General features: G+C 32.5%; 6 protein-coding genes across 6 annotated transcripts in view; 5 read left to right on the top strand and 1 right to left on the bottom strand.

Moving 5' to 3' along the window:
* The first annotated feature begins 2,670 nt into the window (after positions 1–2,670).
* On the top strand, positions 2,671–3,618 carry LOC132608354 (serine/threonine-protein kinase WNK8-like). Its single transcript, XM_060322388.1, has one exon. It carries the CDS (start codon positions 2,671–2,673, stop codon positions 3,616–3,618), a length of 948 nt encoding a protein of 315 aa, XP_060178371.1.
* Positions 3,619–11,696: 8,078 nt separating this feature from the next.
* Positions 11,697–16,126, top strand: LOC132605498 (triacylglycerol lipase SDP1-like). The gene is made up of 4 exons (XM_060318631.1): positions 11,697–13,801; positions 14,063–14,206; positions 14,624–15,187; positions 15,536–16,126. The coding sequence occupies exons 1-4, from the start codon at positions 12,368–12,370 to the stop codon at positions 15,854–15,856; spliced, it is 2,463 nt and encodes an 820-aa protein (XP_060174614.1). The 5' UTR covers positions 11,697–12,367; the 3' UTR covers positions 15,857–16,126.
* Positions 16,127–26,245: 10,119 nt separating this feature from the next.
* On the top strand, positions 26,246–27,608 carry LOC132607465 (probable calcium-binding protein CML35). The gene is made up of 2 exons (XM_060321437.1): positions 26,246–26,538; positions 27,055–27,608. Exons 1-2 carry the CDS (start codon positions 26,368–26,370, stop codon positions 27,415–27,417), a joined length of 534 nt encoding a protein of 177 aa, XP_060177420.1. The 5' UTR covers positions 26,246–26,367; the 3' UTR covers positions 27,418–27,608.
* Positions 27,609–37,922: 10,314 nt separating this feature from the next.
* On the top strand, positions 37,923–43,742 carry LOC132607464 (probable U3 small nucleolar RNA-associated protein 11). The gene is made up of 9 exons (XM_060321436.1): positions 37,923–38,043; positions 38,130–38,258; positions 38,363–38,453; positions 39,413–39,504; positions 39,590–39,683; positions 39,774–39,853; positions 40,373–40,456; positions 43,115–43,214; positions 43,299–43,742. The coding sequence occupies exons 2-9, from the start codon at positions 38,203–38,205 to the stop codon at positions 43,389–43,391; spliced, it is 690 nt and encodes a 229-aa protein (XP_060177419.1). The 5' UTR covers positions 37,923–38,043; positions 38,130–38,202; the 3' UTR covers positions 43,392–43,742.
* A 261-nt stretch (positions 43,743–44,003) lies between these two features.
* On the bottom strand, positions 44,004–47,826 carry LOC132607463 (L-2-hydroxyglutarate dehydrogenase, mitochondrial). Its single transcript, XM_060321435.1, has 5 exons — positions 47,419–47,826; positions 46,066–46,347; positions 45,200–45,633; positions 44,721–44,880; positions 44,004–44,438 (listed from the first exon to the last, which is right to left on the bottom strand). The coding sequence occupies exons 1-5, from the start codon at positions 47,746–47,748 to the stop codon at positions 44,325–44,327; spliced, it is 1,320 nt and encodes a 439-aa protein (XP_060177418.1). The 5' UTR covers positions 47,749–47,826; the 3' UTR covers positions 44,004–44,324.
* A 16,196-nt stretch (positions 47,827–64,022) lies between these two features.
* LOC132607462 (probable methyltransferase PMT6) overlaps positions 64,023–70,588 on the top strand; it is an 8,479-nt gene continuing 1,913 nt past the window's right edge. The window contains exons 1-4 of the mRNA XM_060321434.1: positions 64,023–64,338; positions 67,390–67,804; positions 68,748–69,037; positions 69,466–69,849. Of these exons, the coding sequence (XP_060177417.1) occupies positions 64,155–64,338; positions 67,390–67,804; positions 68,748–69,037; positions 69,466–69,849 (1,273 nt within the window). The 5' untranslated portion in view covers positions 64,023–64,154. The remainder of the gene's footprint in view (positions 64,339–67,389; positions 67,805–68,747; positions 69,038–69,465; positions 69,850–70,588) is intronic.

Below are 70,588 nucleotides of genomic sequence, written 5' to 3'. Positions count from 1 at the left end.
ACTACCTAGCGACGCTAGTTGGCAGCTCCGCATCGTGAACTGCATCGGAAAGGGCATTCGATCTCTCTTTTATGGGCTCTTTCCCTCGTATCTGACCTATCCGAGTTAGGATCCTGGTATGAACTCAAAAAAAGCATTTACCCGTCGCCTGCTTCATCTGCAGAGCTTCCTCTTGTTCACAGCAAAGAGAGCCAATAATTGCTACTCAAAAGTATTTTTAAAATTAATTGTCCAAACACAAACTGCTTTTAACCAAAAATATTTTTTTGAAAAATACTTTTTAAAACAAGCTGTTTTTAGAAGTTTGGTCAAACAGATTATAAACCTAACACCTTAATACCTTGCATACGCCGAGGCGGCCGGTCCGCATATGTTTATATATTGCTTGGTTAGCCCTGTGTGGCTTTTGTTGGTATTTTCTGCGTGCAGGGTATATTGGATAGTCTGTAAAACAAAGGAAACTCTGCCGAAATTTTTCTGGAAATTACCTAAATCTGAAATAAAGCCTTGTCGGCGTACATATATATCTGCATACGGTTGCGTTGAGATGTGTTTGAACAGTTTGATATAGTTTGAGACGGCATATAGTAATTATGGCCGTATATGCTATCTGTTTGTGATTTGATTTGGATAAGTGTGTTACGATTTGATATGTTTGTCTGTCTGGGTGTCCAAGTAGGGCACCAATCGCGGCCTACGGGGCTGGGTCGTGACAGATAGTATCATCCAGGAGAGATAGAAAGCCTTCATCAAGTTGGCAATTTCATAATTCTGTACTGTCCCAATCTCCTCTGCTCCATAATTTAAAATATTTAAATACTTTTAAGAAAAATAAAATTTTATATTACGACGAAGGTTAGATTTGTCATTTTGATACTTTTATCCGTGCATTACTAACATCGCATTCTTATTCACATTTTATCCCGCTTAATAAAATAATATATGCAGATATTACTTAATTGAAACACATTCAGTTTGGATTCTTTTATCCTTTTTAGCAATAACTAAGTTTTTGAAATAATTTTGTTAAAATCATTCTTTGTGACCAAACAGAACAATGTTTTTTTCTTCTTCTTTTGGGAAATGACCACATTTTTATTTTAGGATGTGTTCGATATGGAGGAATACATTTTCCGAAAAATGTTTTCCAATTTTCTGATGTAGTCGTTTAGTCAAAAAATTTGGAAAAATATTTTTTTATAAAAACAAGTTCACAAGTGTCATTTCACCAACCACCTTAGCACCACCCACTCAGTCCCAACCACTCCCACTACCCTCCAAAATTATTATTGTTAGATCTTCTACACTACCCCGTCCCCCTTCCTCCCCCCTCCCCCCACCCCCTCCCAAAAAAACAATTCCCTAAAAAGAGTTTTTAAAAGTTTTTTTTTTTTTACACCACCCATGACCCCCCTTCCCAACACCCCCCCCCCCCCCAAAACAAAAATACCTCACCACCCCCTCAAATAAAAAAGTTTTGAAAAGTTCTTTTTTTTGGTTTTCTATGATACCACACCCTCCAAAAGAAATGTTTTTTTTTGAAAAAAAGAAGTTTTGAAAAGCTTTCTTTTATTATTTTCTGACCACCCGTCCTCCTGGCTGCACCCCCACCTCCTCCCGAATTTTCTACTTCGTTTTTAGTTTTACCTTTATAAACATTTTTTATACAAATGAAAAATTTGTGTGGTTAAATTTGGTGTGGGATGGGTGGTGGGTTGTAGTTTGGAGGTGGGGGTGGGTGGTGGTGAGGGATAGTGGGTGGGGGTGAGTAAGAATTTTTTTTTCTATTTTATAAAAGTAAAATAAAATATATAAAATAGAAAATTAAGGTGGGACTTTGGTGGATATTTTTCGAATTTTTTTTCTACTAACCAACTGAACATTAGAAAATAAATAAGAAATTCACTTAGTGGATTTTTCACTACTCAACCGAACATGAGAAAATAAGTAGAAATTCACTTATTTTCCTAGAACACATTTTCTTCCATACCGAACACACCCTTAATGTTTACTAGGTTTTAAATAAATTAATCTAACTATTACTTTCTATGAAGAATCTAGAAAAATTTTGACGTCCAAATCTCTTCTTTCTTTTCTTTTTTCCCAATCCAAATCAAATTAGGATAACTAATTGGAAAAAAATCAAGATCTTAGTGCATATTAATCTTTTACCTTAGTTAATTTTAAAAAAGGGACCCTTTGTTAATTTAATTTTGATACCACTCTTTGTTCACAAAAAGAAACTTTTCTTATGAGAACAGCAGATATTACTTTAAATTTGATTTCCCAAGAAAAAAAAACTTTAAATTTAATTATTTTCTTCACAATCCTAATCCTGCAATAATTAGGAGGAAAAAAAATTCCTAATTTTCATTAACCTGATTCTCAATTGGACTCGGATAAGTGAAATTCTACCTCTATATAAATTTCACCAAATTTCTAGGGTTTCTCATCCACTCTTTACTTCTTTCACTTTAATGCATTAAAGCAGAGAACTTCAAGAAAATTCATTAGATAAATTTCCCATCAATGTCCAATATGAAGCTATCAAAGAAACAATTCATGTGTTTTCAACCAAGTTTCTCATTAGTAATGGATTCTTTCTCAGCTGCAATTGAAGCTTTCTCTGAACCCCGCTAATCTTGAATTTAAGCTCTACTTGTTTCCATAATGGGTTACGAGTTATACAGAGTTGTCGAGAAATCTCCATGTGGTAGGTTTATTAGATATGATCAACTGTTAGGTGGTGGTGCTTACAAAGAAGTGTATATAGGGTATGATCGTGTTGAAGAAATAGAAGTTGCATGGAACCAAATCTTTTATTATGGAGAAGATGAAACGTTAAAAACCCCCGAAAAGTTGTTTTCTGAAGCTATTATGTTGAAGTCTTTAGACCATGAAAGGGTTATGAAGTGTTTCAAATATTGGTTTGATTCAAAGTCCAAAACCCTAAACATGATTACCGAGCTATTCCCTTCAGGCAGCTTGAAAAAGTATATATCGAAGTATTATAATGGCGTTGGCGTTGATTTGGCGAGTATCAAGAATTGGGGCAAGCAGATTCTTGAAGGGTTGAGCTTTCTACATAGCCAGAGCCCGAAGATTATTCATAGAGACATCAAGTGTGACAATGTGTTTGTTGATAGTGATGGGAAGCAAGTCAAGCTTGGAGATTTTGGGTTGGCTGTTAGGGTTATGGAGGGTGATTTTGTGAAAGAGAAAGAAGCTAAGGGTACGCCTGAATTCATGGCTTCAGAGTGCTACGACGGGGAATACAATGAGTTGGTGGATATATATGCATTCGGGATGTGTCTTCTTGAGATGGTTACTGGTGAATATCCGTATATGGAATGTAGCACTCCGATACACATATTTAAGAAAGTGTACACCGGTGTAAAGCCTGCATCACTCGGAAAGGTAAAGGATTCCAGAGTGAAGGATATAATCGAAAAGTGTATGCTTCCCGTGTCTATTAGGCCGTCTGCGGAAGAGTTGCTGAAAGATCCGTTCTTTTTATACAATGGGGGGTCATCAACATTGGAGGCTTGTGCACCTGCTGCCAGTTTTCGTAGTAGTCATCCTTTCAGGGGATTACGTTGTTGTTTCAAGGGATATTAGGAATTTGTATTTGGTGTGATGATCACAACAGGATGAATCACACACGTTCTAGTTTACGATTAAGGTGTAATTGATTGATTCTTTTTTGATACATTGTCTCTTGGAAAAGTTTTAGAATAGCCAAGAGCCTTTTCTTTTCCTGAATTTGTTGTTAATATCAGAATTCAGTTGACTGTCTATTGAGAAAGTAAATATATTAGCTTCACGCAATTTGCATTTCTATTCAGTTTGTTATTTCCTTTATTGTGAATGCGTAATTGACAGAACTATACGAAACAAAGTCAATAATCAGACCAACACAATTCAATTCCAAACAAGCTATAGCTGTATTTCACTAACTAGTAAACTGGAATTGCAACATGATTAAAATTTTCCTTATTGTAACTGATCATCCTTTCGTTTACCAGAATAAATGAAGTACAGATAATTAAGCTTGTTCATAATGAAAGTCGTTTATAACCTATTGATTTTCAGTGTGTTATTTTCTCGTACTTCTTCCTTTCTGGTCCGTGGGCGATAATGGTGCACCAACACATGCACTGATGCATGGTACACAAGCATTGATGTGGGAATTTTGACTTCCTGACCACCTATCTTGCTGTCTTAATCGACCAACACCATTTATTGGATCTAAATTAGCTGGCAATTTGGTATCGTCATAATGGATTGATGTGTATATAGAGACATCAAAATTTGATTGAGGAAATTTAAAATAAGCTAAGAGTTTAATACGGAAGAGGGATCGGCCAGAAATTGAAGGCAGAGGAGTATTGGCTAGTCAAATTGGAAACTTTGCGCTGTATAATTCGTTTGATAGGTTTGGAGATACACCATATGCAATGGCTTAGTCAAATACGCAAAGGAGGAAAAGTTGATGATATTACTGTCATTGTTGCTTATGATCATCCAGTGATTCATTCGACAAAAAAAAAAAAAAAAAAAAACACAATTTTGATGGAGCAGAGAGGTGGAGATTAACGTATTTGAAGCACATTTTGTATAAAAAATATGAAGCACAAAATGTAACGCGTGCACACTTTACTGTAAGTTGCTAATATATATTATATTACTGATTCTTTTTAAATTTAAGATCTGGTTGTTTATGATCTAACGTTCATCAGATATTTGGCACCATCAAAATCTATAGTGTAGTGATATCATTTTAATTGGAGTTTGCACACGATATATATATATATAAAAGGCATCATATTGCTTCAACTAACTCATGAGTCATGAACCATATCGTACCTTTGCTAACAGTGTCTCAAATATGTCGTTAACCTCGAGTAAGTTCCAAACACCTTGACTACAAACTAATTACAATTATATGACCTTAAATTACTCCTAGTTATCAAACATTATGGGGCTTTACAACTCACCCTCCACAAAATAAGTTGACTGGAAACTAGAATATTCTTGGAATACAAATGACTGCATGGAAACGAACATTTTCTTTTGATATTTGTTAGGCTTATAAGTTTGTGAGCTTCATTTCTTTTATTGAAATAGAAGCTATTCACCGACTTTTAGTTATAAATTCGTTAGAATTTCTCTCTTCTTTTATTCATTTTCCATTCTTCTATCGTAAAGTTGGTGGAAATTATAAGTCTAATTATCAAAAGCACTTGCCTAACTGCCTTATACGTGAAGTTAAATTATTCTGCGGAAGAGTGCTATAGCATTAGAATAGTCTTCTTTAATATTCCTCAAATTTCACATATCAACTCCACTTAAACTAGCTAATGTACGTACTAGCTAGTTTAGAATTATATTTTCCCTATACTATTTAATGTTGTCATCATTGTAATCATTGTATTGTTTAATGAAATTTGACTTAAGAGTCGTGAAACATCCACCACCTGATATCTGTATATGTCAACAATTCGTGAAATAATCGAATAAAATTGGCATAAGATAAACTCATTAAATTGATTCTAAAAAACAAAAGGACTTTACTCTACTACAGTAGAGAGTTTTGCTTAGATGCACATTGCTTGCGTATTGCATCACACGGGGAGCCAACAAATTTCATTAGTTAATAAACTAACAAACAAATGTGCCATTTGTAATGCTTATTTCAGAAGGCATGCACGAGGTCTTTCTTTCTTCTGACCTCTATTAGGTAGAAAACTGCCCTAAAATATTAGTATATATTTTACAATTACACTCGAGAGTGTGGTCTAATCATCAATAAAATATGTGAAAACAATGAAAAAATAGAGTACAAATTCCAACAAAGATTAAAAATTAAGTAAAGTTGTTTAAATTTTGGTGATCAGAGTTATTTGGTGTCTGTGCAGGTGGGAAGTAGCTGATATATACCTAGTGGAATATGTGAAATTTTCGCCATTGTCTAGTAAACTGCCCTCTTTTTATTTCTGCAGCAACTTTGGAACTTTTAGATAACTGCCTAAATTTTTGTAAGCAAACGTTAGACAATAATATAATATGTTGTCTACAAATTTGACCAATATATATGAGAATACATTAGATCCCAATCTGACGTTATCCCGAAAGATAATTTTCCAAGTGTTATATTTACATAACCTTGATTTAAAAAACTCAGACAAAATTTAGATGGTAGTTTAAAAAGAAACATTTAAGAAGTCAACCCTCGCAACTAACCATGACACTACCACACTCTTATTTGGATTAGGGTTGTTCACGGTTTTGGTTAAAACCAAAACCAAACCGAAAATTTAACCAAACCGAATAAAAAAACCGACATTTGGTTTGGTTTGATTTGGTTTGGTTTTAAATTTTAAAAACCGATAATATTTGGTTTGGTTATGGTTCTATTAAAAAATAACCGAATAAATAACCGAATCAAACCGATAAATTATATACATAAATTTTATAATTATTTATATGTATAATATTAGTTTTTCATAAATAATTATAAATATTTTATACCTTTTAATCATTAATTTTATTTTTGGTCTACTTATTTCACATGATTGTTTAAGGCCTACTTATTTCACATGATTGTTTAAGGCCCATGTTTTTAAGAATATGTCAAAGCCCATGTCTTTAAGTCTTTTAACTCTTTAAGTGTTAAGTGTAAACCTACTAACAGAAGCTCATGTTAGAGTCTAATGTCTTTAACTTAAATTTTTAGCCTTTCTTTTTCAGCCATTTGATTTTAGGTTTTTTTTTTTCGAATTTATACCTTTCTTTTTTCTTGTCTGAATGGATCCTAAATTTTTAATATTTTTCATATGAAAAGGACAGAGGTTGTAGATTTGGAGGTTCCTATAGAAGATACTTCAGTAACATCAGCATTTGCTGCAACTCGAGCACATAGTAATGCCCTAATACTTCTTTCGTGGGTAATCCTCCTAAAAAGCAGAAAAGAACAACTCCTTATAGTCGAGACCCTAGCCTTGGGGATAATGATAGAAAAACATCTGAAGTTTGGAATCATTACACACAGATTTTTTAATAAAATGGGAGAATTGAGGGCAAAATGCAAGTACTGCCCCAAAGTTTGGGATCATTACATAAAGTTTTTTTATTTCATATATTTTCATTTTAATTTTAGATAGTCTTTATGTTTAATTAATATGTATGTTTGTAACAACTAAAAGCTCCTATGCTCTATTTTATTTCCAGGTATGTGTATTAAGATGACAAAAATGGGGCAGCCACTACTAAGTTAGTTTTTAGCTCTATATGTAATAGTTTAACAACTTTGGGTAACTTGAGTACTACACTATCACTAATAGTGAAAATGTTTCTATGATGTATATCGTTCCACTTTAAACTATAAATAAAAGTTGTCGTTTGAACAAAAAAAAAAGACATGTCTTTTTTAACTTTGTAATGTTTTACTGATAAGTCTCATGGCTGCTAGTCATAAACCGAAAAATCGAACCAACCCGACAATAACCAAACCGGTGGTTATTATTTTATTTGGTTTGGTTATGGTTTTAGACATTTAAAAACCGACTAAATTGATTTGGTTATGGTTTTAATCAATAACCGACCCAAACCGAACCATGAGCACCCCTAATTTGGATGTGAGTCTATAAATAAGAGAGACAGCCATAGCCATTTGACACAACCAAAAAGCCATCAAGAAAACAAAAAAACACAAAACCATTTTAGCACTTTCCATGGCTGGCCTTCAATACAACTTTTTTCCAACAGACTTTTTCTTCCCTCCCCAGAAAACAATCCAAAGAGACAACACATCACAACAAATAAATCTCTTGGCCAACACAAGAAAGAGTCATGATCATGAAACTAATTTACATGACTCAAAGTCACAATTTGCCAAACATATTAGCAACACCAAGAGTACTACTCTGGAAACCACAATTTCTTCTTCTTCTATTTCCATTACTCCCATACCAAAGCAGAGGCAAAATCAAGGTCAAGATCAAGCAATCTGATTAATTATGGTAACAGGAGACTTTGATTACAAGGCTAAGTACCAAAAGTTCTACTTGATTATACAGTATCTATTTAATTATACGATAAGTATTGCAATTTGCTCTCTGCTTTTTCCTCTTGTACTCTGGTTTTCTTTCTGTTTTCTCATTAAGTATATCCTTGGGAGACCTGATGGTTTTGTAAAGGTTTCTCCAATATCATCAAAGTTTAAAGAATGTTTTAAGTTGTTATAATAAAGAAATTAAATTAAGAGAAGAGTAATGTGGACTGTGATTGTGCGAATGATTTTTATTGCATAAGCAAAATAGTAGTACCAAAATAAATCATAAAATAAGTGTTGTAAATAATTTTGAGGCAGAACACTTTTTGGTAGGATTATTTGAGACATGTGTTTGCAGAAGGTAGCAGGTACACGATAAAATCAAACACCAATCTTACTTTATGCGCAAAATGAATCTTGAATCCGAACTCTAATTTTAGTGTATAAGCCATAACTATACTAGTGGAAGATCCTCTCTAATTTTCAACTATCATGGAGAAATTCAAGACAATATATGGTGTTTATTTAATAATTTATTTTCTTTTTGGGTTTGGTAGCAACATGAACCAAACGAATCCAGTCCTAGACTGTTAATTGTGGCGGCTTTAAGTACTATTCGAATCGGCAATAAACACGTGATTAACTTGTTAAGAGTTCTACCACATGCTTCACGCTAGGAAAAAAATATTATTTTACAAATTAACGGGTACACCTACTAACGTGTGTTCAACGTACGTCATTAGTAAGATAAACGTTTTTCTTATGAGCAACATTCTTGTTAATTCAGATTAATTCTTCATGTTATTAAGTGTTGGGTAAACGGCCCAAAGATACTCAGAACATGATGTGATATTATCCGCTTTGGGTCAAGCACGCAAGGTTTTCCCCAAAAGGCCTCACTTATAAGTAGGAGTTTTTTCTTTTCAGCCACCAATGTGGTAGTTTGTTCGCACACCCAACAATCTCCCCCTCGAACTAAATTCCACGTGACTCATTATCATACCACGGGTCAGAGATTCAATATGTCTGTGTGTCATCCACACTGTCAGAGTATTTACGGTCACCGAAGCCTAAAGGCTGTGAATGCGTCTTCAAAGCTACGGGTAAAGGTCGTAAACCGGCCCATAGACGGCCAAAGGCACTAAGCCGGGCCTCACGCCACACTTCGCCATCTTCATACTCGTCCCGCCAAACTATTGGCTTTGATACCAGTTGTTGGGCAAAACGACCCAAAGATACTCTTAACATGATGTGATATTGTCCACTTTGGGCCAAGCCCGCACGGTTTTCCCCAAAAGGCCTCACATCATTAAGAGTATCTAACTCCTTATAAGTAGCTCCTTTTTCTTTTCAGCTACCAATATGGTACTTTGTTCGCACACCCAACATTAAGCTGATTGTTTTACTTTATTAATGAAGGGTCATTCATTGAATTTATTGATTTGTACATCGAAAGAAAAAGGGGGACAGTGGAAGGGGGAAAGGATCAAGCTAGCAGAATAGAAGATAGTGAGATTCTGATTCAAACCTACACCTTTATCGATATCACTAGACTACAAAACTTTGGACGTGGTGACAAATACATAGTAATATGCTGGACAAATGATCAGCAGATATCTTTAATTTTATTCCATGAAGAATCCGCAATTATGCAAGCTACATTATTAAACTGTGCACATTACATTTTGTGCTTCATTTATATAGCTTATACAAAATTTGCGATATATACTCCCTTTATCAGAGGAAATAGGCAACAATAATAGTTATATCATCATTTTGTCCTCCTCTATGATTAAGCCCTTCACTCTTAGTTGCTCTGGCATAAGGTACGTGTATCAGTGTATGTTTTTACCCTTTTAATTGGAAAGGCTAGAAAATTTTAAATCGTTCATAAGCTACAAAATTGAAATCTGCCAGGCTATGAAGCTCCATATTCTTCAACGTATCTTCCCAGATTATTACAGATCATCTTCTTCATTCTTGTAGGGGTGAGCATTCGGTTATTCGATTCGGTTCGGCTATTTCGGTTTCGGTATTTTGAAGGTGGATACCGAAAATCGAACCAAACTAGTTTGGTTTGATTCTTTCGGTTTCGGTTTTTTGAATTTCGGTTCGGTTCGGTTCGGTTCATTTTTGGTTTTTTTAATTCGATTTTTTTGATATGATATTAGAAGATATTTCATTTACACTAATTCATATTCTTAAAAGCAATAAAACATAAAACTGATAAATTGAAATAAAAAACAAACAAATCGGATACATAAGAACAGAAAACCATAACTATGATATAGGATTATTAGGTGTTATATACATACAGTAAGAATAACTAAGAAAACACATAAAGGACATACATTAATCCTAAAGATACATCCTACTCACCTTCTTTTATTAAGGATATTTGATTTTCTCAATTGGAGTAGAAACATTAGGGATACAAAAGCAAAAGAGCGTTTGTTACAATTGGGTTTTTTTGGGCTTAAGTTTAATGGGTCTGGACTATTTTAATTTTTTTTGGGTAATGTATTAAATTTCGGTGAGCGTTCGGTTCTTCGGTTCGATTTTATCAAACTTCAATTCAGCTATTTCTGTTTCGGTTTTTTGAAGGTGGACACCGAACACCGAACCCAACTAGTTCGGTTCGGTTCTTTCGATTTCGATTTTTTGAAGTTCAGTTCGATTCGATCTGATTTTTCAATTTTCGATATTTATGCCCGGGCCTACTTTGTTGTACCTTTCGTTTGTCAGAAAGTCGGCAATATTGATTCGCCTCCCTCTGTACTCGGCAAGTAGGTAGTCTATTTCCGTTTCTAAGTCTTTGTATTACATTTCTTTTCCTAAGCTCAACCCTTTTTCGATGCTCCATAAGTTTGTAACGAGAATTGAAGTACACTTCAGCGTAATCACCTGAGTATTCCACTGTTCACTTCTCTTAACCATTTCTAAAGAGACCCCCAAAGACAATGCTGTATATCCAATTTTTGCAGCGGTGACTACAAATTAAACAATTACGGTTACATGGGTGAAAATTCTTCCAGCCGATTGACTAAAAATTTTATGATCCCTAGTTTATGAGATGAGATCGTCCAAAACTATATAAGAAACAATAACTTATTCTCTCTACCAATATCAACATGATACCTTTCCAAGAATTTGTCATGTAATTGGTTGCAACTAACAACTAAGCATTTGGTGACAGAGTGAACGGTGGACTTGGTTTAATCATCTTTCATCTCAACTTGATAACCTTATACTTAAGGCCCCGTTGCCTTTTTATTCTGAAACATTTTTCCAATCTACATAATTAAACTGTTAATATACTTATCCCAAAACAATCTATACATCTTTCTACACACTTCCAAAAATTCTTCTATATGAATAATTGCTTGCAAGCAATTAAAAACACCTAGCAGCCAATGAAAAAGATGTTACATAAGTGAAATCGAGTCATCTATATATCCAAGAATTTGTCACATTAATCAAGACCATATTGACATGGCCAGAAGCAGAAAGGACAAAGAGGATAATAGAACAAATATAGGTCATGCCTTACTATTGTCCTTTTGCTAAATGTAACAATCCATGGGAATTGATGAATAGTATTACTATAAAAATTGGTTTCAAGTTCCAATAGGACTAGTGCCTGTCCATATTTTTCCAATAGCTAACACATATAGAACCCATATCGTTATCTGACTCAAAGTTATGGACTTCCTTACTATTCTCCAATCCCAATTATTTGTTAAACCCATACAACATGCCATTGCTCTGTCCATTTTTAATTTTTCCCTGTTTTTTCTAGGACCCTTTTGGACAAAGATTTAGTAGGTTTGATAAAAATTGAATCTTGAAGTGAAATTCTCAGTCTTTCTACTTGTCAGTGTGAACTGAGGACCCATGGGAAGTGTTTGAAATTTTTGGTAACTTTTTTTTTTTTTTAAATGCATGTTGTCTCCTAGGACCCTTTTGGAAAATGCTTTGGTAGATATGATAAAAATTGAATCTTGAAGTGAAATTCTGGATCTTTTTTATCTCTCTTTCTAGTTGGAAGTGTGAACTGAGACCCAATGTGTTGATTGATTTTGTGCTTTTGCTTAGTTTCCAAAAAAGCTAATTTGTTACTTCTTTCTTTGACTTGTATTGAGATAGTCAGTTTGAATTATTTTTGTCACTATTTGAACTCTACTTACACATGCTTTAGTGTTTAATTGTTGATGCCATCTGACTTACCTAAATGTTGTGATTTATTTTCTTCATTTTCTTAATCTTAGTTGTTTACAATCTATGTATTGGTTCTTGCCAATATTTCATTAAGTTATGGACATAAGTAATGAGGCTAGTGTTGATTTCTTTTCAATTGGACCTTCTTCAATTGTGGATAGAACAGTAGCCTTTAGAGTCCTGTTCTGCAAATCAATCGCGCGGTTGAGGCACAAAGTCTTTCATTTCTTGATATACTACTTGTACAAGATCAAGAACTATTTGTCATACTACTTGACACCTTTGATCAAATGGTTTCATCCTCGTAACCCACAAGGAATATTAGTGTTAGTAACACTTCTAGCCTTCTTGTTGAGGCGATACACGAATGTTAAAATCAGGGCTGATATGGCTTATAAGAGGAAATTTTGGAAGAACATGAGATCTGCCTTAACTTATGAGGAGTGGGCTCATGCTGCCAAAATGTTGGAGAAAGAGACCCCTAAAATGAATGAGGCAGAGTTTTATGATGAAGAATTAGTTATAAATAAACTCCAAGAACTTCAACATCGTCGTCATGAAGGATCTTTAAGAGACATTATGTTCTTTATGAGGGCTGACCTAGTGAGAAATCTTGGCAATATGTGTAATCCACAACTTCATAAGGGTAGGCTTCATGTGCCTAAACTTATTAAAGAATATATCGACGAGGTTTCAACTCAGTTGAAAATGGTATGTGACTCTGATTCAGATGAGATTTTATTGGAAGAGAAACTTTCTTTTATGCATGAAACAAGACATGCTTTTGGTCGAACAGCTTTGCTTTTAAGCGGGGGCGCTTCATTAGGAGCTTTTCATGTTGGTGTGGTGAAGACATTGGTAGAACACAAGCTCATGCCTAGGATAATTGCTGGTTCAAGTGTTGGATCAATTATGTGTTCTGTTGTTGCAACTCGGTCTTGGCCCGAGCTGCAGAGTTTCTTCGAGGATTCTTGGCACGCGTTGCAACCATTTGAACAGATGGGCGGAATCTTTACTGTTTTCAGGAGGATCATGAGACAAGGTGCTGTACATGAGATTAGGCAGTTGCAGGTGATGTTACGCCATCTCACGAATAATCTTACTTTCCAAGAAGCCTACGATATGACTGGTCGAGTTCTAGGGATTACAGTTTGCTCGCCTAGAAAACATGAACCTCCTAGATGTTTGAACTACTTGACTTCCCCTCATGTTGTTATATGGAGTGCTGTGACTGCTTCTTGCGCCTTTCCTGGTCTGTTTGAAGCTCAAGAACTGATGGCAAAGGATAGAAGTGGAAATCTCGTTCCTTATCATCCACCATTTCATTGGGAACCTGATCAGGCGGCTTCTGGTAATTCATCTGCTCGTCGATGGAGGGATGGTAGCTTGGAGATTGATTTGCCTATGATGCAGCTAAAAGAGCTCTTCAATGTAAATCACTTTATTGTGAGCCAGGCGAATCCACATATCGCTCCCTTACTCAGGATCAAAGAGTTTGTAAGAGCTTATGGAGGCAACTTTGCTGCCAAGGTAATTGATTTACTATCTCTTTAATATCCTGTACGCAAGTGTTTGAAATTATGAAATTATATTCAGCTATATCTCTCTGCCTAAATTATGCTGATACTTTCTTTCTGTCTCTTTCTTGATGGCTGTAACTAAGAGTACTTACTGGTTAATTGTCTTTGCATGTCCCTAGTTATTTTTGCTATCTGATGTGAGTTTTATTATTGCCTCAAAAGACAGAAAAGTTAAGTGGACAAATGTAACGATAAGTATTTCGCTATGCAGCTTGCTCATCTTACTGAGATGGAGGTGAAACACAGATGTAATCAGGTATTGAAACTTGGTTTTCCCTTGGGGGGATTAGCCAAGCTATTTGCTCAAGATTGGGAGGGTGACGTCACCGTTGTAATGCCTGCCACTCTTGCTCAGGTATGTCCATGACTAGTGTTGATTCTTTTCCTAGTAAGAATTAGTGGCTGTTTTAAGGCTCAATAATAATTTGCATCTTTGAGAAATTTGTAATTTTACCTGCTGTTTGACAAAGTGGAAAGACGCCCTAAATGTTCGATAACATTATGTTAAATGCTAAATGCTAAATGCCGGAGGACTAATTAAGCATTTTCCACCAGAATGAGGATTCCTAGAAGTTTGATGCTCTTATATTTTCAAGGTTAAATGACCTCTACTTTTGTGTCCTCTTACTTTAGCTATTCACTCTAAACTGGAACCTGTAGTTAAACATCATGTTTCAATATGTTTACTTTGTTGGGCGAAGATTATTTTGATTGCAAGATTTCGAGTTTGGCTTCGTAACTAACCTCCCACCATATGTTGTTTATGATACAGTACTTGAAACTCATACAGAACCCCTCTACTTTGGAGGTTCAAAAGGCAGCAAATCAAGGGAGGAGGTGCACTTGGGAGAAACTATCAGCCATTAAGGCAAATTGTGGAATTGAGCTTGCTCTTGATGAGTGTGTTGCAATACTCAACCATATGCGTAGACTAAAAAGGAGCGCCGACAGAGCAGCAGCCACTTCACACGGCTTGTCAAGCAGTACTGTCAGGCTTAATGCTTCTCGACAAATTCCTTCTCGGAATTGCATTGCGCGAGAGAATTCAACAGGCTCCCTTGAAGAAGACTTTGCGCGAAATTGGCTTTCTAATAATAGGAATACGCATGATCATCATGTTAGTGACAGTGAGTCTGAAAGCGCGGATTATAATTCTTGGACAAGATCTGGTGGTCCTTTGATGAGGACAACATCGGCTGATAAGTTTATCGACTATGTCCATAACTTGGAAAATAATGCTTCACAACGATCGAACAGAGGATTGAGTATTGACCTCAACAATGTTGTTGTTCCTCAGATGGTTATAGGCCGGGAGCCTCTTTCCCCGAGTCCACGGGTAATGTTAAAAATATGTCTCAGGATATTATAGAAACAAAATAGATAGTTGTATTATCTCTAAAAGATTTGTAGAAAATCAGTTTCTCAGTAGCTAACTTTTAGGATTTCAAATTGTTTTCTATTAGAGTCTTTTGTGGCTTGAATGTAGGAGTTAGTTTTCTCTTTCTTTGTGATTTGGTTTTGCAGGTAAGTCAGTAGCATATTTTCTATTTTTCAGCTAGAATTTGAAGCTATAAATGTATGTCTCCGAGTAATTAACAAGATAGTTCCCATTGACTTCGTAGTCAGTATGTTTCTGTTAACTTCCTCTATTATTTCTCTAAGTTTCTTTGTTAAAAATCAACAGGTAACAACACCAGACAGAAGATCAGATACAGAATTTGATCAAAGAGACATCAAAATTATTGTAGCTGAAGGTGATTTACTACAGACTGAGAGGACTAACAATGGGATTGTCTTCAATGTGGTAAGGAGAGGAGACTTGACTCCATTAAATAGGAGTCTTGATTCAGAAAATAACAGTTCCTTGCATGATCCGATGGCCGAATGCGTGCAACTCGAAAGTCCAGAAAAGGATATGGATATAATCTCAGTATCAGAAGATGGAGAAAATGATCAGAGATTGGAAGATGCAGTAGAGGAAGTAACAGAAAATCAGATCATATGATATGATCATGTCGTGTTTAGTTTAACCGACGAGCTATAGCTTGTTATTACTCTATTTTTCAGGTTATCATATCAAGCCTCATATGAAGAGTTACCTGTTGTTGTAGGTCAACTTAACCTGATACCCTAAAAGTTCTTTCTAGTGTGAATGCACAGAATTTTGACTCATATTTTTAAAATTTGATAACCTGATCTGCTGTCAAAGATCACATATGCCACTACTTTTGACATGATATTTTTGAAGAGATTATAGTTGGATTTGTGGCTATCATTTGGAGGGAATTATGTTGGCATATGCTTGTGGATGTTGAACTAGACACTGCATTTTAAAACTGTGGGAAGCTATAGTCCACTTATTTGTGATGTTCTACTTATTCTTTCTCCTTGTAAAAGTGGTTTGACTAATGTCTCTATTGTTGGAAGGAATTGCATGTGCTTATTATCTGCTAATTAAGTGTTTGTGACTACTCTTTAAACCGTGGCCAGGAGATTTTTCAAAGGTTAGTTAGCTTTATGCCTTAAATTTAGTATAAAGTCTACACCACCTCAATCAGAGGCGGATCTAGGATTTGAAGGTGTCGGGTGCCATAATTTTCTTCAATGTACATCTTGTTAGGAACGTGTTGGGTCGGATCCATCTCTTTTTAATTTATTCGGGTCAACTTAATAGGCCTTTTTTTATTTGCAAATATGAAAATTACATCTCAAAAATAAAAAAACGAACATAATTAACATCTTAAAAAAGGAATCACACCCATTAACAACAAGGTAAAATCAACATTTTCACCAAGGGACTTGCATCTTTTATGTATATTAAAAAATGAACTTGTAAAATAACATCTTCAATAAGGGAATTACACCAATCGAAAAATAATAGAAAAACTCTTCAATAGGTAATTACACCCTATAAATGTAGAATTTAAACTACAAGTTCTCAAAAATAAATCATAAATTTCATGTTTTTTCTAAACAATGCTTGTGAAATTTCCATCACAATTTAAGTAGTAAAGTGATTTAAATTGAATTTAACAATTATAGAATAGCATAATTTTTTATAATACACTCCCTCAGTCCATTTTTATTTGTCCACTATACTAAAAATATATGTCCACTTTTACTTGTAAGTTGTATAGTTTGAAAAAACAAGACATAATTTATCATTTTATACTTATTTTACCCTTATTATTAAGTACTCCAATTCATTTCTCATTTTATTTATTGATTATTAAGAGTGTCCCCAGTCAATTATAGACAATAGATGCAAGTAAACATGGACGGAGGGAATAATAAACAAAAGAAATTATAAAAAATAAAAATAAATTGAATTTTGATCTCAATCCAAAATTCCCCTTGAGACCCAAGTTTTTCGATTTAAATACTCACAGATTTGAAATTAAGAAAAATGCTTAATTTAAGGGATTTTGAAGTTTCTATTTGTGTGTTCTCGCTAGAGATCACAGATAAAATAATAGAATAGAGGAAAGACAATATAAATAATAAAAAGATAAATAGAAAATTGGGAGAGCCGAAAAGGGAATTACTGATACAAAGAAACTATAAAGCACAAAGAAAAACGGGATTCGAAAATGTTCAAGATAAATTCAAACTTGTGTCTACCAGCCATGGCACCTTTGTCTAATTTGCGACTGGGGGTGGCAGGATCAAATATTTAACCTAGTTTAAGCAAATTGCAACATAGGTATATAAAAAAAATTATCAATCTAGGGGTGTCATGCCACCCCCACCCTAAAGGGTGGATCCGCCCCTGACCTCAATCATGAATTTACATAAACATGGGGCACTGTTTCTGCAATTTGGGTGATGCGTTGTCAAAGGCTTGTTTGAAAGCATGCGCTTGCCCTGAAGTTAGGTTCAACACAGGTTGAGCGCTTTTCCTTGCTTAGCGGGCGCTTTAGAGCCATTATCATGCACGCGTCTCATCGCTTGTGGATGTTATCCTAAAGAGACGGCACTAAATAATAAATATTTTACTATTTTAAATTCTTTAAATCCCTTTGTCCACATTTCTTTATTGGTGCTTTTAGTTACCATTCTTAACATATATTTTGGTATGTTTTTCCTCTTTTACACTTTTTTTCATTAACACTCACACTTTTTTTTCACTTTGCGCTTAGATCCCATTAAACGTCAAAGAGATCGAAAGTAGAGTAGCAATTGACATTGGATGATTTCACACATTATAGTGCCAGAAATATTTTTGGTGTATCATGAACCAAAAGTTCGGAATATTGTACTTTAAATTTGTTAAGGACTACTATGATAGGTTTAAAACGTATTCTCCTAGACATAGATTTTACAAAGTTACAACAAATTTAATAAAAGGATATTAGAAATTCTTTTGGTTTTGTGACTTTTGAACTTGGTGCTTGTGAAATTAATTTAAAATTCTAGATCAACCTTTTAATATAGAGTCTCGAGTTAATATCAAATGAAAACATCTTTTCTCCAAAGTGAGAACAGAGAAAGTTGCTTGCCAAAAAAAAATGAAATTTTCAATACTTTAGTGCATCCAAAATGGACCAGCGTAACAAGAAATTTCAAGCAAAAATATACATATTTTTCATAGAGGGACAAATGTAGCAATCTCAGCACACAAAACAGGACTCTCCACATAAAAGTTAGATAATTCTCGTCTTAATGTCTATAAACATAATACGTATATACTTAATTAAATAACAAAGGTTCTTGTGGGGCATTTAACCTTCTAGATACCTAGGAATTTTGATTGGAACGTTAAAAAAAAAATATATTGTAAGCTACAAAATAATGCAAAATGGTCCTTAAAGAAGTAACCAATGGCGGAGAGCCGGAGACACCTTTTAGTAAGATTTGGTAGAAAAAAAGGTACTATTTTTTTGTATGTGTGAATTGTGATAAGTAAAACTTTGCCGGAAAGAAAGTATATTAATTTGAGACAAGAGGTAAAGTCTTAAAATCAACACAGTTCGAGAAGCAAATTCACTAGCAAAGATACATTTTGACAATAGATCGACTTAGCATAACGAATGGGACCCAAATGAGGTCAAAGCTAGCCCCATTATCTTCTCCGATAACAAACATGCAATAAATAAAATTGATAACAAATTGGAGTTCTACCCTTTTTTCAATTGAAGAGACAGTTAATAAATATTAAAAAAAAATATATGCATTATTACAAGATTAACGTTCCATGCGGAGCCTTTTTTTTTTTTTTGACAATAAATGACTTTAGTGTATTTATGCATAAACAGTCTCAAAAAGTTAAAAGATGTAACATCATTTACAATCTAACTAGGGAAAACATAAATCCAACTAACCTTATCTAGCAACGAAATAAAAAACTTGATTAAATTATGCACTAGTATATTCCATAATCTAATAATATCACTGCAAGAAAGAAACTACAAGAAGAAGACATTTGCCAACAAAAAAAAATTTGTTGTCATAGTATTGACTATTGTTGTAAAAAGTATTTTTTAATGTTGTTGCATAAATTTTTTCCATCGGCTGTTATTGCTAGGGCTGCGTATCGGGTGGTTCGGTTCGGGTTTGAAAGTTATCGGTTATCGGTTTGTAGACATGTTGAACAGTTAAAGAACCGTTAAGGTATTGGTTACTGGGTTATCGGTTATTGATCGTTATCGATTTGGTTATCAGTTTAACCGTTAAGATTTCACACGAAATTTTTTCAAGAAGAGAACCCATAAAAAAATGGCTTGACATATAGCTACATAACAAAAACAAGAACAATAGCACAAAACTTAATTACAGACAATTAACCAACCAAACTAAACTTTCAATTCAATGAAGTACCTCTACTAATTATTACTCTTACCATCTTTGATGGCATTATCTACAACCACTTCTTTGAACTTTTTGTACTCATCAATTTCATTACTAATACTTTTCATTACTGCAGCACTTTGTACAGCAACAACATAACAGGCTAACAGCATTACTTGCATTAGCTACTGGCTTGACCATATAAAATGCACCTCATGAAATTGCAGCAACTTTCTCACTAAAAGCTTCACACATGAATTGATATAAAGATCAGGCCACTTGAGAGTTGAGACTAGAGAGAAAAGCTTAAAACTGAAAGCGTCGTTTATGAAATGGAAGTCAAGTAACCCTAGTCCAACTGTCCAAGTGACTTTATATACGAAATGGTAAAATTGTAATTAAATAATTAGTTATCAAGTTATCGGGTAACCCGATAACAAAAATGGTCAAACCGTGACCCGATCCAATAAGCCAATAACCACAGGGCACCACCCGTTACCTGAATCATTAATCCATTAACCCAAATCATTGAGCCAATAACCCATTAACCGGTTCGGGTTATTGATTTAACCGTTAATATGCAGAGCCCTAGTTATTGCAATGACCTGCAACAACTTTTTTGTTGTTGCCAAAAAAAAAATGCAACAATACGGCAACAAATTAAAATTAAATTATTTGGCAACAAAAAAAAAGTTCATTTTTAAAAATTTCATCATATATGCCAATAATAAAACTAAGTTGTTGTCAAATATTGAATTTTGCCAACAATATTATTTTTGTTGTCAAAGAATTGTTGTCATTTCTGTACTTTCTTTTTTAGTGTATACACAACATGTATTATTCGATCATGGTGGAGTTGGCTTCTCGGCCTCTGGTATTATTCGATACTTGTCAAATAAAAATTGTTTCTAATTTGTTTGCCTTAGCAGCGTCGATAGCAAACACAGAAAGAACTGGTAGATACAAAATGTTCTTAAAGTGTTGTAAAAAAGATTGGAGTTCTACGTTACAAACTCAAAGCTGGTCATTGAGTACCAAACTGATTGAAAAATGATCATTGAGTGAAGAATAGAATCGCAATCCAACGAAAAGATTTGGTGCAATGAATCCATGGGAATTCAGAACTTATATAGCAAGAAAGAAAATAATTCTTTTAATTTATGTACCTGAAGTATATATCTGCCCAGTTAATGATCGGAGATGATTAATAAATAGGTAATCTTAGGAAAGTTTATTCAAACATTCTTATGATTAAAATTACTAAATCTTTTCTAAATAATGAGTAAAAACGTCAAAAGACAATTAATATGATTCAAAGGGATATAGTGAAATGATCTTCAGCCTCTCCGCTTTTAAATTAGTCAAAGCTAAGGGTGATAAATGGACGGTTGATTAATTGACCCACTAATAACACAAAATTAAGTAATTAACCCCTTCAAAAGATGGGTCAGCTCGGGCTACAATCCAACTTGACCCATTAAGAAATATAACTTATTCAACCTATAATTTGTACGGGTTACACATTTGTGGGTCAAATCTAACACCACAGGTCAAAGCACAACTTCCTATTTCAATAAATTAGTTAAGGGTGAAAATCGTTTACGCTCCCTAACTTTGCTTTAAAAATCAAACTCTCCCCTTAATTTTGAATAATAGATATTATCCCCTCTTTATTCTAACTGATTTTCTTAAGTGCCTATTTTACCCATACATTATCAACATATCTTCTTCTTTTTTACTTCTGTAAAATCATGATATTTTTTTATTTTCTAAAATCTATTTAACAAATTTTCCATAGAAAAAATAAACATTATTTTCAAGACGAAAAAAGAAAAGTGAGAAATATTAATTGAGTATAAGTTAATTTCGTTCTGTAATGAAATAATGAAAAGAATTAAGAATTTTATTTTATTAATAATAATCAAAACTCTAATATCTATTATATACGTGAAAATAATAGGTAATAATAACTTTGTAAATATATTACAATGCATGTAATACAAAAATAATTATCAAAAATAGAGGTATATCTATAACAAATTCTTAAAAGAATATCTAATTATATCATAAATAAATTTTAAGTTATAACTTTAAAAATATTTCATTAATGACAACAAAAAATTGTTTATCATTAAACACAATAGTATAAGAGAGAATGAAACTCAATATACATATACACATGCATGTACATACATATGTACATACTCAATGAATTTAATATTAACATAGCAATCATAAAAAACAACATTACATTTTGTGATAAATTCATAAAAGGATTGTTCTAATTATAATGTTAATGAACTTAAATAAAATTTTATAAATAGCTAGGTTAAAAGAAAAATATTATATATAATAGAGAAAAGGTTTACATAGATGAAGGATTGAAAATGTCAAGGATAAAATATGCATTGCATATGATAAAGGTGAGAAAATATCTATTATTCATAATTAGTAGGGGGGGGGGGGGAGCGAGGGTTGATTTTTAAAGTACAATTGGGGGGTGAAAATAACTTTCACCCATTAGTTAATTATAAACGTTAGTTACCGAACCTCGATAACATAAAACCAGTGTTTTAAAAGGCAGTTCTGGGACTCGCCTCGGGGCTCGCCCCGGGGCGGGGCACTAGCAAAATGGCCCAGGGCTCACGTGTGGGGCTTAATTCCTATGAGGCTTACACCCTAAGCGCTCGATTGTACGCCTTAAACACGCCCAACGCTCAGGGCTCGCCTAACAGTTCTTACACAATTATATGTTAAATTCCTTAATTAAAACCGTTGACTCTCATAATTCTTTAACAAATGATTGATACTTAATAATTTTTCATTTACCGAAATAAGAAGATTGGGTATAACTCAAATAACAAGTCGTAGTATTGCATATTTACTATATGAGAACATCGTGAGGGTGAATATCACTTAATATTTCTTTTAAGAATACATAACCGAATTGTGAATTTTCACTTGTCATTGGTCTTTTGCCCTATGTATCAAAATTATCATACTTTATTATTTCTCTATTTGAAAGTAATTTTATTTTTATTCATGAAGGAGTTACGTTTCAATTATAATACTAATAAAGTTGTTTATAGGGAGATAAAATGAATAGTATAATAGTAATATTGTTTTAACAAATTGTGATTTTTTCATTGTTTGAAAGTTAAGATGTTAAAGTTGATTTGCATTTCATAATAGCTTTTATTTCATTGTATTGTTTATACTTTTAAGGTTATATTATATATAATTACAAGTTGTAAGTGGTGTATAATGGATTGTTTTGATTAACTTTTTGTGAGGATCAAACACACACACACACACATATATATATATTTCATTTATTTACACTTTTTTATATTTTTTATGTAATTTTACCTATTTAAAAATATTTATTATAATTATATTATTTTATGAAATACAAAAAATTAAATACCCATGGGGCTTACGCCCCGTGCCTCAGGGCTTACGCCTCATCAAGGCATATGTAAAACGCCCCGTCTTACGCCCCCGCCTTTTTAAACACCGCATAAAACTGCAAAATCGGATATTCAATTTGGAAAGTACTATAACTAATCACCTTTTTTGCTGCCAGAAAACATTCACTTGCAATTTCCAGTGAATTTCTTAATTGCAAACAGCAATGGTCCTGCTCATTGTAGTACTACTATAAAAATATTAATCAAATTGTGAAAGCTAGAAATATCTTTTTTTATTCTCCTGCAGCTCTATTTTCCAATCTAGGACCACATAATTATTTTACGAGCAAAATGTTGTCCTATTGATATCACGTTAAAATAATTCCAAATTCTTGACGTGCTGTTAACAGTGAGCTAAAGCCTTTTCAGTGTGCCAATTATCTGTTGGCCAAAAGTTAACAACCAAATGAATGAAGCTGCATGTGATGGCAAACTTGGACTAATTTAATAATTTTTATTTAATCTTTCACATGCACTATCCTTCTCTAAAATTAAAAAATAATAAAATTTTGGTAAAGAAACTCAAAAGGGATTGTGAAAGATATAGAAAAATATAACTTTTTTGATGTGAAAATTTGTGGTTTGTTGACTATCTTAATTAATTCACACTATAATGTAGAGAAACAATTTGGTGCAATGTACCTAGAAGAAAAGTTTATGAAATTTGTATTTGATGAGAACATTTTTCATGTCACTCGCGGTTTAAATTGAGAAAGTTCTTCATTCTCAAAAGTTTAAATTCAAAAGTTTTATTAAAACATAGATATCTTGATCATTACATAAACACCATAGAGGAATTAAAAATTGCTACTGGCTCCTAATGGAGCTCTAATTTGGAACTAATTTACACAATTATCAAATTGAGAGTTAAATTTAAATTTTTTGAACATAATCCACTTGTTTTACGCTAAACCTCTGTTAATAATAAGGACAAACACAAGACGATTTACAAGAGCAAGAATCGACCAACAATCTGACAAATTTAGAGCCCGTTTGGCTTAACTGATTTAAAGCAGCTGATAAGCATTAAATGCCAAAATTGATGTAACAAATTATAAGCAGTTACGTGTTTAGATAAAAGTCCTGAAACTGAAGTGTTTGGTTAAAAAATGCTGATAAGAACTTCCTTAAATTAAAATGACTTAAATACCCTTAAACTGTTGTGATTTTATAATATTTTAAATTTCAAGTTAATCCAAATACAAAATAATTATTGATTAGAATTATTTTTTATAAGTACAAATTATTATATGATAAGCTAGAATATAATAATAAGTTATAATAATAATAATTAATAATTGACTAAAATAGTCATTAAATAGCATACTTAAATGGTACGAGGAATATTTATATAGAGAAAATTAAAAGCAGAGAAATTCATAGATACCAAGAGGAATTATGAATATTCCATCGAGATGAAGTTGAGTTACGATAAAAACATTAGAAATTCAGTATGCAAATCACGACTCTTCTTACTTAACACATGCAAATGAACTTTATAAAGTAGTAATAAAGATGACAGAAGATTGATTTATAATAGATATCTTTATCATCCATATCCAATTGTTTTTTATGCAGAAGAACTTCGGATTATTTCAATTTTGAGAAAAGTCGTGAAAAAGGTAAAGAAGTGAAGTTATGGAGAGGGTTAGGGTTTTAATTTCAGTAAGGGTATTTGGTGAATTAAAAATAATATTAAGGATAGAATTGTAAATTTTTTTGTCAAACTTGAAGTGCTTATAAGCTAAAAAACGACAAGTTAAGGATGATCAACTTATGACTCTTAACTTATTTTAGCTTATAAGCACTTGACTTATAATCACATTTAATTTTACCAAACGGGTAGATAAGTTAAAAAGTAGCTTATAAGCAGGTTTGATCGGCTTATAAGCTTAGTCAAACACCCTCTTAGACCTGTCCCTATATGATACATCCTCTGTTTCATAATAAGTGTGTTTTTAGCTTAGTCACACCCTTTAAGAAAACTACACATTCCGAGAAAGTAATTAATTATTTTTTTGAAAAAGAAGTAGATCTAATGATTTCTTGGTTATGCAAGACTTATTTAAGTAAGGGTAAAATTGAAAGCAAAAAAATCAATGTTTTCTTGATTTTGTGCAACGCCATTAATTTCAAAATAAAATGAAAAAAAATAAAAATATCACTTATTATGGACCGTTTATTTCAAAATAAAATGAAAAGGTAAAACTTGGTTAAATGTTAATTGCCGCTCAAAAGTGTTTTTTAAATTAATTGGGCAAACACAAATTGCTTCTCACAATTTTTTTTTTTAAAAGTATTTTTCAAAATAAGCTGATTTTAGAAGCTTGGCCAAATAGGCTTGCCATTTTCATTTTTCATTCCTCTATTCCAGTAATGTCTTTCTGTTCCATAATAATAAATGGTATTCTCCCCAAAAGTACTTATTTTCTTATAAAAACTTGGCCAAACACCTCACTTTTTTAAAAAAAGAAGCACTATTTTTTTATTTAAAAAAAGTATTTTTGGAGAAAAATAAGTTTTGCCAAACAAGCTAGGAGCCGTTTGGACACGGTTTCAAACCATGAGATGGAACCATGTCTGGACATGCAATTTGAATTTCTTAAGTTCTATTTTTTCTTATTGACATAAAAACCCCACAAGTTGTGAAAACTATCAAAATATTCTCAATTCTTATACAATCTTACCAAATGAGCAAGTCATAGTTCGTTACAAAATTAATAGGCAACTAGAAGACCCTTCTAAAAAATACAACATCAATTGATCAAACTTTAGTTCAATAAAAAAGAAAATTTAACATGAATAGTAATGTAACTATTCTTTAATATAATCCTTCCACATGGTAGACATAAATAAGAGTTGATAAATGGTTGGTGGGAGTAATTGTTAAAAATATCTACCAACTTATGAATTTTTTTTTTTTTTGTATAAAAATAAACTTATGAATCAAATTTTATATTTATAAATTTTAAAATCATGATATGAAATATATGTTCAAATGCTGATTTCAAACCATAATTAGGAAGCAAACAAGATAAAAAAAAAAAAATCCCAAATAAATAGCCTCTTATATTCTATTATCATCACTATACGAAACTTCGCGGAAGCTCACTATGCCTTCCAACTTCCTTCCACCATTTAATCTCCTCTCCTTCCTCTCTTCTTCTTCATCAATATTCTCCTCTCATTTCTCTTTCTATTATTATTATTATTATTATTATTATTACTCTCTAATAAATTCATCACAATTATTTCCACCATGAAGCTCATCAAAAACATCCCCAATAAAATTAAGCTCTTCAAATCCAAAAAAACCCGATCCATTTCAAGATCCGAAAACCCATCATTCGGATCATCCATAACAACATCCTCTTCATCTTCCAACATCTTATCCACACCAACCAGCGTGTTACCCACTACTCAATATCAGGTACTTTTAGAAATTTTGTTTAAATAAAATTAATAACAATAATAATAAGTACTCTGTTTTAATTTTCTTATTAGTTCCTTTTAAAGGAAAATGTTTCTTCCCATGTGGTGACATGTTTAAAATCACAAGATTAAAGAATATTTTTATACATTCTAAGTATATAAAATTTAAAAGTCATTCATTTTTTTAAATTAAATCAAAATCAGATAAACAAATTGTAATGGAGGGACTATATTAAATGAAATAATGTCTCTTTTATTGAAAGAGTGTGTTGGTTATTAGATGTTTTGTCTATAAAAATGAATTCAATGTTACTACGAAAAATACCAGCTCACTAGCTCTTTCTTCTTCAATTTCAAAAATCAGGTTTCATAGTTCTTGTTTTTAATAGAATTTCTTTAATATTATCATATTCACTAAAATTATTTTCCATAGCTACTATAGTTTCTATGAAAACGCGTTTCACACGTGTTTCAAACGTATAGTTTGCGTTTGTAATTATATATTTTCCAACAGATACAAGCCTTTGATAACGACGGGAAGATACGGAAGGAAGAATTAGAGGCAATTTTGACCCGAGTTGGATCCGAGCCACCAAGTGAAGAAGAAGTTATATTATTACTTAATGAAGTAGATTTAAATGGAGATGCATTTGGTTCGCCATTATGTGACGGTGATTTAAGAGATGCGTTTGATTTCTTTGACGTTGATCATGATGGAAAGATAACGGCTGAAGAGTTGTTTAATGTGTTTACAATGATTGGTGATTCACGGTGTACGTTAGAGGATTGTAAGCGTATGATAAGAGGTGTTGATAAAAATGGAGATGGATTCGTATGTTTTGAGGACTTTAGTCTTATGATGGAACATCAGAGATGATTAATTCATCATATTGCTAAAAATATATTAAGTCTTTTTTTTGTGATTATTGGAGAATTTGGATTTATTAGGAAGTGTGATTATGCCAGTATTATTGTGTATTAAAATGTATGGGCACAAATGCCTTGTTCTTTTACCCATGAAATGAAATGGGATTGGAATAATATATATACACATTCAGATTCTAGTTCCATTATAGTAGTTAAGTATTTTAGTAACTCTGACTGCTTTTAGTTTTTTTTTCATTTTTTTATATTTCGAAAGTCTGGATTTTCAGTAAGAAAATATATAGAAGTAAAAGATAAACTAGCTAATGGGATCTAATCTACTATATGTACATATATTGTGGAATTTCTTATCAAAGGAAATTCGAATAAATCTCTTGCACCCCTGAATCTGTTCCTTTATGTTTTTGTATTTTTGTATCGTTCATATATTTGCAAATTTGAGCTTAGTCTTGTATCTCAAGAAGGCTATACTTTACGAGTTATTAGTCTTTAATAGTATGAATACGCTCAATTTTTTTTACTTTATTTTTGGCTAGCCGAATTATTCCTTAACACACTCACAATTGTTACATCTTTTTTCTTCATAAAAGTGGTGTTCACCCAATTTGTACAGATAATTTTTTTTTTCACACAATGTTTGATACTCTATCAAATTCTTCATCCACAGGTTTGGATTCGAACCTAAAATTTCTGAATAACCATGCAAGACTTAATACTTAATTATAATTAACGTATTGATTGAGTACTATTGAGTCACGTAATTGACACTTCCAAAACGCTTGTAAAATTCTCGTGTTCCATCACACGTCTTTTTCGATTATTAGTTGTAGCTACAAGTTGACAACTAACCTATGAATGTCCTTTTTTTTTTTTCCTCTCAAAACGACAATAATAAATGTGGAATATATTTTCCGTTTTATATGTTCCTTTATTAAACTTCCCGGAAATTTCCCAGTGCAAATGGTAGGAGCAAGCAAAAACGAGAAGTACTAGCTTTTAATTTGTATTTACTTTTCATAAAATTTAGGTGTGTCACACCCACCTAATCGGCTAATCCTGACGGTAGGTATCCATTTTCTTACTATTAATAAATGTTCAAGAGAAAATATGTACCTGATTAATCACAGTCAATTCATTCATTGAGAGTTTAAACTTTTAGAATTCAATTTACGGTCAGAGCTCTCTATAATTACCATTCGTTATAACAATATTTCATTATAATGGCCTGATTTTCTCCGGAACCGATTTTTCATGTTATATTTTACTTCTCTATAACAGCATTCTACCTATAACAGCAGTAAAATTCATTATAGCAGTACACTCTTTGTAAAATTACATCTCTATAAGTCATTCTCAAACATTATATAATAATATTTTGTAAGAAATATAGTATGTATCATTAAGAGACTAAAATTTACGGAACATCCTCCAATTGTAGAATTTTTGCGTACGTCAAACTTGAAATATTTTAATTATCAATTAATTTTAAATTCATATGTTCCTTAGATTTTAATTTTTTACCGGTATGGTACAACTAGTTATGATTTATTAGAAATTATTAGTCTTTTCTATTTTTAATTAATGAAAAAAAATCAATTGAGATTTTAAAATCAACACGTATTTTGTTTTCGTTTATAACATAAAAATATTTTTTTGCGTACTTTTATTTATAACAGTTAAATTAGATGTAAACTTCAAATGCCAGTATACATACATAACAGCACATCACTATAGTAGCCATAAAATTTTCGGACAAACGCTGTCATTAAAGGGAGGTTTGACTATATATGCATTGTTAATGTAAACAATTTTTTAGAACTAAAATAAATTAGAAGAAATATTAATACTTAAAAAGTAAAAGAAAACCATCTTATCTCAAAGGAAAAAGAATAATATATATATATAGCTCTGGCCTCCGGGGTAAAACTTATCCATACCCGGTATGTTTGCAAGAAACGAATAAATGCATAACATGTGTTTGTATATAGATTTTTAGACTTTTAGCACTTAATCATAATTAATTAACAGAAATTCTCACCTCATTAAATTACATAACTATAGTATAAATTTAAATAATTTGATGTAAACATTCTATCCGAATAAGTATTTGATATAACTCCAGTTCGGTGGATCCTATGAGCCATCTCCAGATTGATAAACAACATGAACATTAGACAACAAATGGAAACAAGGCTAATAGTAATATGTTAGAATTAGATCCGAACAGACATACAAAAAGGTGGGAGACATAAACACGAGTCTTCTGTTAAGATCGTGTTATTTTATCTACTTATTACAAACTGCATATGCAGACTCATTATATTTACGTGGATTTGAAGTAAACATTATCATAGACAATAAATAATTAACAGTAAACTCGATTATTAGTGTAATATTATATATATTAACTTAAGATCATTTATAAGAACTGATCATAAAGCTCAAATTTTGAGTTCCCTACTAGTGAATTGATTGGATAATTAGAGAGTAAAACAATGATGAAAGAAGATTAACGTAAAAGAGAAGGAAAGTTCACGTTATACCTAAATTTGGTTTAGAAGTAAACTTAATAAGTAAATTTTAGCGGTCTGAGGTTACATAGAAATAAAAAGACTTCATTGCCAAGTCCACTACTTACCCCAAATATTTTCCACATCCAGAAAAAAAATAAAAAAATAGAACCAAACCAAGTTGACATATAAATTTGCATATTCTTTTGACTTGGTTTATTTAATTATTTTGATTATCAATTTTTACAATTTGATAATATTTTGTTCAGTTTGGCATCTAAAAGAATTCTAACAAACCGACTCTATTTGGTTTGATCTGATTTTCATATTTAACAAATTGACATAGTAATGTTAAATTTGATTTAATAAAAATCGAATTAAGCAAACAATAAACACCCTTAATCATCCTATATATAAATACACACTCCAAATGGAATTCTTTTAAATGTAATCAAACTCGTAGTAGTAAGTTGTCGATTTATATCTGTTAGATTGACTATAAGAAAATGAACAAAATCACCATTTATTTACATTGCTCCATTTAGTTTTTCTGAAATATTTAGTCAGTTGGAAAAGTCATGAGAAACAGGCTATTTTAATTTTCTATTTTATCCCCTCTTGCTAGGTAACTAGACTATGTGAAAAGAAGAAAAAAAACACGGGCTATCACATGAACCAATATTCTTCCACCTTTTTTTTCTTGTGGGGTTCAACCCAAACTTTAATTAAGAGTTATCGTTATTTAAATAATAAGTCGCACGTTCAGGTTTTGAAAATATTTTTTGATAAAATATTAAGGTGCATATAAACAATGACTTAACGGTTTAACCTCTTTGTGAATCGTGCTAGAACAAAAATTTAGTAGGCGTTTGGACATATATATGTTGAAATTTCAATTAATCTTTTTTTTTTTTTTTTTTTGAAGTTGAAGTAGTTGAAATTTTGTATCGAAGTTCAAATCGTGTTTGAACATGTATTTTAATTGAAAAGAATACTGAAGTTTTATGAGTGAATATATCCACTTAGTCAAACCAGTTTTTCAAATTTGAAAAACTTATCTTAAAAAAACAGTCGAAAGTCATTGTTTTAAAATATTTTTGAAAAAAGAAACGAAAATCATGTCTAAATGGACTTTTGATAACGTCCAAATCTACTCCTCAAAGAGAAAATGTACACGGTCGTATGCAATATAATTTACCCAACTATGAGTCGGGGTCGATCCCACAGGGAACAATATGCTAGGCGATCAAGCAAGTAAGGAATTTTCACTTTCTACACTAAGCCAAACACTTGATAATATTTTGGTTTTTGAGAAAATTATAATTAATGCAAAAATGTAAACTATCCAAGTAAAATGATCAATGGCCACAAGCATGGATACAAGGGAAATTACTCTCAAGTAACGATCTAATGTATTTTATGTGATTACAACTAAGAGCGGGTTTATGTTAATAGATAATGATTTCTAAAATCTCATTGAAAGTCTTCCAACCAAATCAATGAATTTCACTCTAAGCTTTTTCAAGCCTTAGAGTGTGATATTAGGCACAATCAATTTAACCTCAAGTAACTATCCTCTTTCGAGCTCAAGTTATTAGATGGATTTAATGACCCAAATTCTTGTTAACTAATCTTTTCCAACCTAGATTTCCTCTTCTGAGCTCAATCAAAGTAAATGAGTGAGTCCTAGGGTTAGCTAATCCCTTTGGAAACATTCAAGAACGAGATTAATTAAAGAAACAATAACCCACTTCATTAGGAATAAAAATCATTCAATACATAAGCATAACAAGAGTTTCAAACCAAACTTTAATCAAGAATATTTTCATAAACAAGATTCAAGTCATGGAATAGAAAGCTACACACTTAGATATATAATACAAAACAAGGAATTGAAGAAATGATTAAGAAATATCTCATTGAAGTGCTTTCAATCTTCTCCTCCAATGGTGTAGAAAAACCTAGCCTCCAAGCTTGTAAGAAAAATGGCCAAAGATCATCATGTTTTGCCATAAGTCTCTCTTTTATAGCTCCTCCAATTTCCCAAGTCAAAATATGACAAAATAAATCCCAAAGTTTCAGTTTTGCAAATCTGTCCCGTTTTTGCAAAACTGTCCAGTTTTGACAGTTTTGCAAAACTGTCCAGTTTTGACAGTTTTGCAAAAATGTCCAGTTTGGCCTCTTTTTGACTTTGTTTTCACTTGGTTTCTTCCGATCACTTCTAAATCACATAAAACTGGATAGAGCACCAATATCTCATAAATCAGCCGAGGTGCAGCATCTGCGACACAGGATGCGACTCGCAGGTTCCACATGCGAGTCGCATGTGGTGTCGCATGTGTTGCATCATTGTCTTATTTTATTTGGCCATTCTCTGTCAATAGATTTGCAGGTGGTGCTCTGGTTCATTTCAGCTATCTTGGCTTGTTTTGCTCTATTTTGTTCCATTTTGCTCTGTTATGCTCTTCGGGCATCTTATCCTACAAAACAACATAAAAACACAAAAAGTAACAACAAAAGTGCTTAAAGAGTCACAAAAACTTAAGGAATTAACATCGAATATCGTGTAATTTCACGACTCATCAACCTTTAATATATCTCGAAAAAATATAAGATTTATTTATAGTAAAAGAGACGTTTCTTCCAAGAATTTAGTGATTTGAGAAGTTTTTTTAAGGGAAAAGCAACAAACTTCATCTTCCATGAAACTTCCCGTAGAGTTGGTACATCAATTTTGTTGGGAAAAAAGACAGGAAAATGTGGCCTTTTGTACTTTTCTTGACTATATCACTTCAAATTAACGGTAAAAGAAAGTACAATTGAACATGTATTATATTGCATGTTATTTTTCTCATGTGATTTGGAGTTATTGTCGGTATTGTTTTGATCCTTTACAAAAATAAATTAATTTTATGACCCTTTTATAAGAGCTTTTTATTTTTTACATATAAAAGATCTGGAAAAAAAACATATAACAGATCTGAAAAAGTCAGTTGCACCCGTGTGGTGTTGTTTAAAGTGAATTATCAATTTATGTCTCTAGTGATCAATGGAGTCAGTAAAAATAATGAGAATGCCAAACCCATCGGGAGTCACCTGAGGTGCTCAAGATCTTTCACTTAAACACCTGAAGTACACCTTGCTACATTTAGACACTTGAACTTAACTTAAAATGTGTTATTAGATACCTTTTGCAGATGTGGCAATGTGCGTATCCTTCACATTTTTTTGGAGCGTGAAAGAGAATAATTTTGTATTTTTTTTATCCTTCATCTTCTTCCTCCCTCCTACCACTTTCTTCACCATATCTCTCAAAGCCACCAAATGGGCCATAAAAACCATAAGGATTATCAAGATCTCAATTTCTTCCTTCTCTAAATCTCCCACAAGAATCACTAAATCTTCATCCTTCTAATTGAGACCCAATTGGGTTAAGAATTTAAAAAATTGAGACAAACTTCACAATCTCTAGCTCCAAATTGCTGGTGGCACATGTAGATGCAGTGATCTTATAAAAAGAGGATGGAGTCATCAAAATCACTCTTTCAAGAAAATATTATCTCCGTTTCCATGGCCACCACTATATTCAAGAAATGAAACTCAGTTAAAGAGAAAACATAATTTCACCTTTCCATAACTCAAAATCAATTGAAGGAGCCATCAAAATCACTGTTTTGTTAGTTTGGATTGAAGAAATTGAGATGAAAATATGATAACTCCATTAAAGCTCATTCAAAGATGGAAAATCATAATTGAAGGAAAGATTTATCTTGCTTAGATTTCATAAATTGAAGTCAATTGAAAGCCGTGGAAGTAGTGGTTATGACGGAGGGGAATGGAGGTTGAAGAAAATGGGAGGTGGATCGAGGTGGTGCTTGGAAAATTAAGATTTTTCTTTTCTTTATTTTTTGTTTTTTAATTAACTAAATAGTGTAAAAATATTGCTTCTTGTCATATTTTATTTTTAATAATTAATTTGAATACATATGCCATGTGTCTTTATTTAATTCATCACCTTGCCACGTCATCGGCGAGTGTGTTACACTCACTTTACATATTTGACTGATTATGCAAAAAGTGTATAATTGGAACAAATTTTAAGTAGTGTAAGTGCTTAATAGAAACACCACTAAGTTGAGGCGTCTAACTGAAAGATCTTGAGCACCTCATGTGGCTCCTGATGGGTTTTGCTTAATGAGAAATTAATGTTCAATGCCACAAAGACAAAAATATTAGGCAGTAGTAGTGTACTTTTTCCATTTGCCAAAGACTTGATTGGCAGATAGAATCAAACAGTACATGGATTGCATGCATCACATTGGAAAAAGGCGGATTCAAGATTTTAGTTTGATGAGTTTGATTTTTAAGGTTTTTATCATTGAATTCATTGTATCTTTAAATTACAATTCAACTTTAATATTTTCTTCGTCTCAATTTATGTGGTATAGTTTGACTAGGCACGGAGTTTAAAAAAGAAAGGAAAACTTTTAAAACTTCTGGTCTAAAACAAGTTAGAGATAGTTGTGTGGTTGTTAATCATTTCATTAAGGGTAAAAAGGAAAGTCTAAAGTTAAATTATTTCTACAATAAAAAATGTATCATTCTTTTCGAGACAGATTAAAGGGAAATTGCATCACATAAATTGGGACAGAGGAAATAATTATTTTTGAAATTTTGGTAGGTCTTTACATATATATCATGTTCTCCGTCGATGATACTAAGTACTGATGAATCTATAGCTAAAACACTAGCCTCACTGATATGAAATAATCGAAGTGCATGCAAACTAATAGTACCATCATTATTAGTTATGAGATCAATATAGAAAAGGGGTTGAGTCCTATCCAAATTTTAAAGTTTATGAATTCCTACAATATGAGCTCCAATTAATACTACAATAATAAATGAGTTCACTTACACACACATATACACACATACGGGTTAACTGTGAACCCGTATATAAGCATCTAGATCCACTCCTTGAACTACATTTTGGGGCAGCTAATATTGGCATACGCAGATATTCTTATAAGGTGTCACCGTTAAAAAAGTGAACAAATTGTAAAAGTATCATATTAAAAAAAACAACAAAAAATAATGTGCAGAAAATAGCAATTTCACAATAGCTTGGTAGAGATGTCATATTCATACGACCCGTACACATAAGATAGAGATTTATCAAGATATTTGGGTAAGCGTTGATATTTTTTAATTCTGATTTAGGCCTATTAGTATAATTTCTTTTTGAGAAGTAACAAATTTTATAAATCAAATATACATGCATTATCTTTTAATGGTGTAAATTTAGTATAAATGATATCTTCGCTAATGTGATTAAGATTAATTAGTGTATAAAATATTGACATTTTATGGTTGTGTAAGATAATTGTGCAATTTTTAAAGAAAAAAACTGCGTGTATATATGGTATATTTGTGAAATATGTATTAAAATAATATATACTCGACATATACTATCATTAAAGATTTAAATGTTCATACTTAAAAATAATAAATTAATCTAACTTGTACATAATAAAATAATATGTGTATTATTATCCGTAAAGAATAGAGGAAGGGGCATGTTTATTTTAGAATTATTCTCGGGAGACAATTAAGAAACAGATTCTTTAAAGTTTATTAAGCTGCGGGATTTTCAGCAATGATGAGGATTTCGGTTTTGGATGGATCTCGTACAAGGTAATTTTGTTGGCTATCAATTGATAAACTAAATTTTGTGCTAAAAATGTGAAATGTCTGTTTTAGCATTGTATGGATACATAAAGTTCCTCCATAAAAAAAAACACTTTGCCCTTAGTGAAGGGCTTTTTGAAAGTTCCATATATTTTCATTGATAACTCTAAAATGATTATAGCAATAGAAAAATATACTAAAGAACCTTAGCTGGAACAAAAATTATAAGACCAATATATAATATAGTTGGATAATACAGTTAAAGGATTTTTTTTTAACATTACGTTTAATTTACCTTGTTAGATCAGTTTACGTTAGATCAGTTTAAGTATAGATATTACTATCACGTGACATATTTTACAAATCACAACAAAATATTGGAGTCATTTGAATGAAAAATACCTTGCCCAAACCTCACTTAGCCCAATTCTCACCTTAGTATCAAAGAACCCCAAATTTTACTTCTACCAAACCCTCTTTTCTTTTTCTGCCATTCTACAAAGTCCATTTGATCATCAATCAACAAAGTGATACAAACAAAGATTAAATCAACTAAGGACAACTGGTTGCAGAATAATGTCTCACACAGAGAAATCTCTTTGGCACATTAGCCAAGAAAAACTAAAACCACAGAACACAGAAAATGGATAAACAATTCAGAGTACTAACAGCAAGAGAAAAGATCAAAGATCAAAGAGCCCTAATCTTGAGGGGAGGAGAAGTTCCAGGAGAAGTTGAAGATACCAGAGCTTCAAATGTTTGGCTCTTGAGTAAATCTTCAAACGTGACTCAGCAGCCTGAAGTTTCTTTTTTGCCTTTCGAACACGTGCCTCTCTTCTCTTCACTTTTGCATCCCTCTCCTTTACTGCCTTGTCCACCTTCTCCTCATAAGCCTCCGCATTCTGAAGAAGTGTAGGCGGGTGTCTCTTTAGTTTAACGATCAATTTTTTGAGCTTCTTTTCTTAGAGACAACATTTGGCTCATGTGGCAACTTTGGAGGCAGGTTCGATGGGGGCTGAATCTTTTGAGCGGCAACCTTGTCATAGGCATTCAGGAGAAACTCAAATCTTTTTTCTTTGTCAACAAACTCAATGATGTTTTTAAACTTGCCAAACCCACCAAAAAAATCCATAAGGGCTAAAGTCCCTTCATTGGGACAACTACGTAAAAGAAATATTTACGAAACGTGACGATAGTTTTATATTTATAAAACATAACATTACAAAATCTATACAAAACATGTTTTTTTAAAAAATAAATATTTTTAAATATTTTTTTTTTCGCTCAAAAATTTATGTATGAAATGTGTATATCTCGCTCGAGGCTTAAAAAGTTCGTTCAAAATTTAGTGTATGAAAAAAGTATGAAAAATGTATGAAATGTGTATATCTCGTTCAAGGCTTAAAAAATCAGCTCAAAATTGTGTGTATGAAAAACAGTATGAAATTTGTATCTAGCTCAAGTCTTAAAATTTCGCTCACATTTTCGTGTATAAAGTTGATGTTAGATTTCTGTAAAATTAATACAACTACAACTACAACAACAATATTGTATACAACTTTGATACAACATTCAAGACTTAAAATAATCGCTCAAATTTTGTGTATGAATGTGTATATCTTGCTCAAGGCTTAAAAAGTTCGCTCAAATTTTATGTATGAAGAACTTATGAAGTGCGTATATCTCGATCAAGGCTTAAACATTACGCTCAAAATTTTATGCATGAGAATGGTATGAAATGTGTATATCTCGCTCAAGACTTAGAATTCCATTTACATTTTTCGTATAAAGTTCATATTAGGTTTCTGAAAAATTAATACAACTACAACAATATTGTAACAACTTTCATACAATATTCAAGGCTTAAAGTTTTCTCTCACAATTTTGTTTATGACAATTATATTAAAAATTTCGCTCACACATATACATTTCATACATTTTTCATACACAAAAATTTGAGGTAATTTTTTAAAACTTTGAGCAAAAATAATTTTTTTTTTTTTTAAAACTATAATTTTTTTTTAAAATAAAATATATTTTAAAAAAATATTTTCTGGAAAAAAAAATAAAAAAACGAAAAATATATGAAAATCCGTCATGTTTCGTAATATATCGTTATGTTTTGTAAATAATAAAAAATATCGTCACGTTTCGTAAATATTTCTCCTTAACATGTATACATACATAGTTTTCCCAAAGTCATTTAGGGCTGCAAAAAAAAATATTTGCCTCCTCGAGGGACAAAAATTAAAGACCAGCACAAACTTTGGGACAAAAGTGCAAATGACCGCGATTCTCACATCATTATCGGCTAGATATAAAATAAAGCCCAATTTCAAAGCCCAAATTTTGATCCCTGCAGTTCTAGCAAACCCTCTTTCTTTTTTCACTTCTTCCTCATTGATTTTATGATATAGGTATCAATTTTTTTTTTTTTTTCTCATTGGTTTTATTGTGGGTATGTTACAATTAATTTTACTTTTTTTTGTCTTCCTGATTTTAGGCTATTGAAAGGTGAAATCTGTGAAAGAATAGTTGTTGTTGTTTCTTCTTCAGTGAATTAATTAATTGTAAAAATGTCATCATACAAGAATGCTATTCCAAGAAGAGCTCATAAGGAGCGAGCTCAACCGTGAGTGATTCCTTAATTACTTTTTCATATAGTACTACTAATTATGTGTTTTGAGTTTATTTAGTTTAATCTTTTTTTTGTGTTTGTTATAAAAAATTTATCAGTCAAGCAAGGAAGAAATTTGGGTTGCTTGAGAAACACAAAGATTATGTTGTTCGGGCAACAGCATTCCACAAAAAAGAGCAGGCTTTACAGGTAATTTTTTGTTCTACACTGAATTGAAAGGGTTAGAAGTTAGACGAAAACATATATATATGGAGTTAGTTGAATTAGACTCAGCAGTCCATGAAAAATCCAAGTATTCTATAGATTAATGTGTGATTGAGACATGAATAAGTTAGGATTGTGTGATATTTGCTGCAATTTGTTGTTCCACGGAAGAAAACGAAAGACCCACTGAAATTCCACATTGTGGGGTCTGGGGAGGGTAAAGTGTACGCAGACCTTACCCCTATCTCGGAAGATAGGGAGGCTGTTTTCGAAAGACCCTCGGCTAAGAGACTGAAGAAAAAGAAAGAATATAAAAGAAATGTTGCTTTTGTAGTTTATTTGTATTTTTTTTTTGGGGGATAACCAACTTGTGCAGGCTTTGACTAATTCCACGGGTTGCCTTCTAACTCCCTCCTGCTAGCACTCCCGTCAGCGTAGTTACTGGATAATTCTTGCACCAAAGCTTGGACATATAGAGACGTATCCAGAATTTAAATTTAATGGGTTCAATTTTTAAGATTTTAAGCATTGAATTCATTATAATGTTTAAACTATGGGTTTAGATCTAATATTTGTTGATATTTTAGACTTTTAGTAGATTTTTACATATATGTTTATATTTTGTGTCGAAAGTAATGAGTTCTGATGAACCCATGGCCAAAAGGCTACGTCCCCCTGATGGGAAGTAATCACCTAGCCTCTTTTGCCTTAGATGGAAATTGAACCTGAGACCTCATGGATCTCAACCCACCTCATAGATCACTAGGCCACTCTATCGGGTGTTGAAAAACAAAACCTTGATTGTGTTTTGCAAGTAGTCAATTTGAAGGGATTCTTACATATTCTTTTGTTTTTTATTTGGCTGTACTTTTATCTCTGCCGTTACTCTTCTGTATATTCTTAATGATCGGATATGTGAATGATGTTTGTTATTTTCCTTACAGAAACTCAAGGAAAAAGCAGCATTTCGAAATCCAGATGAGTTCTACTTCAAGATGGTTAAAACAAAAACTGTTGATGGAGTGCATAGATTGGAGTAAGATACGAATATTCATATTTTTTGGTTGGGCTAATTTCTTCCTCAGTCGTGATTGGCCTGACTTGTTGGACGCTGTTTCTAGGAGCCAAGCAAATAAATATACTCAAGAGGAACTCATGTTAATGAAGACTCAGGACATAGGCTATATTTTACAGAAAGTTCAGAGTGAGAAAAAGGTTTACTGTTGCCTATTGTGGTTCATGTTGTAATTACTTTCTTTCTCTTTCTTGAGCCAGAGAATTGAGAATTCTCCTTATTGTATGCAGAAAATTGAGAAGTTAACTGCCATGCTGCACTCGCTTGATGATCAGCCATCAAATAGACGTGTCTACTATGCCGAAGACAGGTTAGAAATACCTCTTGAATTCTTTATCTGTTCTTACACATTCAGTTTACAGGATTGAAATAACTTCTTGTGTTAATGTGCCTATGCATTCAAATTAAAATCACGTTTGGAAACATCTATTTGAATGTCATTTACTTGACAAATACTTACCTTCTTGCATAAAAAAAGTCATTTACCTAATAAGTCTCGATCAATATTTAGGTATCTTCGTCGGTTGGAATATCAGTAAACTTTGGAAATTAGTTGACTTTTACCATATGACTAAAGACTCATTTGGAGATATCTACTTGATGGTCATTCATTGGCCTGAAAAATTGCATTCAATATTTCACCTTCTTTATGAGCTGAAGCCTCAGCCAGCAAAGGAGACATTGCATATTTCGTAGCAATTCTTTATCACCCTCGCCCGCCCAAAAAAAAAAAAATCACTTTGAATTTTCTGTTTCTGTTAAAAGATCTTTTTTTTTTATGTTGCTCCATATTCAAATTCCTTACGTTCTATGTTTTGTTTATTTACAGGGAGGAGGCAGAAGAGCTAGCATCCAAAGCTTCAGAACGTAGTAATCTGGCTGCTTCTAACAACTTGCCTAGCAGTATTAAAAGGTAATGTTAGTTTTTATTTATTTATGTTGTACAGCAGATTATATCATGTTTTGAACTTGTATACGATTTAACCTTTTAGGAATCCATTTAAAATTCGTCAAGCATTTTTCTTATGAGATATGCAAACATTATCATCATTATTATGATTTTGACATGGAACCTTAATTCCTTATAAGAGAGATAAACTAGCCATCAAGGGTGCGATTTGAAATATATGGTTCCGTGGGTCTCCTTAAGTCATTATCATGTTTTGAACTTGTATAAGATTTAACCTTTTAGCAATCCATATAAATTTTTCAAGCATTTTCCTTAAGAGATATGTCAACATTGACATTAATCTGATGATTTTGACTCTGGATCCTAATCCTCAGTTCCTTATAAGAGTAAATAAATAGGCTGTAATTAGAGATAAAATTACCAGTTTCAAAAAAAAAAATAGGCTGTAATTAGAGATATTTAGAAGAATACATCAATTGGCCCTAGGGCTTTCATATAGTGGTAAGAGTGAAGCGCGTGAGCCGCAGTTAAGAGCCTAGTATTTAAATGGAGAAAGGTAACAAGGCCCATTATCCACGTAGTTCCGAATCGTTCCCCAGCTGGCCCTCGTGGATTTTTGAGTTATTTAAAAAAAAAAAAAAAAATAGAAGAAGAAGAATACATATATTGATATTGCATCCCAAAGTTGCATATCTTTTTGGTGCAAGGAGGGCTTGTTAGAGGATACTTATCAATGTCTTGATTTTCTTGATTTGTTAGGAAGAAGAATGTAATAATTGGATAGATTGGGCTTTCTGTTTGATGCAACTGTTGTAATAACTTGGTACTTTATTAATAAAAAATTTACCCTACGTTATTAAAAAAGGGAATATGGCACAGTGTGGTAACTTATACACATAATTGACATATATTAGCCAAGTTTTGAGAATCTGACATAAACTGCCCAATGTACACGTTTTGGGTCAAAAAACTTAGCACACCATGACCCATAAATCCTTGAGTAAAAATGGCTCTTAATGCGGTACTTTCCCATTCTCTCTCCAATTTCTTTTATTTATACGGTACTTTCTCATTCTCTCTCCTAGAAGTTTCACTCTCCAATTTCCTCCTCTAAAATCAGTCCATTAGAACTTTAGTACAATCGTGAATCTCTCACAATATATTCACTCTGGTACAATCGTGAATCTCTCAAAAAAATTCTAGGGTTTTGTACTCAAAATAGGGATACATCTTAGGATGAAATTTTGAGCCATTTTTTGATTTCTACTACAAAATAAATGGAGAAGAAAAGTTCTTCAAAGAAATTTGTCAAGAATCGGGCTATTGATTCTAATTTCGAAACATTCCGATTTTGAAGATTCTGATTTCGAAAATTCTGACTTCGAAGATTTTCCACCCAAGGTTTCAAAGTCGACACATGCAAAATCATCAAGGTATAAAAATAAAAGTAAAAATAGGATTGGCATTTCGCAAGTTCAAGAAAAGGGCAAACAAATTGCAAAAGACCATCCTCGTCACTATCTCGACACTTCATCTTTTTCGAATTAACAGGGTCTTTTGCAATTTGTTCACCCTTTCTTGAACTTGCGAAATGCCAATCCTTTTTTTACTTTTATTTTTATACCTTGATGATTTTGCATGTGTAGATTTTGAAACCTTGGGTGGAGAATTTTCGAAATCAGAATCTTCGAAATCAGAATTTTGGTAATTAGAATGTTCAAAATCAGTAGCCTGATTCTTGACAAATTTCTTTGAAGAACTTTTCTTCCCCATCTATTTTTATATTACAAATCAACAAATGCTCAAAACTTGATTTTAAGGTGTATCCCTATTTTGAGAGATTCACCAATTGTAGAGTGAATTTATTGTGAAAGATTCACGATTGTACTAGAGTTCTAATTGACTGATCTTAGAAGAAGAAATTGGAGAGTGAAACTTCTAGGGAGAAGAATGAGAAAGTACCTTATAAAGAAATTGAAGAGAATGAGAAAGTACCGTATAAAGAGATATGTTGACTGAAGGATTTATGAGTCATGGTGTGCTAAATTTTTTGACTGAAACGTGTATATTGGCCATTTTATGCCAGATTCTCAAAACTTGGCTAATATATGCCAATTATGAGGATAAGTGACGTTTTGACACAAGAAATAGATAGTATTGGCAAAATTTAAGCAAAAAACGTGGTGGCATAATTTAGCCCTAAAAATATTGGCACTAAGTAGCCAAATGAATTGAAGAGACGCCTTAAAAATAGGGATGCAATTATTCTTTTCCCTTATTTAACGTGTATGTGTATATCTAAAAGAATAGTAACCGACTTTAAATCTAGTAAATACGGAGAGTTGCGTTTGTGGCTCAATTCTTAAAACCTCCATATTCTCTAAACTCTACTCAATGGGATTTGTGGGTCTGTAGAAAAGTGATGACAAAGTTTTCATGTGAAGCAACAAAGTTTTTCTCATCCGTCGATATTCAAAACACCGAAGATCAAGAGAAAAAGATGGCATCGTTACCTATTTTAATTTAGCATAGCGGAACTTTCATATCTTTTTATCCATATAGCTAAATATTTTGAAAAGGTTGAATCTTTTCGATACCAAAACTGGTTTTCATAAATGTGTAAGGTTTGTCAACTTTTCGTTATTGGAATCTCCTGTGCAGGAAGACAGCTACCTCTTACAGAGAGTTGGAAGCAAGAAAGAGCAGGGTGAGAGATTTAGAGAAACTATACATGGATATGGCCATGCAGAAAGAATTACAGGTGTTTATACATTTATGGTTATATCTTCTTCGTTTCAAGGATCGTAAACTGTGATACTATAATAATTCTTTTTATGTTGACCAGAAATCAGGAAGGAAACGCAAACTTCGTGAAGAAGAACTTGTTAATCCAACATCCAAACCTGTCTACAAGTGGAGACAAGAACGTAAACGATGAGAATTTAAGTTATGATAAAAGCACGTGGAAATTTTTTGGATGGTCATAATCAAGAATTCAGGTGAAAGACGGTAGAATAGCTACCGAGTTAAGCTTCATCGGGCATTGAAGCTCTACTATCTTTTGGGTTGCTTCTGTCAGGGTGAAATCTTAGATGGAACATAAGTCATTCGAGTCTTGGAATCAGAAGTGGATGGCTGTTTTATCATGAATCATATTGTTGAAAATCTTAAAACATTTCTGTAGAATATTAAAATTATTTGCAATTCCAGCTTGTGCTTAAGAGGCTCGGGCTGTGTTGTGTACTGATGATCGAACGTGAGAATGATATGTAGAATTTGCTTCTAGAAATTAGTGTGTACAAGTGCAAATGCATGTGAAACCTACTCCCACTAAGCTGCATTTTCCTTAAATTTCATTTTCTGATCCTGTGGTCCTGATTACTTTGAGTTGGAGGACATCTAAACAGTGAAAGAACAAAAATGCATACTAAACGATTTAAGTTTCTTTTTTTGGGTGTAAATAGAGCTCAGTTGCCCACAACTCTCTTGCTACTGCCTTTAATCCAATTTTGTGGATTTGCTATTCTAAAATCTTCTGAAGTCTATAATCAAACAATAAATTTTCAAGTTGACTGCAGCTTAAAGAACATACAAAAGGCAGGATTTCAGAAACTTCATAAACAATAGTTTTTTTAAAAAAAAAAAAGTAGTCCGCACTTTGCTGATAATGAAGTTTCTTATACCGATACTCATCACAAGTTCCCTAGATCGATCCGACAGACTTAAGGTCACCACTTCTTTGACAATATATCCTTCTTAGAAGGCGAAATTTCATAAATGATAAGACATTTCTGACTATAGAGTTCTCCAACTCAACATCTGAAACTTCATCAAGTTTAAATACTAATTCACTGCGTGCATAAGACACTTATTATTTCAGTAGTTTAGCAGCAACATGTTCTGCAATAGCCATACTGGAAGTTAGGCCTGGTGATTCAATTCCAAACAGGTTAACTAAACCAGATATACCGTGAATGTCCTCTCCCTGCAAAAAACGTGTTTTAGATACTCTCAAATCTAGCAAATGAAACTAAAATTGAAATATAACTGAAAATATAAAACATCAAAGGTAACCAAAAATGTCTCAATTTCAAGTGATTCCAACAATTCTCGTCTGGTAAGTTTGGGAAGAACAACCCATAAAAATCCATCGGTTGGACCAGACCGTGTTTAATTTTGGCAAAATTATATAATAGGGATGAAATAGATCTAGTCCTGAACTTAAGGGACCATTTGGGTTAATAACTCGGAATAAATTTGATAATACCTGAATTACAAAATCGGTAGGCCCCTCTTCTGGACCAGAAAGCTTTGGTCTGATGCCTGCATAACCTGGCTCCAAAGATCCATCCTTCAGACCAGGGTAGTATTTTCTTATCGCTGGGTAGAATTGCTTTGCACGGTCTTCATGGACAGAATAATCGAACCTAGAATATCATAAGCACATCATATCAGAGATTAGAATTCTTCTGCTAACTGAAAAATACAATCTCTGAGATAAATTTAATACACTCTTAACAAAATTTGAACTATCAGCGTCCTTCTGAGACTCTCGTGAACATGAAAAAACAAATTTGGATATTGATGGGAAAATAAAGAATTTTTAAGGGTCTCAACACAGAAAGGTGCAAAGTATGTTAAACAGCAGATAGTAGAATTAGCTAGTTTAGGAACCATCACTGTCAAATTTATCCACATAAAACGTTCTAACAAGAACGGATATGAATGTGCTGAATGATAACTTACATGTTGAGGAAACTCGGAATATCATCAATTCCTTTTATCCATTCAACATCAGGACCAAACTTGACTTGGCCATTCAAATCCAAGGTAACATGCACTCCAAGTCCACCAACCTCAGGTATAGGATAAATCAAGTGCTTGAAAGGGGATTTAGAGTTTGACAGTGTGAAGTAGCAACCACGAGCATATTTAGAAGCAGGAATGATACCGTCCGGTAGGCCTTTCATTCGTTTTGCAACGGCTGGAGCGCTTAAGCCCGCAGAATTCACTACAAGCTTTGGAATAAGAATTAGTTCAGAGTCCAATTCAGACCTCCCGTTCCACTTTGCAATGGCATCGCTCCCGGAAACACGAATTTGAATTTGATTTCCTTCAATATGACCACCAAAAACAGCAGTATTGTAAGAGAAAGTCGTCCCGTGACTTTCAGCTTCGCCCTAAACCCATGGTATGGTCATAGTCCTGTCAATATTACATCAATGATTCTAAAAAGGTAAACAAAAATGATGAATTGAGCTCCTCTAGGTAACGAGAAAATTTCTTTCCCAAAGTCTAAAGAATTAGCTCTTTGGATGTTGAGCAGCTAGGACATACTCCCTCCATCCCAATTTATGTGAAGGTGTTTTGACTGGGGTGTTTAAGAAATAAAGGGAGACATTTTGAAACTTGTGGTCTAAAATAAGCTATAAATATTTGCGTGGCTATAAATCATCTCATTAAGGGTAAAATGAGCATTTTAAAGTTAAATTGTTACTATTAAATATAAAAAGGTATCGTTCTTTTTGGAACCGACTAAAAAGGAAAGAGTGTCACATAAATTGGGACAGAGGATGTAATATAATTGGAGACTGATAGGTGAGAAGCAATACCACCAACGATAGCATCAAGGAATGGCTATCTACTATTCCCGAGGAAGGTGACCATAAAGCTTTAACACATTGCAATTCGGGCTCCAGCTTCGTAGCTTCATAACCCTCCATCATTCTCAGACCCTCAACCCCATTTTGAATTCCTCGAGTCATGAGGGCACTCAACTTTGGAACCTCTGATAATCCACTAGCAACTATTAGCTTGCCTATCTGCTTGTGTGGAATTTCATGATCTTTGCAGTACTTGTAGAGCAATTCTTTTCCTCTAACACAGAAAGATGCCTGCCATAAAATTTGAAAGTTAAAGATCATGCGTGGGAGCTCCTCGCAGTAGAACTGCTTGTGATAGTTTTTGAAACTTCACAAACTATTACATTCGACATCCAATAATGGCACTTACTCCTTTATAATTTCAAGAAAAGAGATCCATACGTGAAAGATAAGAGTTTGCATTGAAGTGAGAAAAGATAAGAATGACTATTCCCAAGCCAGCTATCGCTAATCTGCATGGTATTTCACATTAAATATCCCTAGAGCCTATGTGGCTAATATGCATAATATTGTAAATCAAGGTTTTAAAAATTGATGAATACGAGAAACTAGATTGAATAGCATTATCAAAATCCAAACTATCAGTTTAACTGGGAATTTGTAGAAAAAGGGTAAATTTGAAGAATACAGAAACTCGATCCATTAGCAGTATAAAGTTCAAAGTCTCAGTTAAAGGTTAATGGTGGATAGTTCTAGCCAAACCAGAAACTTCATCGATCAGTAATCAGCAGTATCAAAATTCAAACTTCCAGCTCATACTTGATGGGGAATGCTCGAAAACAACATTACAGTAGAAAAGAGCACAACAAGCTTATTTCTTCCTATCTTTCCAAGTCTTGGTGGACAGAGTTAAACCGGTATCTGTGTTGGTGGGAGATAGCGAGTACCTAATGGAATTAGTCTAGTGAATTACAACAATTGCCTTGGAAGTGTTCAAGGTCATTATGTATAATTTTTATGAATTAGGACATGTAGTTTGTAGCTAGTCCGTCGCTAAATTGCTCGTAGCTAACATTTTTTTTTTTTGATAACCCGTAGCTAAATAGGATTAGCTAGGGATTTTGCTGTTCAGCTACAAATTTGTCCTCACTAATTCCTGTTTTTTCAGTAAGAACAAAACAAACTGGATTGACTAACAGTACAAAAATTCAAACTCCACTTATAGTAAATTGGAAATCTTTATCAGCTAAAACAATAATAACTCATTCATTAGCAGTATCAAAATTCAAAATTTCAAGTAAATGCTTAATGGGGTATACATAAAAACAACCAAATTCTCATTAGAAAAGAAAAATCAAGAACCTTGAGAGAATTAGGAGGATAATAAATGCCAGCATGAATAACTTCACTATTACGTGAACTTGTACCACTTCCAAATATTGGTGCAGAATCAACAACCAAAACTTCTCTTCCATAATTTACACTAAGTTCTTTAGCTATTGCTATGCCAACTATACCTGCCCCAATTACCAAACAATCCACTTTCTCCTTTGGGATTGATTTATATTGTTCAAAAAGTGATGATGATGATGATGATGAAAATGGGGTTTTGCTGGGATTATTACTGATGTTCTTGAGTTTTTGGAATACTATTTTTGTTATTGAGTTTGTGGGTTTCATCATCTCCAACATGATGATAAATCTAAAGGAGGGATCTGGGGTGATAAATTTTTGGCATAACAGAGAAAAGGACAAAAATGGTTCAGGATGACAGTAGGTTCAAAATAGTGTCTTAACTATGCACTTAACAGTTTTAGTCCTTTAAGTTTGTTACAAGTTAACAAAAATGATCCTTTAACTATGAGAGTAGGTTCAAAATAGTCCCTTAACTATGCACTTAACGGTTTTGGTCCTTTAAATTTGCCATAAGTTGATAGTTTTAGTCTCGACAAAATATTTATCGAACTCTATTTGTTAGATTTGACGAGAACTATGAAAAAAAGAACGGAAACGACTAACGTCCTACAGACCAACGGAAGTCCATCGGTTATTTTTGAGGAAAAATGCGCGGAAACTATTTAAAAAAAAAAAAAAAGAATCACTACACTGGAAGTATTTAGTTTTCTCTAGTTTTCAATAAAAACGAATCTAGTGTATTTTACTTAGCGAATGGACTCCCTCGATTTTAATCGACAGAATCCGTCGGTCTTTGTGCCCCGAGACACTATTTTTTGACATTATCAAGTCTGTAGGTTTTTCTTCAGTTTTTTCCTATAACCGACTAACGTCCGTCGGTTTTGTCCCGAGTTATTTGACCGATCTAGAGTTCTCACTAATTTTTTCCTTTTTTTCATAGTTCTCATCAAATTTAACAAATAGAGTTCGATGAATATTTTGTCAAGACTAAAACTGTCAACTTATGGCAAACTTAAAGGACCAAAATCGTTAAGTTCATAGTTAAGGGACTATTTTGAACCTCCTCTCATAGTTAAGGGACCGTTTTTGTTAACTTGTAACAAACTTAAAGGACTAAAACCGTTAAGTGCATAGTTAAGGGACTATTTTGAACCTACTATCATAGTTAAGGGACCATTTTTGTCCTTTTCTCGGCATAACACATAAACATTTTATTTTATTATACAAATGACATAAATTTTAAAGGTATGATTATTTTGTAAGTTAGAGTATTTAATTGACAAACTGAAGATACTTGTCAGCTAATGTTAAATTTGAGGGGTTGATTATGTATTAAGCCTAAATCTTTCTCTATCTTAACTTTGTGTGTTGGAATTACAACCATTTTAGAAAATGACCGAGCTGGGTTTGATTTTGTCTTATAAACTAAAATAATTTGTTTTAATTGAAAAAATCGATCAAGCGTGATCAGTTTTTTATTTTCTCGATTTTTATATCCAAAAAGAAACAAACCCAGCCCGGTCATTTTTTTCCGTATTTTAGTAGTGTTTTTTTTGTAGTTAGTTTTTAAGTTCATTCTATTTGTTGAATCTCTTTAGCAAATTTAAGAATTAAAGATGCTCAAAGTTATACTTGAAGGATAAAAATAGATCTACTCTCACGAGATGGGAGACAATTTTGCCTAAAACCCTTTTTTTTTTTTTAAATATGAAAAACAATCATTTTAGTCCTCAATTGGGGTTGCTACAGATTCTGAAGAGGTCAATTAAAAGAAAAAATATATTAGGAGGATTTATTATTAATTGGCTAGTTTATCCTGATTAACAACCTACTACAACATCCATTTTCATTATTCAGATTTGGAATCGATAATATAAGTAAGCTCACACTATATATATAGGAGAATAAAGTTTTGGATCTTTAAACACGATAACACTGGTAGAATTATGCCAAGTAAATATAAAAGATGCTATGAAGGATATTAAAATTAAAAAATATATTGTGGTTGAGAGATTGGAATAAAGACTTATTAAGCTATTTAATGATATACTAGGGAAGTTGTAAGATGTTTTATAAGCGGCTAGAGAGTATCCCGATAGTAATTTACATAAACAAAGGAGATATTCAAATTTGTGTAAACTATCGTGACATTATAAGCCATACGACCAAACTCCGAGAAAGAGCAATTGAACATAGAATTAGAGAAACTACAAGAGTGACGGTGAATCAGTTTTAATTTATGCCTGCTAAATCTTTACTATTTATTGAGACTATATTCTTACTATAAAGATTGATGGAGATTTATCGAGAGATCAAGAAGAAAAATCTACATATAGTGTTCACTGATCTGCATAAACCCTACGATATATTATCAAGAAATTTGGTGGGTGCCTAAGAAGCGAGGATTAATAGTTAATATATAATTAAATGTTATATATATAAAGGACATGTGTATGAAGGAGTTGTTATTAGTATGAGAACAATAGTAGGAGACACAAAAGCAGTTTTTCATAATTGTGGGATCAACATTGACCATGTACTTGTTTTTCCATATATGAATTAGCTAACCAATACAATATCGTAAGGTCTCGTGTGTATTCTATTTACTAACGATATTATTCTAGTTTGCAAAACAAATGAGTATGCTGACCAAATATTACTTGAATTATAGAGAAACACTATAAAGAGTAAGGGCTTCAGGTTAAGTAAAAGTAAAATTGAATATACACACTAGCACATTTAATAGACGAGTGAAGTTGATGTAAAATTATATGAGATTGAGAATTTTTAATGCAACCATTTAAATATCTCGATTCATTAATTCAGAAAAATTAAGCGATAGATGAAATATTATGTATAGAATACACTAATTTACAAATATCGCGACTCGACTCACAGTCTCTCCTGATTACAAATATTTATCGAATGACAACTAAAGTTGTGGCCTAGGAAACATTTTTTTCTCTTATATATATATATATATATTATCATGAATAATTTCTATTATATCTAAGTATGTAAAAAATTATGTAGATTTATCACATCAAAATCGACGACATATAGTTGTTATGTTTCTTAAATTCAAATTTAATGAAAGGAATAACAGAAAAAGTCTGTTGTATAAATGGTGCTAAAAATGTGTTCATAATACAATTAACTAAATTGGCGATTTTCTCGTGTTTGTTCTGATTAATAATAACCAGCAATTAATGAATTTACTCCTAATGAGCAATTAATGAATTTACTCCTAATGGTTATAAATAACTATATCTTCCTTATTATTTCTTCTCCATATTTGTCTTCACTCTATTTTTCTGCTACTTTTATAAACAAATAAATTAAAAAAATGAAGCTCCTACCATATCTTCATAATCTTGAACTTCCAAGTTTATTACGGTAACAGCTTTAATAACTCATGAATTTAGGACCACAAGCCTCTTTTAAATATACAAGGGGTTAACATCTGATTCTTGTCACATTTTATATTCACTAGTGGAACATCACATCACCGAGGTTAGTTTAATTATTTCTCCTTTTGTTTGTTATATTTCTTAACATTGATTGTTCCTATTAGAATAATATCGTGTGTATATACAATCAAACCTCAATGTAACAACATCGCTTTTCCTCATTTTTTGATTGCTATAACGAAATTTTGTTATAGAGAAGGTGTTCGGTATGGAGGCAAACATTTTCCAGAAATTGTTTAACAATTTTCTCATGTTTGGTTGGTCAAAATTTTTTTGAAAAACATTTTCTCTAGGAAAATAAATTTCATCTTCACCCCGCCCCTACCAACCCACCCCCACGCCACCTCACCCCACCACCCCCACCTCCACTGCCACCACCGACGACCCATCTCATCCCAACCTCCACTCTCTCCCCCTCGATAGTATTTGTCTAGATTTATATAAATTTACACATAAATGCTTTTAGAATAACATTTTTTGCTTACGTACCGAACACAAGAAAATAAGTAAGAAACCTACTTATTTTTTAAGGAAACATTTTCTTTCCTACCGAACACACCCACAATATGACATAACATGAAAAATCGGTTAAAAAAAAAACTAGGTCGTTATAGTGAAATGTCGTTATAAAGATGTCTGACTATAACAACTAATTTATCTCTTTTTTTTTCCCAGTGATTTGCAGGAATGGCCTCAACATCTGATGATAACGGTAATAGAAAGCGTGAGATTTGTACAGAGTTGGATGATTTGAGACAAGATTTGAGAGAACTTGATAAGCATATGCGACAGGCTGCATCACGATACAACGGTGGAGAGTTACTTTTACTTATAAATAGACGTGCTGCTTATTTGAAAATAGAGACTCAGCTTCAAAATGAACTTGAGTCTAAATATAATGTGTTTTATCGTAGGTACATTTGATTTATTTTCTTCCTTTGAAAAATTATAAGTATTTGTTATTCTCAAATGATGAATTGTGGTTGATTGTTGGGAGAAAAAGATATATACACAAGATTATAAATATTTTTATTCTCTCTGAATTGAAATCTTACCCCTAGATGATGTTCGTCTTAAAGTATATGTTTGTGTGTACATGTTCCGTTTGTTCTTATTTTTTATTGTCTTTTTTCTTTCTTTTATGTTAGTCTTGTGAAGAATATAACATGTGATATACAAACAATTATGGTTATTACACTAATTACGAGCGTACGTACGTGCACTCAGTATAAAAAAACATGGAATTAGCAAAGAACTTTATTGCTAAATAGCTCATATAGGTAGCCAATTTTTTGATAATATGTGAATTTTGATGTTTTAGGCGCTGTAGAATTTATCTATCGCTAATCATATATTATATCTTCATTCTCTAAAGTAAGTGCTTTTTAAAATTTAAAATAAATACTTTTGACTTTTAAAAATTATGGCTAAACAAACTACATAAGTCCATGGTGATGAAAGTTGTGTTCATTGATGGGGTTGTTTTTCACTCTCTTGTGTCTCACATTTAATTGATGGTATACATATTGTTTAATTTCCTTCTATGGCTGATCATTTCTTTATAATTGGTTGTCATACAAGAACCACATTCAATTGATACTATTGTTTAATTTCCTTCTATGGCTGATCCTTTCTTTGTAATTGGTTGTCATACAAGAATATTTACACGTCGAACAAGCTGCCATCGCGCTGCATTTATCTGAAGCTGCATTGATTATTCCCCTATTTGTTCACTTGATCATATAATTGTATATCTACTTTAAGTTTGGGCGTTTCGCTATTTGATCACTTGAATATAGATTTGTACTTAATTATTTGAGTAAGAATGGATCAGTTGACTTGTTTTGGAGGCACTTTCTGTTGTGCTAAGCAAACTCAAATTTATTCTTAACGCGGTATGATATTTTCCATTTGTAGATTAAATCCACATGATTTTTTCCGATAAGCCTTATTCTTATATCTTATTTGTAGCTTCTTTCTTTTTTAACTACCAATATCATACCTTATTCGTATATCCAACGACAACGTTCTTTCCTCGAACTAAGTTCTACATGACCCATCATTTTATGGGCTTTTATGAAAATTAATAATGGTAAACTTACATAATTAACCACGTTATTGTCTCGCTGTATTTGACTGTACATGTTCAGTTGCATCTAATGTCACATGTATTTGAGCTTTATTGAATATATCTCATATATATTTGGCTCATATGTCTTGTATCTCATATGTATTTGAGCTTCTTGTCTTGTAGCTGAATGTATTTGGCTTCATATACATTCAGATACAAGACACTCAGTCCAAATACATATCAGATACAATATGAGTCAAATACATATACAAGACACTCAAGCCAAATACATATCAGATACAATATGAGCCAAATAATGTGGTTGGCTGGGTCCGAACTGGGTGGAAGGGGCAGAGCCACACCCAATAACCACTCCAGTCACAAAAGCTTGATATATTTTGGTATAGTTACGAACGATAATTAACAAAATCAGTATAGCTACTAAATATAAATAAATTAAAAGATAGTTATTATCAATAATTACCTCTTAAAAATAGCTATGCCAAGTAATTATTTCATTAATAATTGTGTGTCACCCATGTCATCCTAGTATCTATATATAGTTACCAAATCCCAATGACTTTTTTTGTGTATGCATCTCCAAAGCTACCTATTTTGATATGTTTTACTTGAGCCGAGAGTTTATTGAAAACAACCTCTCTATCCTCACAAGGTAGGGATAAAGCTGCATACATCCTACCCTCCCCAGAGCCCTATTACGGAATTACATTGGATATGTTGTTGTTATTGTCTCCAAAGCCACAGATAGATATAGTAAAGCGGCCCATAGACGAGCAAAAGCACTAAGTCAGGCTCCACACCATCACTTCACTATCTCCATAGTCATCTTCTCAAACCATGATCCTGATGCCAATTGTTGGGCTAAAACAACTTAAAGACACTTTTAATGTGCTATGTGATAGTTTCATTTTGGGCTGAGTCTGTTATAGTTGTTATATTTCACTTTTCAAGAGTCATTTTAACTAATTTTTTAAGCTAAATTACATCAGATTAACTCAATATTTTAAATTAAAATTTAGATATTTAAAAGCTATACCAAAAGTAATACAAGTTGCACATTTTCTCATGTCAATTTAATAAAAGATACTTTTTAAATACTGGTCAAAGTTCACACAATATGACTAAATAGAACAACTCATTTGAGACGGAGGGAGTATGAGCATTTGTCCTTAATTGGCTTGTTTAATCGGGGTTAATAACCTACTACATACAATATTTTTTTTGTTATTCAAATTTGACATCGTTAATACGAGTGAGCTTACAAAAATATTTATGCACGAGAACAATATTTTGGATCTTTATACGCGATTTTAGCAACACTCGTAGAATTATGCCAAGTAAAAATAAAAGATGCTATGAAAAATATGAGAACTAAAAAAAGAGAGTGGCCAAGACGTATCTACAGGTTTATTTTAAAAGAAGAGTTACTATGCTATTTAATGCTATACTAGGAAGTGGTAAGATGTCCAACGAGTGGCTAAAGCGTATCCCAATTCTAATTTATTAAAACAAATAAGATATTCAAATTTGTGCGAATTCCATGGTGACATAATAAGTCATTGATGAAATTTTGGTTCAAAAGAATAAGGTTTTAGCATTTAAAAGTTGGTTCAAAAGAACTAATGTTTCACAAAATCAATAAAGTATTTAGTTTTTTTTTTTTCCCCTTTCAAACTTGCCTTTGACACATTCTCATATTCTCATAATAATTATGTCAACCAAAAAAGAAAATCATAATTAAGAATATCTTAGACCCCGTTTGGATTGGCTTATAAGTTGCTTATAAGTTACTTATAAGCTGTTTTCAGCTTTTTTGAGTGTTTGGCTGGCCAGCTTAAAGTCATTTTGTGCTTAAAATAAGCTCAAAAAAATAATTGGGCCCATTTGACTTAGCTTATCTAAAGCAGTTTATAAGCTGAAAACAGCTTATAAGCCAAAAAAAATAAGTTAGACTATCCAACTTATTTTTTTTTTAGCTTATAAGCTGTTTGCAGCTTATAGGCATAAGCCCATCCAAACAGGCTCTTAGTAAAAAACGCTCTTAACTTTTAAGAGTTAGTGAAATCCTTAATTCATGTGCTCAAACTTAAAACCTCAATTATTTGGACCGGAGGGAGTAATAAAGTTGTGGCCTAGGAAACAATGGTCTCTCTCTCTCATATATATATATATATATATATATATATATATATATATATATATATATATATATATATATATTTTCTTCTTATAGTGAGTTATTTCTCTAATATATAATAAGTACATGTAAATAATTATGTAGATTCATCACATTAAAATCGACGACACATTATGTTTCTTCAACGCAAAGTCAAATTAATGAAAGGAACAATAGAAAAAGTTTGTTGTATAATTGGTGCAAAAAAAAAAAATGAATTGACAATAGCTAAATTGGTGATTTTCTCGTGTTTGTTTTGACTAAATAATAACCTGCAATGGATTTACTTAATATAGGATCATAACTAATTAAATCTTCCTAATTAATTCTCTTCTCCATATTTGTCTTCACTCTCTTTTTCCTTCTACTTTGTAAACAATCAGATAAAGGTATTATAACAGTTATAATAACTCAAATGAAGTTAGGACCACATGCCCCTATAAATAGCCGGAGGCTTAGCATTTGAGTCTTGTCACATTTATATACACTTGAACATATATCACCTCAGTAAGGTTAGTTTAATTTCTTTTTGCTTATTATATTTCTTAACATTAATTGTTCCTATTAGAATTATCACTACTAGAAATAGAGGTTTTTCGCACTGAAATTCAGTCGGAAATTTGTATAATAAAACATGATTTTCCACCTCATTCCCACCGAACCAACTCAGTGGGAAACGCATGGTGGGAAACAGGATCCCGTTAAAACACTGAGAAACTTACTAATTTTTCTGTGTGAAAACACTACTATTCTTTCTTTTCTCACTGATTCAATCAAAATATCTATGCGAATAGCCACCAAAAATTTTATCAGTGGAAAATTTCACTGGGAACATATTGATCTTTTGGTAGTGAATATCGTGTATATATTCAATCAAACCTCTCTATAATAACGTTGTTTATTCAGATTTTTTTTTTCCTAGCGAAATGTTGCTATATATAGAGAACATATAACATAACATAACATAAAAAACCAGTCAGCCGTCACGTTATAACGAAATGTTGTTATTGAAGTTGTTTGGACTGTAATAACTTTTTTTTTTTTTTCAGTGATCAACTGAGTAAATGGCCCCATCCTCTGATGATAACGGTGACAGGAAGCGTGCAATTTGTACAGAATTGGAGGATTTGAGACACCATTTGAGAGCAATTGATATGCAATTGGAAGAGGTTATAATGCGAGGCAATGCTCCTGAGTTAATTTATTTCAAAAATAAACGTGTTGCTTATGTGGAAAGAGAGAATGAGCTTCAAAATGAACTTGAGGTTAAATATAACGTGTTTTATCGTAGGTACATTTGATTTATTTTCTTCTTCTTCACTTGGAGAATTATAAGAATTATTATTGTCAAATGATGGATTGCGTGTTTGAGAAAATGATATGCACAAGAGAATAAAAATGGATTGATATCTTACGCCTAAATGATGTTCTTGTTGAAGTATATGTATGTTTTCCGTTTGTCATTATTTATTTGGTCCTTTTTTTTTTTTCTTCTTCTTCACGTTATAACCTGTTTGACCAAGTTTATTTTTTCCCAAAAGTACTTATTTTTTTCAATAAATACTTATTTTTAAAAAATGAGTTGTTTGGCTAAGCTTTTGGGAGAAAATAAGTACTTGGGGAATAAAAAAAGATGTTTTGGCTAAGCTTTTGGGTGAAAATAAGTACTTGGGGAATAAAAAAAAGATGTTTTGGCTAAGCTTTTGGGTGAAAATAAGTACTTAGGGAATAACAAAAGCAGTTTTACAGAAATTAAAAAAAAATAGTTTTTGCCCAAAAATACCTTTTTAAAAAACATTTTTGAGAAAAATACACTTAGAAAACACTTTTTAAAAGTTTATGTCAAACGCTAATTGCTGGTTAAAAGTATTTTTTTTAAATTAATTGGCAAACACGAACTGCTTTTCGCTAAGTACTTTTCTGAAAAACATTTTTTTTAAAAAGAAAAAATACTTTTCAAAATAAACTGATTTTAAAAGTTTGACCAAACATGTTATTAGTTTTGAAAAGCACGTAATATATTGAACAGAGTTCTTTTTGTAGCAGTTCGCCCCTCTTTTTATTTATTCTTTTATTTTTTCTGAAATTCAGTTAAAAAATAAAAAATATTCGAGTTTGTTATAAATTATGAACTAATGAACTAGCCCTTTTATTGGTTATTGGAACACTAACACTTACTAGAAAAAAGTTGCTAGGCATTTTTATTTTTTCCTATTTTGACTTCCATCAAGTTTCATTAATTTTAAATAGAATTACATGATCAAGGGATTTGTTAGTGTAACAGTGTAATTAATTATATAAGGACGTGTAATCTTACACACTGCAATTATGGGTATGGTTGTTACACATTAACTATGAGCATATCTATGGACTGTTTATATATATACACACGTATATAATAGTTTGAGTATTTTATTTAAGGCTTAACACACCGTTGTTTCAGAAGACCTCAGCTTTCAATAAAATATTTCAATTAGACGCTTTCAGTTCATATTTTTAAAAAACACTTTTGAGCGTGTTTACATTCATCTGTTAGGTAGTTAAGCTAATCTCTAATTGGAACACTTTACCAGATGTATGTCGAGCATTGTAGGTTTATACCATATGGTGATGATGAGAGTTTTGTTATTGAGTTTTTAGATTACTCTCTTGTTTAATTTCCTTCTATGGCTAACTATCACTTCTTCTTAATTGGTTATCATACAATATTAACACCTTGAATAAGTTGCCATGGCGCTGCATTAATCTGAATTTGCAATATTAATTGTATTTCTATTTAATCAACCTGAATTGTTTTGGAGGCACTTTCTGTTGTGCTAAGCCAACTCAAATTTATTCTTAACATGGTATGATATTGTTCGTTTTAGATTAAGTTAGCACGATTTTTCCATAAAATCTTACCCTATTAAGAGTATTCCTATATCTTATTTGTAGCTTCTTCTTTTTTTCAACTATTAATGTTGAACTTTGTTTGCATAGCCTAACAATCCTTCCTAGAACTATTTAAGTACGACATGACTCGTCACTTTATGAGTGTTTATATATGTGTGTGTGGGGAATTTATTTTGTGTGTCACATATATTAATTATTAGAGTATTTATGGCCATCAAAGTCCACTAGTTTTTTTTTTTTTCGTCCCCAAAGCTAGAAATAAAGATAGTTAATAGGCTTATAGATGGACAAAGGCACCAAGATAGACCCCATACTATTACTCTACCATCTTCATATTCGTTTCGTTGAACCATTGACCCTATACTAATTGTTGGGCTAAAACATCCCAAAAATAATCTTAACATTATGATATTTTTCCATTTTCAGTCAAATCTATATGATTTTTCATGAAAGACTTCACTCCATTAAGAGTTCACCTACACTTTATATATAACTTTATTTTTCCTTATTTTCAGCTATCAATTTGAGACTTCATTCGTACACCTCGATTCCTTATTTATAAAGAAGTACACACTAATTTATTGGTAAGAAGCAAAGCCTGTCAAAAGACATAATATACATTGGAAATTAAATACTGAAAACTTAATAGTTCTTCAAATTAACATCAAAGACAAACATTTGATGATCTCTTATTTTATGAGTAGTGGAGAAATTAAAATGTCAACAAGCAATGGTGCAATAGCACCGAACGCCAGAGCAGTCCCCACTGACAGCTCCTTCATAGAAACGGCAAACATCGCTGCAAAAATCTGGACATAGCCAAACGTGTTGGCTTGGCACCACTTTATTGCCTTCACGCCCATCTCTGCCCATCACAAGTTAAAAAAAGTTAACACAATCATAATATGTATGACAAATAATTAACTCTTTCCAATCTCTTGTAGATGTCACATAAACACATTTTATGTTACATCAGATAGAAAATTTAAAGGTTTATATTAGAGCTGAGGGTCTATCGGAAACAGCCTCTCAACCTCCCAAGGTAGGGATAAGGTCTGCGTACACTCTACCCTTCTCAGACCCTATTTGTAGAATTATTCTGGGTATGTTGTTGTTGTTGTTGTTGATATTGTTGTTATATTAGCAGTTGAAGAGTTGGAGTTATACATCATAATGAGTGCGCGAACAAAGTCTCATAATGGTAACTGAAAATAAAAGAATGTTTTATATCTATATATATATAAAACGTATAAGTATATATAACGTATAAGACCAGGATACTCTTAATTAATGGAACGAGGCCTTTTAGGGAAAATTGTGCAAACTTGAACCAAAACGGATAATATCACACTATGTTAAGAGTATTTTTTGAAAGACTTAGCCCTATTGAGCCCCATATCAGTGCTTTTGGGTGGGATGGTCTCTTTATATAGTCATGGAGAATTCCCACCTCATAAACTAACTTTTTGAAGAAGATCCATTTTTCTCTTATAGTATCAGAGTCAGATTCATCCAATTCATTGTTTAGTCGATGTTGGACTCTCATCTTATATTGTGCGTGCTGCATATGTCCAGTTCTAAGCGTGGGGTGAGGGGGGGGGGGGGGGGGTTGATCCCACATATATCGGTGCTTTAGGGACGGGATGGTCTCTTCATATGTTGGATACCTCACCATACCTCATGGGCTAACTTTTGAGATTAAGTTAGGTCCAATATCTATACTGTTATCCAGCCCAACGTATATACAAATAGAGGCGAATGGAGCATTTCGATACAAGAAGTCAAACATATATATTTGAAAAATCACTATAACGTAAGGATTTCAATAAATATTAAATGATGAGCCCATTGTTGTTTGAAAAGTAGAATAAATTCAATACAAAAAAAGATTAAAAAATGAGATAGACTAAGAGCCCGTTTGGATTGGCTTATAAGTTGCTTATAAGCTGTTTTCAGTTTTTTTGAGTGTTTGGCTGGCCAGCTTAAAATTATTTTGTGCTTAAAAGAAGCTCAAAAAAATAATTGGATCCGTTTGACTTAGCTTATCTAAAGCAGCTTATAAGCTGCAAACAGCTTATAAGCTAAAAAAAAATAAGTTGGACTACAGTTTATAAGCCAAAAAAAATAAGTTGGACTACAGTTTATAAGCCAAAAAAAATAAGTTGGACTACTCCAACTTATTTTTTTTTAGCTTATAAGCTGTTTGCAGTTTATAAGCTGCTTAAAATAAGCCCATCCAAACAGGCTCTAAAAGAAAGAGTAATCATACAAAGGGTACGTACGTACCTTCGTTGGTTGCAGCTATGAGAAGTATGAAAATAGTCAGAAATAAACGGTTGTAGAAACCCCATCGTCTGTATATTTTCCTAAGTTTGAGAGAGAAGCTAATCAAAGCATGATTTTCTATGTAATGGAAGTGACAATTTGTAGAATTATTTCTTCATAAGATTCAAAACCCTACTGCATTTTCTATTATAGATGCATGGGATACTCTAGTATTTCATTACTTCATTAATTAGTCAACTCTTCCTCCTATTTGTACTTATATCATCTAGTTGTATTTTTTGAATCGGCTGAAAAAAGATATAAATAAAAAGAGATCCTAAGTATTTGGCTCTCGAAATTATTATTCATATTTAGTAATTCAAGTAGTTAGATCAACACTACTAATCAAATCAAGTAGACAAACGTGATTATATTTATACGTTCCTCTTCATATTAATTTGAATTTTCTTGGTCCGACTCAAGGGAGCACGTATAAAGAAGAGCTGTTAATGTTAATAAGATAAATACGTAATGAGTTTTAAGTTTTAGCTAAGATTAAAATATATTTCAAGGTTTACCTATATTTGAAGCAAAAAATGAGTCAAGCAAATGTCCTACCGTATTTGGCGTCGCTTTTAAGGTTTCGAGTATTTTATAATATAAATATAATACCTCATTCATTAAATTTACCTTCTTCACTTTTTTGTCGTCAAGAAAATTTTACTAATATCAGCTTGCTTTAAAACTTAGTGTCATCTTCATAACAAAAATAATTCAAGTGGGTCCCATACATGGGTCAAAAATAGATAAAAGAATATGGTAAATAGCTCCAATTACAATTTACAACGCCATGACCGGGTCTACGGCCACTCGAACCTTTTTTTTTCTTCCCAATTCATGTGACCCAATTTAAAATTCTATAATTCACAAAATCTGTTCCAAAGAAATAAAAAAAATAAAAAAAACTCAAGATGTAGAGAAAATAGGCTGAGAAATTAAATGGGAGTGTTATCTTCCCACCGCTCTAAAACAAACTCATATATATGATTTTGTCTCTGTTTTTTTTTTTTTTTGTGTGTCTGAAACCAACTTACCAAGCTCGTATTTAATATTTCTTCTTTTGACGCATCTCAAACTAGTTAAAGTCGGCTTCATTTAACTTCATTACCCGTTTTAATTTAATATTCAATAGTTTAAATTCTCTAACATCAAAGTTGTTTATACTTTTTATTAGTATAATTTCTATCAAGATAAATTGACTCCTAGTGAAAATTCGACCAAATATGAGCACAACAACATGACTATGTGTTAATCTCTTGCTATATATCACCTACGTTGATATTTTCTTTCATTGCCATATTTTACGCTAATTCTGCATGAATTTTAAGCGATTATATATTTTTCAAGACAATTTCCTTTCATACGATTTTAGATAGTTTAACCTTGTCTTATTTTAACACTTTTATCATTGTGATTAATTTCGCACTTGAAATTGCAGAATTAAGAAATCAGTATAGGACATGATTAAGCTATCTTAAGCAACTTTGTATTATTTTATCCTCTTCTTATGGATTTGTACATTTTTATTAAATATAATTATAAGCATTTTTAATCTTATATGATACATTGTATATGATCACACATCACACGCTATTCGGTTATCATATTATTTGTTTATCGTCACGGTTTTTTTTTACATTATTTACGTTTTCTATATTTTCTTTTCAAACCTGAAAATGCTTTACTTGAGCTGAGAGTTTTCCGAAAATAATCTCTCTACCTAAAGTCATACACCTCAAACCGCTTTTGTGGAATTATAATGGTATGTTGTTATTGTTGATCACTCATTAATCATAACATTTACATTTCTACAAAATTCATCGTGTTGACATGTTATTTTAACTATATAGAAGCATGGGTTTAGACCCACGCTTCGTCGTCCGTTGTCCCTTAAAAAAAAAGGGTGGGCCCCGTACTAAACAACACCAAATAATATAAAAAAAAAAAGTGGAACCACCATCTCCAACTCACGAAAAAAAAGTGGAACCCATAATCAAGCAATATAAAAAAATAAAAAAAAGTGAACCCCATATTAAAAAAACAAATAATGTCAAAAAAAAAGTGCAGACTTTGTATTCGTAGCAAACACTAATATAATAAAGTTTTAGATACGGAGCACAAACTACAATGTTATATTAATCGTGTTTTGAATATATATATATATATAATCAAACAATATCAAAAAAAAAAAAAAGTGAACCCCATATTAAAAAGACAAATAATGTCAAAAAAAAAGTGCAGATATTAAAATGTTGTATTTGCTATTCCGCCATGTCATTTATTTGTTATGTTTACTAAAATAAATATACTTAAAATATTTATATTTTAAAATAAGATAAAATTTAATTATTTTTTTTATTTTTATTCTTACTCTAATAAATGTGAAAAGAGATTAATGTCGTAAAAAAAAATTTATCAAATGGAGATCAAATAATGAATAAGGTAAATTAGTCAAATTATAATTCTAATCGACTTTTTCTTAAAAAAACCATGCAAAAGACAACATGACAAGTAAAATGAGCTAAACCGAGAATATTTACCAAAAATTAAAAAATAGTATTTCTTCGTTTAAATAGAAAATCAATTTCTACTTTGTTTCGTTTTAAACATGTAAAATTAATTTCATAATTTGAATTAGAATTATCCAAATCAAAATTTGATAAAAAATAATAAATATTTTACACCTTTAAATTAATCGAATTAAAATTGAAAGTATCAACTGATGCTTAAATATTGCTATTGTTTTATCTCAAAGAGAGAAAAATAGTTTCCTTTTAAAGAAGTCTTCTCTTTTAAAAAATATTAATAAGTTTGCCGATTTTGTAATCGTAGCAAACACTAATATAATAAAATTTTAGATACGGAGCATAAACTACAATGTTATATTAATCGTATTTTGAACATAGCATGTGTGTATATATATATATATATATATATATATATATATATATATATATATGCATAAAAACAGTATCCAAACACAACTACATACACATAGATGCACTATAATCTAAAGCGTTGGGACTGTGCGCAGCACGGGCATAGACCGTCTACTACCTTATAAGCAGTACTTGTCATAGGTGTTCTCCTATCGCTTAAAGCTTTGCATTACTCATTTCAAGAATTCTATTCTAATTATGTATGTTATATCTTTAAATATAGTAATTTCTCTCTCAGCTCGAGCCTATATATTTGAATTATATGCATTTTGAAATTATAATCTTATCTAATTTCACATAATTGGTGTGAATTCAATTCTAATTACCAATTTCGCCATCAACAATATACTGGGAAAAAATTCAAAAAATACTCTTTCCATTTCAATTTGTTTTTCTTACATTTTTTTTAGTCCGTTTCATTTCTTTTCTTTTTTGATAATTTTTCAATTTCAATTTTTCACATGACATGTTTAAGACTACAAAATTAAATAAAATTTTAACACATTATATATATTTTTAATTTAAGATCACAAGTTTTTTTTTTTTTATTATCTTAAACTTCATAACCAGTTAGAACCAGACAAACAAATTGAAGAGAAATTAAATAAATAAAAAAAACTCAAAATAGGAAAGGAAAGTCCAAAAATAGGAGGAACAAAACAGGAACACTCAACAGTGTTCACTTCTGGTTACAAAACCTGAGATCTATCGATGTCATGGTGTACAGTGTCTTTCCATTGAACAATTCTTTTGATCTCATTCAAAAATTCATATCATTGGAGTGAAAAATGGGTGGATCTTTGATAAGTTCAAGGGCATTCAATTGGAATACAGGGCAAATGATAATAATAACCCTTTTAATAATGGTGGGTTCTTTTTATACTGGTACTCTTTTTGGCCATACCCCATCTCTATATGTCCCTCAAGAAAAGCAACAAAAACAAGAAGATTCCAACACTAGTTCATCATCTGGTTAGTCTCCTTCTATCTTTTTAAAGAATTGTAAGGTTTATACTCCTTCCGTCCCATTTTATGTGATATAGTTTGAGAAATAAAAGAAACTTTTAAAACAAAATATATGTGTGGGTGTAAATCATTTCGTTAAGGCTAAAAGGGGAAGTGTTAAGTTATATTATTTCTAAATATACAAATGTATCATAAGTAAAGTATATCACATAAGTTGGGACAGAGGGAGTAGTATTCATTAGCTTTTCAAAACTTAAGTGGGCATTTGGACAAAAAAAATGTGAAATTTGAAAGAAGGAAGTATAGTATTTGGAAGAAAGTTGAAAAAATGGTATTTAGAAATTGGAGTTGTGTTTGGACATGATTATAACTTGGAAAAATGTTGAATTTTTGTGAGTGATTTGGAGTGAAAAATGTGAAAACAGGTTATTGGAGTTTTCCAAGGAATACTCCGGAGTTGAATTCCGGGAAATTGTAACAATTTTATGTCTAAACACGATTCTGGAATACATTTCCGGAAAAAAAGTGAAAATTATCCATGGTCAAACGGGCCCCAAATTTACTAGTATAAATTGGAAATGTGCTTACTTTGTAGCGAATGAGGGTAACAAATACCATGACTAAGATTTGATAATTTAGGAAGTTCGCTCGAGGAAATAGAGTTTTTCTTTTTTCTTTTGGAGGATTCAAGTCTTGTGCTTATGAAAGATTTTTAAGTAATTTGTTGTCATTTCCTAATGTAACCAAAAAAGATTGCAACTTTTTGTTTGTTAAAAGAATTTAAAGAATGATTGAATTGACTCCCAGAATAGTAATTGGGATGGGGGAAGTAATTTTCAGTGTGTGACTATAGGAGATAAATGCTTTGTCAACCGGGTTGCCCTTTTAATTTATGTCATGAAATAGTACTTAGTATAAATTTGCAAATGTGCTGACTTTCTGGCGGATGAGGGTAACAAATACTATGACTAAGATTTGATAATTGGGAAGTTGTGCTGGAGGAAATAGAGTTTTTTTCCCCTCTTGGTGGATTCAAGTCATGTTGCTTATGAAAGTTTTTTAAGTAATTTATTGTCTTTCCTAATGTAGCGAAAAAGATTGTAACTTTTTGTTTGTTAAAAGAATTTGAATAATGTTTCAATTGACACCCAGAATAGTAATTTGGATGAGGAAGTAATTGTTAGGAGAGAATATGTTTTTAGTATTTACAGTGGAAACTAGGTTTTCAGACTAGAATTAGCTGTGCACTTCCCTGCGTATATGGTTGGTGGAGAGGTGGGGGCTTAAAAGATGAAAAAGAAATGATTTTGAGTTGCTTTAGCGATTGGTAATTTTTGCTGCAAAAAAAGTTGTTGAATTGTCCTTCCAGGTGGGTATATTGGATTAAAAAATGGTACCTTTTGGGATGAAGGTGATAACTAAGTGCAGTTTATGTTTGTGCTTGAGCAAGATAGAAAACCTGTGGATAAGGAGCGATACTTTGTGTTGTTGTAGTTGGCATGTGGCTTATCTGGGTAATTAGTGTTGGCTCAGAAGGTTTTAGTATAAGGGCAGTTTATCGTACTTGTATCCGTTTTGGTTTTCATGGAGTTTAGATAAATCTAGCCTTCCCTTATTGGTAAGAGATTGGCCTTGATACTTAAATCTGATATTTATGTTGTGCATGGGTAAACTTGTTTTTTCTTAGGCTTATCTTATGGACATTGTTCTAATTAGTATTGATTGGGGCTATAACTATATAGTTACTTAGTTAAAGCGGAGTCTTTAACCCTGTTGCAAGCATATAATTCATTGAGTTGTGCGATGGAGTATAAGTCCAGTGGCTTCAACTTTGTCAAATGGGTTTGGTAGACATTTCTAAATTTGACTAGTGCTTCTTTGGTGGTCAATAATTGGACGATGTTCATAACAGGGGGTCTAAATGCATGCAAATAATGTTAGGTCGTAATATGTTCACAGTATTCCCTAGCTAGGGTGGTAGATTAGGATATCATCAAACCCCCACCCCCACCCCTTCTCCAAAGGTTGGCGGGGCATTTTTAGGGCGCAGGGTGTGAGCATGAACTTGTGATGTCCATGGTGTGTCCTAAGAGCAATTTTAGGTATATCAGTTTCAAGCATCCTGATTTGGCGATTGTGACCTGAGATCCAACTTACGGAAATACTTATATCATTTAATTCATCGAACAACTCCTCTATGACGTGTAGTAACTTGGGGTGACTGTTTAACTCTTAGTCCCCATGCATCCTTCAGCAATCCTCTTTCTTTTTAACCATCATTATTTAGATGACTAATCAGATATTGCTAGTTGGTTTTGCAAAATTGATTTTTACTCTGATCGCTTCCACTCGTATTCCTGTTTTCAGGCTCTACTTATGCAGTAGGAACACTTTACCATTTTTTGTCTGCACGCACAGTGAAGTTAGAAACTTCAAAAAATTTCTATGATGTTCACAACACGGTTGATTCTTTTCCTCACTACAGCTTCTGAAACTATGGTTTTTGAATTTTTTCTGTGAGGATTTTCAAGGCATGTGACAAATCCATATTGTTTTCAGTCTCCTACTTGTCAACCTAACTACTCGGGAATTCCCTCTAGAAACTGAGAGGCAAACTGTTGGGCAGTCAATGTGTGTCCATGTGCATTTGTGTTCTGCCTTTTCTTTTACCATTTTAGACATCTTTGTTTACTGGCTTTCTATTATTGGAATTTCTGATCCAATCTGTTAGTTGAAGAGGAACCTTAACGTAACTAGTAAAGTTGCTGCCATGTGATTAGGAGGTCACCGTGTTCGAGCCGTGGAAATATCCTCTTGCAGAAATGCAAGGTAAGGCTGCGTACAATAGACCCTTGTGGTCCGGCCCTTCCCCGGAGCCCGCGCATAGCGGGAGCTTACTGCAGCAGACTGCCTTTTTTTTCTTTTCATATGTTAGTAATATGCATTCTGGTAGAGAACATGAAGTTCCTATTTCTTTAGAGGATTGGTTTGTCTTCTGGGAGATCCTCATTATTGATAAAATTACACTTGGTTAAAAATAAATAAATATGCATGCAGGTATTCTGAAGTTCAGTAACAAGGTTGCTCTTTCTTATCGGGTGGTACCCCTGACAATTCCTGAAACTGGGATAAATGTATGTCCTCTGAAATTTAATGAGTATATCCCCTGTCATGACATTTCTTATGTTAAAGAGCTGATGCCAAAATTAGATCTCTCGAGGAGAGAAGAGCTAGAGAGGCATTGTCCTCCACTTGGCAGGCGCTTGTTTTGTTTAGTTCCACCTCCAGCTGATTATAAGATACCGATAAGGTGGCCAACTAGCAGGGATTATGTATGGCGGAGTAATGTAAACCATACACATCTTGCTGAGGTAAAAGGAGGACAAAATTGGGTACATGAGAAGGATCAGTTTTGGTGGTTTCCAGGCGGTGGAACTCATTTTAAGCATGGAGCTACAGAATATATTGAGAGGTATACCGTCTGTTTTTATTTCACTTCACCTTTACATGTCATTATTGGAGTTGAAGCCATTTTGAAAATTCTACTATTTTTTCCGTCATAAGTGTGGAAATGAAAATCAATTTGATACACACGAAGGCATTCCTTAAAGCAGTTTAATTAAACCACTTTATGTTGTACTAGATGATCCATTACACTTGCTAGGGTGGCAAATGGGCGGGTAGATCGGATATGGGCGGGTCAAAACGGGTTAAACAAAAACGGATCAAATATGTGACCCGCCCATATTTAACACGGATAAAAAATGGTGTTAACCGACGGATAATATGGATATCCATATTTTCTTTTATGATAAGGTAAGTAATACTAACAAATGGGGAAACCCCCGTTTACAAGCTGTATATCAAGAGAAGAAAATCTACATCAAAATATGATTCTCAACAGAAGAGATGCAATCCTCTATACAACTAGGGACCTCAGAAGTACACCAAAAAAAAGCTACAGATACAACACTACTTTGCAACTTTACAAAATTTTGCTCCACCCCTTCAAATGCCCTCCTATTTCTCTCTTTTCAAATGACCCACATAATTGCTAAAGGGACGACATCCATACTCCATGGTTTCAGGAATAGTTAGGTGAGAACACAAGCCAAAACCAAGCTTAGACTCCCAGAAAGCAAGAACTCATGACAATTGACAAGCAGACAAACAAGTTTTTATAATATGGATATCCATATCATCGATCTGGATATCCATTTTTAGTGGATATTATGAATAATTTTAATCAATTTTTAAATGGTTAGCCATCCAACCCACATTTAATGGGCGGATTGGGTGGTTACTTGCTTTCTTAACCATTTTGCCAAACCTAACACTAAGAACGGTGAAAATCAATCCTTAATGTTACCATTCTTTTATGTAGCTGACATACTTAATTAATTTCTTCGATGCAGGTTAGGAAACATGACAACTGATGAGACAGGGGACTTACGTGCAGCAGGGGTATATCAAGTGCTTGACGTTGGTTGTGGGGTTGCTAGTTTCTCTGCCTATCTTCTTCCATTAAATATCGAAACACTGTCTTTTGCTCCCAAAGATGGTCATGAAAATCAAATTCAATTTGCTTTGGAACGAGGAATCGGTGCTATGATATCTGCTATAGCTACGAAGCAGCTACCATATCCAAGCAACTCTTTTGACATGGTCCATTGTTCCAGATGTCGAGTTGATTGGCATGAAAATGGTGAGTGTTTCTTTCATTGAACATGCAAACCTTATATGCTTAAATGTAATTGACCTAGATGTAATTGCTTTACGATAAATAAGGAAACTGTATCTAATTATTTGGCTTTCTACATCATGTAATTGCAAACTGTGTTAGAATCTACAAGGCCTTAGATATCCTCCCATAATAGACTTGTTCCACCGGCTTGATCATCATGGAGCTATTAGCTTATTCTGCTTATATCAAGTAAACTTTACTTAGGACACTCTCGTGACAACTAAACTGTTATAGCTGAGTTTTGAACATGAATGGTTCCTCTAAGGTAATTGAAGGAAATTATCTAAGGTAGTCTTTTCCATATATGCTACCCATGCATGTCATGCAGATACACTATTGTTGTTTTACAATAAAGCTAAAACCTATGTTTCATCTGGCTGTGCGTGCAGATGGTATTCTACTCAAAGAACTGAATCGCATATTAAGACCAAATGGATATTTTGTCTACTCAGCTCCTCCTGCCTATAGAAAGGATAAGGATTTCCCGGATATATGGGACAAATTAGTTAAGTTGACTTCTGGAATGTGCTGGAAGCTTATTGCGCAGAAAGTTCAGACAGCAATATGGGTTAAACAAGAAAATAATTCATGTCTTCAGCATAATGCTCAGGAGAAGCTTGTAAACTTATGTGATTCCGAGGATGATTTGAAGTCATCATGGAAAACACCTCTGAGGAACTGTGTTACACTTAGTGACACTTCATCTTCTATGAAGAAACTACCTCCTCGACCACAACGACTTTCAGAGTATTCACAAAGTCTCAGCCAGATAGGTAGGTCAATTCTCTTCCTTGGTCTAGTTGTATTACTAATGTTGTTTCTTTTACTTTGCTTATCTTTACTATTGTTGCTGTCAATACTTTTCTTTCCTCAATATTTTCACTCTTGTATTTTTCAAACCTGTTCTGAAAAACGATTTTCTTGAGCTGAGGGTCTATTAAAAACAGCCTCTGTACCCCACAACGGTAGGGGTAAAGTCTGTGTACACCTTGCCCTCCCCAAACCCCACTTGTGGGACCACACTGGGTATGTTGTTGTTGGGATAGTTGTATTATTGAATTGTCATCTCCTAGCTCTCAAATCAATAGTGAATATATCCTCATGCATGATCTGATATATGGTGCAACTATTCTAGTTGTCCAACAATGCTTTACTTGAACGTTTCCTTTCTTGATTAAAAAAATGCTTTATTTGCCCCTTATTTACATTGCATTGGTTTTAAAGGCTAAGATTCGAAAATAAAAGCATAGTCAGGTTCTTTATCATAAAATTCTTCTTCATGCTTATGTATCTCACTAAATGGAAGTATTAACTCAACTAGATGTGGTTAGCAAGAAAATTAGCTACTAGCATTGAGAAGGTACTGAAAACCTCATATGAATCTATCCTATCACATGTGTTCTAGGGGAAAAAGAAAACCTTTTTCTTTTGGTAACAACAAAAAAAGAAAACTTTATATCAGGTATATTTCAATGCGATTTTCAACTTTGAAGCCTTTTTCTGTTTCTTTTT

This window comes from Lycium barbarum, chromosome 8 (assembly GCF_019175385.1).
Source record: "Lycium barbarum isolate Lr01 chromosome 8, ASM1917538v2, whole genome shotgun sequence".
Classification (NCBI taxonomy): Eukaryota; Viridiplantae; Streptophyta; class Magnoliopsida; order Solanales; family Solanaceae; genus Lycium; species Lycium barbarum.
Note: the sequence above shows the minus strand (reverse complement) of the source record. Positions and strands in the feature narration are given on the sequence as shown.

What these genes read in the sequence shown, in the direction of transcription:
- LOC132608354 (XM_060322388.1), top strand. Translation starts at nt 2,671, where the DNA reads ATGGGTTACGAGTTATACAGAGTTGTCGAGAAATCTCCATGTGGTAGG.
- LOC132605498 (XM_060318631.1), top strand. Translation starts at nt 12,368, where the DNA reads ATGGACATAAGTAATGAGGCTAGTGTTGATTTCTTTTCAATTGGACCT. An exon ending in GAGGCAACTTTGCTGCCAAG is followed by an intron (nt 13,802 to 14,062) that starts GTAATTGATTTA and finishes TTCGCTATGCAG; the next exon opens with CTTGCTCATCTTACTGAGAT. An exon ending in CTCTTTCCCCGAGTCCACGG is followed by an intron (nt 15,188 to 15,535) that starts GTAATGTTAAAA and finishes AAAAATCAACAG; the next exon opens with GTAACAACACCAGACAGAAG.
- LOC132607465 (XM_060321437.1), top strand. Translation starts at nt 26,368, where the DNA reads ATGAAGCTCATCAAAAACATCCCCAATAAAATTAAGCTCTTCAAATCC. An exon ending in TACCCACTACTCAATATCAG is followed by an intron (nt 26,539 to 27,054) that starts GTACTTTTAGAA and finishes ATTTTCCAACAG; the next exon opens with ATACAAGCCTTTGATAACGA.
- LOC132607464 (XM_060321436.1), top strand. Translation starts at nt 38,203, where the DNA reads ATGTCATCATACAAGAATGCTATTCCAAGAAGAGCTCATAAGGAGCGA. An exon ending in GTCTACTATGCCGAAGACAG is followed by an intron (nt 39,854 to 40,372) that starts GTTAGAAATACC and finishes GTTTATTTACAG; the next exon opens with GGAGGAGGCAGAAGAGCTAG. An exon ending in CCATGCAGAAAGAATTACAG is followed by an intron (nt 43,215 to 43,298) that starts GTGTTTATACAT and finishes TATGTTGACCAG; the next exon opens with AAATCAGGAAGGAAACGCAA.
- LOC132607463 (XM_060321435.1), bottom strand. Translation starts at nt 47,748, where the DNA reads ATGTTGGAGATGATGAAACCCACAAACTCAATAACAAAAATAGTATTC. An exon ending in ATCCTCCTAATTCTCTCAAG is followed by an intron (nt 46,348 to 47,418) that starts GTTCTTGATTTT and finishes ATTTTATGGCAG; the next exon opens with GCATCTTTCTGTGTTAGAGG. An exon ending in CCTTGATGCTATCGTTGGTG is followed by an intron (nt 45,634 to 46,065) that starts GTATTGCTTCTC and finishes CCATGGGTTTAG; the next exon opens with GGCGAAGCTGAAAGTCACGG.